The sequence below is a fragment of the Neodiprion fabricii genome, chromosome 3 (assembly GCF_021155785.1).
Source record: "Neodiprion fabricii isolate iyNeoFabr1 chromosome 3, iyNeoFabr1.1, whole genome shotgun sequence".
Classification (NCBI taxonomy): domain Eukaryota; kingdom Metazoa; phylum Arthropoda; class Insecta; order Hymenoptera; family Diprionidae; genus Neodiprion; species Neodiprion fabricii.
Window position 1 is genome coordinate 13,736,879 of NC_060241.1, and position 72,089 is coordinate 13,808,967.

At 39.6% G+C, this 72,089-nt stretch overlaps 2 long non-coding RNA genes across 3 annotated transcripts; one reads left to right on the forward strand and one right to left on the reverse strand.

Annotated features, from left to right (window-relative positions):
* Positions 1–31,413: 31,413 nt before the first annotated feature.
* Positions 31,414–32,933, reverse strand: LOC124177282. The gene is made up of 3 exons (XR_006869576.1): positions 32,743–32,933; positions 32,104–32,571; positions 31,414–31,899 (listed from the first exon to the last, which is right to left on the reverse strand). It is a non-coding gene; the product is annotated as an uncharacterized LOC124177282 (long non-coding RNA).
* A 5,621-nt stretch (positions 32,934–38,554) lies between these two features.
* On the forward strand, positions 38,555–40,376 carry LOC124177249. 2 transcript variants are annotated; one of them, XR_006869564.1, is made up of 4 exons: positions 38,555–38,654; positions 38,809–38,927; positions 39,890–40,082; positions 40,147–40,376. It is a non-coding gene; the product is annotated as an uncharacterized LOC124177249 (long non-coding RNA). The 2 variants fall into 2 exon arrangements; XR_006869565.1 differs by having other exon boundaries at positions 38,577–38,654; positions 38,812–38,927.
* The last annotated feature ends 31,713 nt before the right edge of the window (positions 40,377–72,089 follow it).

The following is a 72,089-nucleotide window of genomic DNA, read 5'->3' on the forward strand; positions in this document are numbered from 1 at the left end:
AAGCGGGAGGGGGAAGGGGCACAAGGGGAGGAGGATGCAGATGAGATACACGAAAGAGAAAGAGTATTTGCGAAAAGCAGGGAAGTTCACTGGTCGCCGGAGGGCCAGGCAGGGGGGGGGGGGGGGGGGGGGGGGGGGCGGAAGGGAAGAGGGAGGGAGTATACAGGATATGCTAAAGCTGATTAGGCAGGAGTTAAAGATAGGGCTAGAGAAGGTCAAAGGGCTGGGAAGGGGGCTCAGGGAGGAAATGAAAAAGATCAAAGGGGAAATGACTATAAGGGAAGAGCAGTGGGAAGTAGAGAAGGGGGAGATAAAGGAAACAATAAGGAACCTAGGTAAAAGATTAGGAGAGGTAAAAGAGCGGTGATGGAGGGAGATGGCAAGGGTAAAGGAATGGCTGGCAGAATTAAAAAAGAGGCGTGGAGAAGGCGGGTGGAGAAGCAGGGACAAGGGAATGCGGAAGTGGCGCAGGTAGCAATAGATAGGCTAAAAGATATCGAGTGGGCCATAGAGAGGAAAGAAAGGAAAGAAAGAAAGGGAAATATAGTATTGAGAGGAGAGAGAATGGAGATGGGAAGGGAAAGGGAAGGGTTGAAAATGATTATGCAGGTGATAGGGGTAGAGGTCGAGGTAAAGGATTTGTGGGAGGTAGGCGCGAAAAAGGGGGGAGAAAAGGGGATATGGAAAGCAAGGCTTAGGAACAGGGTGCAAAAGAGGCAGGTGATGGAAAGAAAAAGCCCCCTTAGAGGTAGGGAGGAGAGAATAGAGAAGGATCTCGCTTGGGCAGAAAGGAGAATGAAATGGCATTTGAGGCAGATAGCAGCTATCAAGGAGAGAAGGGAAAACAGAGTAAGAATGGGGTATGCACAGATTTGGATAGAAGGGAAAATGTGGAAGTGGGATGAGATCGGAGAGGTGCTTAGGGACGGTTCAGGGAGAGAGAGAGGGAAAAGGGGCAAAGGGAGGGAAGGGGAAAAGTAGGGTAATGTGATTGGGATAGGACAACAAGCGCGGAAAGGCAAGAGGGAGGTATAGAGGCACAGGCCGGGGGACGTAGGAAAAGGCAGCCGCGAGAATGGGTAGTGGGGAGGGGCAGAGGCAGTGAATGCGGGAGAGAAAGAGGAAAGAGAAGAAAGTTGGTGAGACGGAAAGGGAGGGTTGGAAAGTAGTTTTCGGGTATGTGGCGGGGCTTGCGAGAAAGGACGAAGATTATTGGAGGGGTTTGAGGAAGTGGGATGTAATATTTTCAATGAAGACATGGATAGAGAAGAAGGGGTGGGAAAGGATTAGGAATAAGTTGCCGGCAGGGTATGAATGGGAAGTGCAGCATGTGGTGAAAAGAAATAGGAAGGGAAGAGCAATAGGCGGAATACTGTCAGGGGTAAGAAAGGAGATAGTAAGCGTGGAGGGAGGGAGGGTAGAGGTAAAAGAGGGGATGATAGTGAGGAAAATAAGTGTAGGGGGGTGAAAATGGCTAGTAATAGGAATATACGTAAATGGGGATCTCGACGAGAAAATAGGGGAACTGAAGGAGCGGGCAGAAGAGGCAGATGAAGAAACAAAAGTGCTAGTGGGGGGCGATTTCAATGCCAGGACAGGGCAGGAGGGGGAGGATGCTAGGGAGAAGGAGAGGAGGAGAGTAGGAGTAGGAAATCAAAGGACAGGAAAATAAACTCAGAAGCTAAGCAGCTGGTGCAATTTTTGGAAGAGACAGGATGGGCAATAATAAATGGGAACATAGAGGGTGATGAGGAGGGAGAATTTACGTATGTAGGCGGGGCGGGGGTGACGGTGATAAATTACGCTATAGGAGACAGCGAGGTAAGGGATAGGGTCAAAAGGATATAGATTGGGGATAGGGTGGACTCGGACCATCACCCGGTAATAGTGTGGATGAGAGGGGCAATGACTAGGACAAGAAAGGGAAAAAGTGTAGGGGGAGCTAGTGAATGGGATTGGACAGAGGAGGGTAGGATAAGGTTTAGAACAGAGTTTAATTGGGAGGGGGTGGGAGAAGCAAGGAGATAGAGAAAAGAATAAGGGAGCTTAGACGAGCTTCAGAGGTAGGAGGGAGGGGAAGTGAAGTAAAAAAGGGTTGGTGGAATGAGGAATGTAGGTGAAAGAAAGCGGAAGTTAGGCAAAGTCTAAGGAACTGCAGAAAGGGGGAGGGGAAAGGGGAAGCGTATAGAAATGAAAGAAGGGATTATAGTAGGCTATGCAAGGTGAGAAAAAAGAAAGGAAATGCGGGATTCATAAAAGAAGCAGTGAAAGTAAGGACAGAAAGCAAGGTATGGGAGATAGTGAACAGGGAAAGAAAGAAGTGGAAGAGGGTGAATGAGGAAATAGGCGATCAGGAGTGGAGGAAGTATATCATGGGATTATTAGGTGGAGTGGAGAGCAAGGTAACAGAAGGCCAGGGGCAGCAAATAGGAAGGGGGACGGGGAAGAGAAGCTGCGGGGGGAAGAGATTAGAAAGGTGAAAGGAAAGCTGAGGGATGGAATAGTTCGCGAGGTATTTAGGTATGGGGGGAAGAGATGGAGCAGTGAGTATGGAAAACATGTAATAGAGTTTGGGTGGGGGAGGGCTGGCCGGAGGATTGGAGAGAGGGATTGATAGCGCCAATAGTAAAGAAGGGGGAGTGGAAATGGGTAGAAGAGTATAGGGGGGCGACGTTGATGCCAACTCTCTACAAGGTGTATGCGATGGTACTAGCGGAAAGGTTAGAAAGGGAGGTAGAGGAGAAGGGCATGATGCCGTATAATCAAACAGGCTTCAGGAAAGGAATGGGTACAATTGACAACGTGTACGTACTTCACTATTTAATTAATAGACAGATGGGAAGGGATAAGGGAAAGATGGTAGCGTTCTTTGTAGACCTCAAAGCGGCGTTCGATTCGGTGGACAGGAAGGCGCTATGGGAGACTATGGAAAGCAGAGGGGTGAGGGAAGGGCTAAGGGTAAAGGTGGAGGAAATTTACAAGGAAACAAAGAGTCGGGTGAGAAGCGGGGGAAAGGTAGAAGAAGCGTTCTGGACGGCGAGGGGGGTAAGGCAGGGGTGTCCGATCAGTCCACATGTATTCAACCTACTGCTGGCGGATTTGGAAGAGGAAATCGGGCGAGAGTAAAGGCTTGGGGGGGGGGGGGGGGGGGTGGAGTTGGCTAGCGGCAGGGTATGGACGTTAGCGTATGCTGATGATATAGTGCTACTAGCGGAACGTGAAGAGGAGATGGAGGTAATGATTATAAAGTTAGAAAGGTATATGGACAGGAAAAGGCTAACGGTAAATGTAGGGAAATCAAGGATTATAAGATATAGGAAAAGAGGCGGCAGAAAGAAAAAAATTGATTGGAGATGGCGAGGAAAAAAAATAGAGGAGGTTGAAGAGTTCAGCTACTTGGGGTATGTGGTAAAGTGCAATGGGGGACAGGAAGCACACGTGAAAGAGAGAGTACGGAAGGCAGGGGTAGTAATGGGGCAGGTATGGGGGATAGGAAAAAGAAGGTTTGGGAGGGACTGGGAAAAAAGGATTTGGTTATTTGACAGGTTAGTATGGACGGTGATAGAGTACGCATCGGAGATATGGGGAGGAGGAAGTGGAGGGCGGTCGAGGCGGTACAGGATAGATTTTTGAGATGCACATTGGGAGTCGATGGGCGAACACCAGGATACTGAGTAAGGGAGGAGCTATAGAGGGAGAAGCTAGGGATAAGGGCAGGGAGAAGGGCATGGAATTTTGAAAGAAAGCTGGAGGGAGGAAAGGGCATCGAGTTAGCTAGGAGGTGCTGGGAAGAGATAAGGGAAAAGCTAGAAGTTGGGAGGCAGGGATCGAGATGGGAAAGAGAAAGGGAAAGCTTCTTTGCAGAAAGGGGAGCAGAGAATAGAGAGGTAGTCGCGAGAAAGGAGAGGGAAGAGGTGGATTTTAGGGAAATAGAGAAGAGAGAGAGGGAAGAACAGAGAAAAGAGAGGTGGGAGAAAATAAGGGAATCTAGGTACAATAGACGGTATAGGGTAGTGAAGAGAGAAGGGATACCAGGTTATCTGGGAAAGGGCTGAGGGGAAAACAGGTGGACAAGGGTGGCAAGATTTAGATTGGGAAGCGAGATGAAGGAGGCAAGGCACTGGGAAGAAGAGGAAAAGAGAAGGTGTCGGGTGTGCGGAGGGGAGGAGAAAACATGGCAGCACGTATGGGAAAGGTGCGTGGGCTGGGATAGAAGGGGGCAAAGCTGGCAGGAGGTGGTGTGGGCGATGTTAGGTGAGGAGGGGGCAGGAGAAGTCTGGATGAGAGAACTGGAAAGGATCAGGGATGTACGAGAGAATGAAAGAGTGAGAGATGAATGGAAAACGGAAGTCAAGTAGGATAAGGACAAATAGGGAATAGAATAAGGTAAAATAGGATAAGGTTACGTGAAGATAAGGATAAAGAATAAGGAAAACATAAAAAGGAAAGTAAGGGAATGGCAAGGCAATGGCACAGGACACAGTCAATTAGAAAATAAATAAGAATAAGGTAGGATGAGAATAGGTTCAGAAAACATGCAGAATTATTGTAAAGGGAGAGGATAATGGGAGTTCTAGTAACCTCAAGGGGAGCAATAAATATTACACACATACACTTTACTTTTATATTCGTCTCTAACTGGCTGATGTTAGTCCTTGTGACATTAACTTTGTGGTAATGCAATATATAATAATCAAACTTTAATTAATTATCATGTTACGGACGTAAGTGATCCCAGATATACATCAGTACGACTTTTTTGCCTGAATACCGTAATTCCGCCATCGTGACCGTTGATAATGCACTAACGAATGGTAATGAAAGCTTGAGTGACTACAACGATGCAACAGATTCCGTAAATCGCAGTCAACTGTCAAGCAATATTTCACAATTGTGTGAATTCGAATTCTACAAAGAACATTGATGCAGAAATGTGCCGGAATCCGCAAGAGTACCAAATGCCCGATCACATCTATCATCGACACAGACTATAAAACCTGGTGTGACCAAACGTAATAACGAAGAAGTGATGGAAAAGGGAACAGGTGATTCAAAAAGTGCACATAACATTAACAATTTCACTCCTTCGAATCAATTTGAAGGTATTTTGGACCCAACAAAACCTCCCATTCGACATTCAAACGTAAAACCTACTACGTTATTAAGTGTACAAAATGAACAGATTGATAAAACAGTACTCACTTCGGAAGTCGACGATGATGATGATGAATTACCTGCACATCAATGGGCACATCCTGTGCATTCTATAAATGATGGAAATAACGTGCAGCAAGTTCGTATTAAAAATTTATCATCGACTGAAGAATGTATTGTGGGCGAGGAATCAAATGTTAATACAAAGTCTTCTCATCACACCGTGCCAGAAATTAAATCACAGTATGTAAAATTAGGTCATATTAAACGACTTGTTGAGGCAGTGGACTTGAATAATTTCCGAAAGGTGTATCAAAGTACTGTCGATGAGAAACCATCATTTCATATTACCGTAGCCAATAATAAGTAACTATCCACCTGTGCATATGAACATACGCATATTGTATGTTCACGCTTAGATATCATCTGTAACAACTTGGTAATTTCATTTCAAGATATTTTGATCCCTTGTTCTTCAAATTGTTTTCTCAATAATTTTGATATTTGTATAGTTTTAATGTGAGGTTTAAACGAGTATTGCCCGTCTGTGTTGTTCAAACGTATAGAATATGCAAAAAAGATTGTGATACTTATGAAGATACAATTTGACGTACAATTTAGAATAACCTACGTTTATTTTTGTCGCCTATTTGTAATAATTTGTGACTGTTATTTTAAGATATTTTCATTCTTTCGCTTCTTTTACCAATAATATTGATATTCGTGTAGTTTTGAGGTGAGCTTTATAGGAGTATTCTCGGTCTATGTGATCAAATTTTATGCGACATGCAAAGAAAATTGTGATACTATTACTCATAACTATAACGTATAACTTTATACTTTTAAGTGAAGTCATTGATATTGTATTTTCTTGGTTCTAACCTTAATGCGTAGCTCCCCAATGACGTGTGTGAACCTAGCATCTCATGAACTGGGATTTCATAAAAACATGGTTGTTCCTGTAGCATTCCTGAGAGTTCTATAATTCCTAATAGTTTTTATCAATAGTTCTAGTGAATCAATACTCAAAAACTGATTTTAGAAGAATGAAATGCTAGCGGCCGGAACCCAGCATTCCATAAGTTAAAATAACGATTTCTATATACCATAAACGAAATGAAACAAATTTTACCAGAGTTCTTGATCATTTTTGAATGATTGATGAATACGTCTTACATTTCCCACTGTTTAAAGCGATGTTTTACAACGAATAAACCAAACCAGACCCAAAAAAGTGACATACTGGCGCATATTCCAATCCAAAAGGTAAGCACGGAAGATATTATGGTGGCATTTGCTTTTTCCAACTACAAGGCGAAGAGTTCCGGCCTCCCGAATTATTTGTCTCAATTGTTCACAACAAATAAACCGAAGAAGACCCGAAAAAGTGAAATGCTGGTTCGTATTCCAACCCAAGAAGAAAGAACGGACGATATCATCGTAGTACTTACTCGCTTTTTCCAAGTACGAGACGAAGAGTTCCGGCCTCCCGAATTATTTATCTGAATTGTTTACAACAAATAAACCAAAGAAGACCCGAAAAAGTGAAATGCTGGTTCGTATTTCAACCCAAGAAGATAGAACGGACGATATCATCGTAGTACTCGCTTTTTCCAACTACGAGGCGAAGAGTTCCGGCCTCCCGAATTATTTATGTCAATTATTTACAACAAATAAACCGAAGAAGACCCAATAAAGTGAAATGCTGGCTCTCAATTGACGCGGCTTCTTTAAACTTAGAACTGATCAGATTTTGGCTTCGATCAGTTTAGTAGTTTTCAAATGATTTAAATAACAGAATTCAAAAAAACAGAATAAAAATGACATCTTGAGAACGGATGATCGGTTTCGAATGAAAATTGGTATGGCAAAGTTTTTTGGATCGCCGATCACAAATTCGAGGTTGGATTGCAGATGTTACAAATTGGCGGATCCAATATGGTGGATCAAAATCCAAAGTAAATCGATTTGGACGAAACTCCATACCCGGGGATTGTCCAGGTCGCTTATCACGAATATGATATTGAAGATCCAAAATTCAAGATGGCGGATCCAATATGGCGGACGAAAAACCAAAAACATGGTCTTTGGCCTTGAAATTTTATGTCTCAGGATTTTATGGGACGATAATTACGAATAATAATGAAAACCTATATAAAAAAAAATCCGATATCGAATTTTTTCACCGTAGGAATTAGCGTAACAAGGTTTCCCTGAGTCGTTATCAAAAATTCAAGATCTAATCCCCCGAATTCGATGTGATTTTTGTTCTTCCGCTGTGAATACTGGTATATAAGGATTCCAGGTCACTGATCACAAATTCAGAATCCACTTTTTATAAGGTGTTGAGATTTACATGCCGAAACGATTTTTTTCACTTTTTTCTTCAATTTTTGTGGTTAGTATTATTATTTTATCGCAGCTCGAAAAGAGTTTGAAAACGGGAGGTTCAAAGGCTGGCTCACGGTCAGCCCAAACCCGCTTGTTCAGAATTGGGTTCTAATAAAAATACACAAAAAATGGTCTTTCCATTAAATCATTCTCAGAAAGCTACCTTGAAATAAGAAGATATTGACAATTTTTGTGTATCTCTGAAAAAGTTTCATTAAAAACGTTAACGATCTGAAATATCATGTTCTCACTTTCAGCGTTAGCAGAGCCAACGACGTAGACGTAGTGAGAAATGGCTCCATCTTTTTTTGTATTTTTTTTTTGCATTTTTATATTTTTGTATATTTTTTTGTGTTTTTTTCGTATTTTTTTTGTATTTTTGTATTTTGTATGTTTATTAAATATTTCATTTTATTTTTCGTATTCTTTGTAATTTTTTTAAATATTTTTATTATTTATAGTAGGTATTTATTTCCTCCACATTTCTTTGCTTATACATATAGGTAGATAATATTTCTCTCTTCTATGTTTTTGAAATCAATATATTTTCAACGTTTATCTGTTAAATAATTGGGTTATTAATAGGATGTTGCGTTTTGAAGCAAAATTTTGTTTTTAGTGCCACAATAAAATCTTTTAACACACTGTTGAAACACCATGGTCAACAATCTCCGCTTCATCTTTTTTTCGATAATACATACACGAACAAATGGGGTTTGATAATTGTACTCTTTTGCACGCTTTCGCGCTTACGACGCATATCATTGTACATATACCAATATGATCTGGTCTTCGTATAAGCCGTGTAGTGCTCACCTTCATAATGTGCTAATCCAGCAAGACCATATACATTACCGCCTAATGATATTGTCGGTGATATTGATTCGAGTCGGTGAGAAATGGTCTTTTTTCTTGTCTCATAATTTTCATCAGTTATAACTGACAGATCCAGCAGTATATGCAGGCTGTAGACGACTTAATCCTCCAGAATATTTTTGCACTTCATGCAGGTTCTTCTTGTCACCAAAGCATCATCGATAGCTTCTTGCATCATATGAAATCCGTCGTTCCCCAATATATCAACGTTAACAGAGATTGTCACGCATGGATGACTGTTTTGATAGCCGCACGCACATGAAGAATTTTTTGTACAACTTGGCTCAACAGCGAAAAGGTAATCGGCCATGTGGCTAACATTGCAATGGGCATCTAGACGCGTTATTGTTCTAGTGAACAAGATCTTTGCATCTTCAAACAAGTTCAATTCCAACAGAATATTAGCTCTTTCCACGTAATGTTTGGCATTGATTTTCTTCTCTTTCAGCACTGTGAGAGCCAGTTGAATGAGTGGACTTGAGGATGCGGCAATTTCACGTGGTAACTCTTGTGACACGCAATACCACTCAAAAATATTTGGAATATCGAATCGAAAGGACATGTTTTAATGACGGAAATGCTTTTCTCTTTGATAGTCATGCAACCTTTCAGAAGACCATTTTGAAACATTGGTAGCTGTGGATTGCGTATGTCCTTAACCCTTTCGGCCCGATCGGTGACTATGATCACCCAACGCCCGACGCTCGCTCTGTCCGATTGGTGACTATAGTCACCCAACGCCCGACGCTCGCTCTGTCTGAGCGGTGACTATAGTCACCCAACGCCTGACGCTCGCTCTATACGAGCGGTGACCATGGTAACCCAACATTTGACGCTCGTTATGTACGAACGGTGACCATAGTAACCCAACATTATGTTATGATTTTTGAAGCATTTTTTTTTACGAGCGACTGCACTCGCTCTGCGTAAGATAGCGTGGTATTGTACGTCTGACGGGCGCTTGCAGTTGTTCCGCAAGTGCGGACGCTTGCCGCGACTGCTCGGTCAGCGGGGACGGCGCGACGGAGAATGCGTCCGTAGCGAAAGGGTTGATGTAGTCCCATTCTGGGCATTTGTCGAGACATGTCTACTTATATCTTTTTTTGGGAATGGGTTCTTCATCAGTTATCTTATCTATATCAATTTTTTCGGCTTTATTTCCCCAATTTTCGTTAATATTCTACTGCTTAAATTCAATAGGCGTGCTGGTCTGGCGGTTTTCATCGATAGTGAATGTTGAAGCATTCCCTACAAGACTGTTCGTAGATTCTATTGCATTTGTGTCCGATCCGACTGTCACTGAATGGTTGACAAGTTGTTGTTTCGAAATAACATGACTCCCATCAATCTCAGATAAGAAATCAGTGCCATGATCTTTATTTTCACTGAAATCAGATTCTTCGAATTCGCTCGCAGAAGAATAAATGTTAGCAGGTAGGTCTGGTTTTTTCTTTGATTGCCCTCGGTTCTGGTCGCTAATTGTTATCCTATTGCCCTCATTTGATGCGAGCTTTACCTTACCATCTAGATGCTCGTCAATATGTTGTAAAACGAATTTGTCGGGGCGAGTTGGTAGAATGCCTTTCAACGATCTTTTCATGTCACCAATCTCTGCTTCTACGGCAGAAGATGTAGCAATAATTTGACCCCGTTTGAAGTAGGGTCGCATTATACCGGTCCACAGCGATGCGTAGGGCATAAGTTGTTTTTTGAATTGCTTGGCGAATTCAGGATCGTAGCAACCGTTTATTATACTTCCGCTTTTCGATTTTTCAGCAAGATTTTGTGCGGTGCGATGAATTGTATCTGCCCACAATTTCCAATCAGTATCAGAAGCATGATCGTTCTGTGAATCATCGTCTCTATCTTGATCGTCTATTTCTTGGCAGCCTTTATCAGCCAGTCCATCGCAGTGATCTTCTTCGTCACTTAGAGATGTGCCGCGTATCACATCGTTTATCAATTGTATTCGTATTTCAGAATGTACTGCCACGCTTTTATTCGTATAACCAATGAATTCGCTCAAAGATACTACGAGTACTGCTTCGAAGAAGTCAGCCAGGGTTCTTAGATCCGACATCTGATAGGCCTGCGCTACGCAACGCTTGTAGAAATTACGAACAGCGGGACCTCTACCATGTAAGCATTTCCACCTAGTCACCATGTGTACTAAGTGACTCACATCAAGTCGTATACAATTTTTTGGAAGTGTACCTTGATGTAGTACTGCAACGCCATAGCATCTCTGCAAGTAGTCCTGAAGATCATGGCACATACCAAAGACTTTGGCAACTGCGATTAGAAGAGCCCATCAAAAATCTGTTACTACGATCGACGGAATGGGTGCACCTTTCGTGAGGATATACCACAAGAAATAGCCTATTGCTAGCGCAGTTTGATCCGCAGATATCATCTGAAATACCGGAACACTACCTCTATCGGTAATGACCATACACTGGTATAAGAATATTGCTGGATCGTGCTTTCCTTCTCGTTTATCAATGCCACCGGTCGCGTGAAATAGTGAAAATTGCGTCAGAATGTTTTTTACAGCGTTCGGTATAAATCTGCTGTTGCTCCGGCGTCCAATAAATGCAATAGAATTTTTCAAGGCCTATTTTATGAATAATGCCTGCATGTTTCCCATTTTTGGAATGATGGTATAAGTTCAAAGCCGGATTACCAAAACATGAGCCATGAATCTTCAGCAATTGCTGTTCTTTCGCCTTACGTAAGACTTCTCTACTTGGGAGTATTGGGGATCCGTATCGCCAAATTTTTTTAAACGCTTCGCTTCTTCGTAGCGATACGTAACCGCTGCTTTGCGTTGCTCTATCAAACGGGTAGCTATTTTTTCACGTCTGTCCTCTAGTAGTTGTCGTTTCTTCTTACCTGAATGGTGCTTTGGAGAAATATCATTTATCTCGACTTGAAATACCACATCGACATCCTTGGCCGGTTCATTGTGTAAGATACCGTGGATGGTGGATTGGCATTCTAAACATTTGCCATCAAACTTTGCATAAGCTTTGGCATTCGCACTAGGGTGAACGATACTATTTTTGAACGAAATAACACAATCTATCTTGTGTTGTTGCCATATTCGTTCAGCGATTATATCAGTCCAACCCTCCCTAAATTTCCAAAATATGCGGCCAGAATACAGTTTTTGAACAGGTTTCATTAGCTGATATTTTTCAGGTGATACGACGATTTTGATTTTCTTTGAATACGTCATGTCAAATGTATTCGTCAAATTGCCTAGACTCATATCAGTACTTAGTGAACTGTCGTTGGTTCTAGGGATTTCAGTGGTCTTATTTAATAAATCATATGCTTTCCGGACAAAGCTACGAAACCCGTTGCGATCCTCTTTTAACTTTAGGTGAATCAGACGACAAGATTGAGAGCCGTCGGATCGTGTCGGTCTGCATCAGTAAAATTCTGGACCAGGGGCCTCACCTCAAGTTCGGAAGAGTTGATGAATCGAACGATGTTGAACGTCGGTCACTTAGTCTTTGTGGATTTAGAATGATATCTTACTATCGAAAGCTATAGTTGAAAGTGTCAATTTGCTGATTTTTATATATGTTGAAGATGATTCCACAGATTATTTATTAAAAACGCTAATGTAGTTATTATTATTAGCACTTAAAATTACCTGATTCGGTTGAATTAGGGCCGAACTCAATTTGTGTATGGAAAATGGAATGGCATGAAAATGTCTATTCCCGAAATGATGAGATTTAGTAAAGCACAGAAAAGATGGAAACGTAGAAGATAGTGAGTCTTTTGCAACTAACAGAATAACTGAATGCTCGAATTTAACGAATGAGCGCGAGACTTTAGGCCGGTCACAACTGAGATTTTCTGAACGCTGCTATTGCTCAAGAAGGGCTAATACGGGTTTACGTCCACGCACCTCGCGACTTGACAGACGAAAGACGCAGCTTCTTGGGCCTGAGGGTCCAAGGAGCTGCAGTTGTAATACGTTACAACGGTAATTAGCCAATGAGGTGCGAGGGCGACCTCCTGGCGCCCAAATCCACATGGTCAGCGTTACTTCACGCTCTTCGACAGTGTTCCGACGATTCTCAATCTCGTCGGTGACACATTGAAAATATGAACAAAAGATATTTACATGCAATGTTCACACATTCATTCATACATCCTAATAAGTAATCTATTTTAATTTGGTGGTTCCAAAGGTAGTGGTTTATCCTAGTTATTGGTTAAAGTTTCAACTTCAAAAGAGGGATATTTCCAAACTGAGCGCTACTGATGCTCATTCAGCAGTCCCATATCTCCGTTCTTGGTACCAGTTAAATAGAAGAAAGTCGAACCTTATACTAGGGATCATTGTTGGTCTCTACGTGAGTTTGCCGGGAGGGGTGGAACTCGCCGGTTCAGGCAATACGATATTTTAATGTTGTTTATGGCCGTAACCGTTACAGTGTTGAAAGCTAATTGTGAGAATCACTTCCACATGTTGAGGGTCATGTAGATTCTGAAAAAAGTATGCCGAAGCAATGTGCCGGACGTAACATCCCTCCCCTCTTAGAAATCATCAACGTCCCCGTTGATGAATAGTTGAAGGCTAGTAGGTATACGAAAATTGAGGGCAGTAAAAAAAAAAATAATAATATACGTGTGTGTGTGTGTGAAGGTACGCCGAAGCAATGTGCCGGACGTAACAACTAGAACTGCTCGTCAAGAATATTGGAGAAGTAAAACATCTGCTGAAAATCAGATCTGACCTTAATCAACTTACTAGAGATTTTGAGCACATACAACTCGACAGTAACGATCATGGACTTTTTAAAATTAAACGAAGTCGCTCGCCTGGAGATACTTCTGCCCTTGAAAAATCTTTCTGACCTCAAAGTATACTTCGAATACCGAGTCAGTGGCGTTCGTCGGGTTAAAACGAAATTTGGTGTTAAAATCGTTCTGGACTTGGAGGACTCTTTCACGATTTTTCTACCGAACCGACTGACCAAGGCCCTCCAAGAAGATAAAGATTTGTTCCAGAAGGTGACGACAGTCAGTAAGGAGATACGGTTGCATCTACGCTATCTTGGCGGACCGTACGGTCAACTTGAATTCGTAAACGTATAATCTAAGGATCACATTCAAATATCCAGTGTCCTGTGGGAGTCTTACGTTCGATAAACAAAAAGAAAAAAAGATTGAAATTATGAATATTTTTTCAATTACCGCCTAACCATCTTGTATACCTTCAATCCTACGTACGTTTTGTACCTTGTGATTGTATCTAGAATTAAGTCTTAAAATCTAAGAAAATGCTACTTCGAACAGCACTAAGCAACGATGGAGGGTTTCGAGCTGCGTTTGCGTCTTGTAACTGTAATGTGAACTCTACGATGAATTTTGGACGGGTTCAGTCAAGACCAGAGTGCAAGATCAACCGATAGCTGCGGTAGTATACATTCAGAGCCAAGGATCTGCGGTGTTGGGTGACTACCGCTCTAGGAATGCAAACCATAACTCGGTTTAAGTTCAGCTCGGTCAGGGATGGAGAGCAAGGTTGAATCTTACATAAGCTTTGTATTGAAAAAAATTCTTTCTCAAGAGCTAAGGTGAAGGTGAAGGTGTAAAATTATTTCATGAATATTCTTTAAGAAACAGTTTTATTGAGTACAATTTTTAGGGTAGAGTTGACAATTACTTAGCAACGATAGTACAATAATTCTATTCAACAGTATCGTAACCAGGATGATATATTTGCCAGGAATGCGGGACCGTTCTTGTAGACGCTTCTGCGCTGTAACACAAATTGTACACCCTCGCCATCCGAACAGTATGATGATTTTGTAGCCAATTTTGAAGTGTACTAACGTTTTGTGCTGCACAGATTGCGTTGGGTATTGTATGAACGTCGCATCTTAGAGACACAGCTGAAGTTTTTTGCAAGGTTTGAAGCGACGGACAGTCAAAGTCCAGCATATCGATAATTTGAAATTTCGGGACAATTTTGAGCAACCAATCTCGTTTTTCTTCTCCTTTTACGTACACGGTTTCAGCTTTGCACAGCCTGTCTTCAATGGTCCACTCGACTTCCTCAAACGGTATGGTTTCACAGCTCAAAAGTGAACCGTAAAAATCACGTTCTAACCAAGAATTTTGGCTTTTGTATTTGACTTCCAGACAATGCCATTCGTAAGGTGGCTTGAAGAAAAACATTGATGAAGATGCTTACGAGTAGATTGAAATTATAGCCAATTCTTTTAATGTGGAGATATTGTTGAAAGGCCTACGAAAGCCTTGTATGTCAACGATAAGCTGCATCTCTAAACTGTGAGGGATGGTGGAAACGGGTCAGCTTTTATACCAATTTTTTGACCCCACCACTGAGCGGGTTGTATTCAACAATACGATCCTGAACAATCAAGCAGTACGCCGTTGTTTCAGCGGGAAAGTTGGCTTTAGCTTCAAATTCAAGACGGAAGTCGACAGGTCCTTACTTCAAAGATTCGTTTTGTTTTAAACAGTGGATAACGAATAAGGGGACGTCTCGAAGGAATTCACTCTCTGTCAGCAACGGCTCGGGGTTCTTGTCGTAGTAAGTAGTTTAGAAGTTTGCGTACATCTCGTACAGGAGCGCGTACAGATTACCACTCATGTTGAGGTTCAGGTTATCGTACGGATGAGATTGAGAATTTAAAAATAGCTTGAGGTCCGTGATATTGCAATGATCGAAATGACTTGCGTTCTTGCTGGTCTTGTTCTTGCTACTTGTTTGGAAACCCAAAATGACGTACTGAGGTTTTTCAAGCTTAGTGGAAGTTTTTACAGTCCAAACGTGTTTCGATGTTGTGGGAAGTAAGGGATATTCCTACAATTCCCAACTGCGAAAACTCATCGATATAGGCGGATCTCTCTGAATGAAATTGAGTAGGTCAACTTTTTTCTGATTCGCGAGTTCCATATACGGTATTAGCTATTCCACTGCATTGATCGTGATTTCGAATTCCACCTCTTGAGTCTGCATGATAGCGTTGAGGTCAGTTTTTGATCTTGTCAAAATTGACTCATGTTTAGCGTTGACAACGATCTTGCCATAGTCTTTAGCGAAACCCAATATCATGCTGAGCGGTATCAGTACGTCAAAATTACCCTCGGCATCGGGTAATTTCTTCTTTTCTTCTACATCCAGCTGTCCAGCGTTCTCCATCAGCCAAGTCTGACCAGGGTGCAGGGAAGCGTAACCCTTCATGAGACTTGTCAAGCCAACGTTCTTGCTCCTATCAATCTCGACTGCATTAATCTCGTAGCGAATTTATTCGAACAGATGAAAGATCGCGTTGTTTACGAGCTGTGTGTTCACAGTAGCTGTACCATAAGGTTTGAGGTGTCGTCCATGGATATGTACCGAATTTTTGCTGGGTAATATGCATTGATCTTAATGCCGAACGGTGATTCGAATTTCATCGCTGTTGTTGAAAGTTGACGAGGCGTAAGGTTTGTGAGCGTGAATCTCGTAATGCGCAACGGATCCGTCAAAGACGACTGATGTTCGAATGTTTAAGATTTCTTCCTCCATGGTACGTAGCAGATGATAAAACAGCAAAATCGGATTTCTAGTTGTTGGAAATTGCTCTTCCAGAAGTGGTCAGTTTCAGACCCAGATCTATCAGGAACTCCACGTTTCGAGGTGTTAACGGTTCAAGAATCGATCGATGACTGACTTAATGGGAGCATGCCGACTTACTGATATACCTACTCTTTGACAGTCTGTTATATACAATTCTCATCGTTTATTACGATTTGATATGTAGTTTCACAGTCATAATTTCTCCACGCAAATTAACCAGGTCTCCGTCTTGATCCACTAACCAGAGCTGAACGTGATCTATGGTCCTGACGGTGATCGAAAGGTAAATGACATGCGACGGTACTTCCACGATCTCATATCCTGGCGGGACAGTCGAGAAAAACTCGTGAATAGTGTTTACTTTGTGTCGTTTGACGTAGGCGCCCGTTGTAATGCTGCACTCGACTCGCAACGCGTTGACCTTGAGTATAGTCACAGGCACGTCTGATTCGTGAGTTTTATCAACCTCCAATACATGTGGTGTGAATGCCAAAAGTTAAGCAATGGAATCATTCGGCTCAAAGTTAATCGTGTGGTTGCATGTGATTTCGCTGCGTAATCTATTATTGTTGGGTTTAATGGCGAGCCTGATATCCGTATTTCTCAGCACGTTTTGGAGATACTTCTCTATGTTGTCGATCTCGTAGCTGCCTGTAGGTATGGTAATCACTTTATAAGCTGCGTCAATTTTATTGTCACCAACGTTAACGTTGGGAATCGAATTAAAGGTCAACAATTCTACCAAGCCAAGAGCATTACTTTTATCACGAGCAAGTTCGATCGGTGGGAAATATTGTGCCTCGAGAATCGAAGAGGTTCCCGAAATCGTTGACGTTAACGAATCATCCATGACTGCGAGTGTTAGACTGACTTTGATGAATCATGCACCATGTTTATATAGCTCACGACTTGAAAATTTCAGACACAAGTGTCCGCGTTCAAATGTATCGTAATCCTGGTACCTTTCATGATTGTATTTAACACTACTAATGCCGAGGTACTTTATGAGGTCTGAGGGTGGTTGACGGTTGCCGAAACTGTCAAAGTAAAAGATATTATTGTCGCGTTTCTTGTGTGCACTCCAGTGTGTTCCCGGACCGTCTTTGTCGTCAAGGTTGATTTATAGCTGACTCGTTTTTTCGTGGACCGTTTTCGGGCATTTTGTTTCGCATGAAAACACTGCAGAAATGCGGAACGTAAAAGATTTTTGCATATTTCAACAAGTCCCAATCGGCCAACGCTCGACGTGGTAGCATCGCATCTAGTTTTCGAAAGATGGAGACCAAGACCTGTTTTGTACGGTTTCATATGAAGCCCTTCGCCCAACGCGATACCTTCCATAGTTTTGTTGTGTCGTTTGCTCTCTCCCAGTTCTCATCTAGCAGCATTTGCATCATTCACAGCTTCTGCTATACCTGCCGCACCACCGGCTAACGCGCCTGTAGCACTAAGTCCAGCCAGAATAGGGATCAGAAACAGTAGAAAACCATCGACTTTTGAAGGTACTGGTAGGACGCAAGGTGTTTGCACTTTACAATTACCAACCACTTTTTCAACGGCGTTCTCAGCTCCCTTTAGCGCAGATTCGATAGGTACTTTTTCATCGTTGTTTGGAATCATAGAACGTTTTGCAGCATTTGTAATTTTTCTCAAGGTCGCATTTTTTGATTTTCGAATTCCCATTCCGAGTTTTGATTTGACTTCCATTGTATTAGCTTTCGCCCAAGCGGCTGCCTTCTCAACCAAATTTGCGTCCTTTGCGAGAACCCGTTTCCAAGCTTTCTCAGCTAACACCCTCTCAGCCTCGTTTCTAGCTTTGAGATTTTCAGGATTCTGCGAGTAAGCAATGTCGTGGTCCTTGCAAGCTGCGTCGAGAAGATTGATTCCCGGATCACCCCGTGCGAGTCTCTTTGTTAATTTTGTACCAGGCCCACAGTACTGATAACCATATACATGCAATTCGACTGTAAGGCTGTTGATGATTTTATTCACGAGACCCTTGCCACGATGTTGCCGTCTGCTGCTTCGTTCACCTCTGTACGCGATCATGTTCGTGCGTTGACTGACGAAAAATGCTTTAAAACGGGGTATTTATAGCAAATCCGATCAGTCATGTCCGAGATGCGATTTGAGAAAAAACCTACTAAGCTTCACGTGATGAATTTTGATAAACTTTCGAACCGAATTGTCAAAGGGCACAAACAGCACGGTGAATTACTCCCGAATAGTGTACGTGCAATATTCTGTGGACCGTCGAATTGTGGTAAAACTAATTCGTTGCTCACACTTGTAACCGATCCCAACGGACTCGGATCTGAAAATATCTCCATCTACTTGAAATCTCTCAACCAACTTAAATACCAATTGTTGAAGCAATTGTTGGACTATTTTGAGAATACGGAGTATTTTGCGTTTACCAAGCGTGAGCAAGTGATTACACCGAAAGAAGCACGGCCCAACTCACTGATCATATTTGACGATGTAGCGTGCGAGAAGCAGGACAATATCACAGCCTACTTTTGCATAGGTAGACATCACGACGTTGACTGTTTCTATCTCTGTTAGACCTACGCGCGTGTTCCCAAACATCTCGTGGACGACAACGTGAACTCACTTGTGTTATTCAAACAAGACGATATGAACCTGAGACCCGTATACAACGACCATGTCAACACCGATATGTCTTACAAAGAGTTAAGAAGTGTGTGCTCCGCATGCTGGAACGGTGACAAGTACAGGTTTCTGGTGATCGACAAATACAGTAAGCTCAACGAAGGACGATACCGGAGGGGATTCGATCCTTTGTTAGCCTGGAAAAGGAATAAAATCTAACGTTTTCGAGCGAGAGACGCAGTAGCGTTGCAGACTCAGTTGCGTCAACATGCAGAGCTCTGAAATTTCCAAGCAAATAGATGTCCTACATCAGATCGCTCAAGCAAGTGCTGCGATCCGTCGAAAACACAGATTGCTCAAGTCGGGCAAGGAATCTACAACTCAAAAATTGAGAGACGTTTTCAAACCAGTAGTGACTCCGTTGCAAGAACTAGTGGATGTTACAAAACATACTAAACCTGTAACACAAGAGGTGAAAGAAATTGAAGAAGAAATAAAGCAGATGAAAGTTAAAACGAAAAATGAAACTGTCTCGGAAATGGACGATTCCTTTGCTTCGGCAAGAGATGAAACAATCGTAGAAACACCGGTCGAGAAAATCAAGGATGAGTATTTTGCACTGATGAGAGATGCAAAGACAAAAGGTGAATTGGACAACGTGTACGGTGTACGCAACCTCTTAAACGGACTAATGATTGGGGATTTGTTGATATCTTTTGAGAGGGACTATATTCGTATTGGCGATACGCTTTACTCGAGAACGAAGGGTTTGCTGGAACTTTTGTTTGAAAAGAAGCCTGACGGTTCTTCTGTGAGCGCCGGAGATTGGGAAAATTTCAAAAACATAATTCTCGCAACGAACGCGCATAAAAAGTATTACTCATCCGATGGGGCTGTTCAAAACGATAACAGTTACGAATTCAAAAATGTCATTGCCGAATTGACGGATTATTTCCCATCACCTCGCCGAAAGGGTAAAGGTCTACTTCCGCAAGCTATGGTCACTCGACAAGGTGTTTAAACGAAATACGTTTTCTGGGATGATCCAAACGAGTCAGTGGAGCATCTGTGTTTACTGCTGGCATCTCAGGCAGCTGAAAATCCAAGTCACAATAACGAAATAATCTCCGTTTTCGAAGAGCTACGCGAAGCAGGAATCATTTATTAAGCAGCTCCCATTGTTTTTGCATTCATTACCGGGATGAGTGTCGACGTGTTTGAACGGCATTTGGATGAAAACACGGCCGCGAGCACTCGCGGTCCTCCGGGTGTCGGATTTCAAGTAACAGTAGACGGGCATTACGATAAACGGAACAAGGGACTGTGCAATGTCGCAGATCCCGCAGAGCCGAACAATGCTGTAACTTTGAAAATCTTAAGGCAAAAATTCAACGTGCTGCAAAAACAAATCGACAACCTCGATCAAATGATCAAAGCCTTCGAGCTCACCACGGAGAAAGCTTTGGATACCTTTTGCACATACTTGAAAACAGGCAGAGACCTGTCGATTCGAAACTCTGATCACATTTCTCAATTGGACACCTGACTGAGAGCGTTGGAATATGAACGAGGAGAAGCAAGCACTGGTGACGGAACTGCATAAGCCTGCACGCCGGAATTACCCGCGTCGACGTGTAGATGTGCGCGGCATCGACGAGACTTGGCTGGCGGATCTTGTTGATATGACGTCATACGCTGGACAAAACAAAGGCTACAAGTACATGCTTACAGTCACTGATATTTTTTCAAAGTATGCGTGGGAAGTACCGATGAAGAGCAAATCTGGAGATGATATTACGAAGGCAATGGAATCTGTGCTTGTCCAAGGACATGTTCCGAAAAATTCACACGTCGACAGAAGAACGGAATTTTACAACTCGAATTTTGAATCGCTTATGAAACGCTAGGGAATCAAACTTTACTCCACGTACAGTAATTTGAAGGCTTCGGTCTGTGAACGTTTCAATCGCACGCTGAAAGGTAAAATGTGGAAACGGTTCAGCATGCATGGAAGCTACAAGTGGCTCGATATCTTATCTGATTTGGTTTCGGCTTACAACAACGACAAACACCGAACCATAAGAATGAAACCGTCGGATGTCATCGTTGCAAATGAGAGGCTGTTATTACGTCAGTCGTACGGAGGGCCTCGAGCGATACCTACCATATCGGCAAAATTCAAATCCGGCGACAAAGTTCGAATCAGCAAATTCAAAAATGTCTTCGAGAAAGGTTACACTCCCAATTGGACGACCGAAATATTCACGATAAGTCGAGTGGAAAATACTCATCCTGTGACGTACGAGCTCAAAGACTACCGAGATGAACCCGTCGCTGGAGGTTTCTACGAAGAAGAGCTCCTCAAGGTTAAACATCCGGATATCCATCTGGTGGAGAAGGTGCTCAAGAAGGGTGGAAGAAAGTTACGTTAAATGGTTAGGTTTTGACAATCCACACAACAGTTGGATAAACGAATCGGACATGTAACATTTGAATAAATGAATTTTTTGTAAAAACGTATGTGCCTCTTTATTTTATACCCGACATACAACAAGTATGCATCTTCATTTTTTAGACAATCGACAGAGATATGCATCGTTGTAGAATTTTTTATATTTCGGAGCGTTCTTATTCACTATCCTACATAATAATATGTTATACATCATGGAACAGTTATAAATTACAAAGCTAAGGTGCAGGCTTGTAGCCCCACGGAAGCGTGTCGGTTGTGTTTTGAAACAAGATCCGCTTGTCGTCATTCCAGCTCAGTGCCACTTTCTGCTGTTCTACGGTGTATACCTCGTGCTTTCGACTTAATATCAAATGCTGATTTGTGGACCAATTTTCAAGGTTCAGGACAGATTCCAAATAATTGTTGAAAGTTATTTTTCTCAACGCTGATCCTTTGACATCTTTGGCACGTTTATTGTCTCTCTCATCTCCCAAGACTCGGAATGCATACAATTTAGCTCTTAATCCCTTAAATTCCAACATTATTTTCCCCTTATTCTCATCTTTCATGAAGCCGAGAACTTTTTTGTTCGCTAGAGGCATTCCATAAACGTTGTCAAGCGGATAATCAGACGTGTCGAATTTATGCAAGTCCTTCTCAATATGTTCGTATATGTCGGGGATAGTAAAATTGTGAATCAAACTGTCGGTATCCGTATACATTAATTTTGCTCGTTTGCCAAATTTTTGCTTAATATAATTACAATGAAAGTCGTAGATATATGTTTCAGCCAGATCCATGATGGAGAAATCTGCATACAATGGTTTATTCAACTTGACTTTCGTCTCATTCATTTCGACGATAATCATCTCTTCGTCGGAAACGGTGCAACTGTGAAAATTGGGTCTAGCTATAGTAGCTCTAGCACCGTATCTTGCATCCCATTTCGTGATCAGCCTGACATCTCTATACTTCCTGACATTTTCTATTGTTTTGCCAAAAACTACGTTGTTCATTAGTTTGTAAAAATTTTTTTCGATTTCGTTGTGAGATTTCATCCGCAAATCGGTATTCAAATCTATGTATATTTTTTGAGCCATGGGGTTTGTCTGAATTTAAGAACTCTGTGAATTTTAAGTAATTTTAAGTCTAATTGTAAGCATTGTTTTAAAACGCGATAGTGAACAATGTAGTTTTTCTTGGAAAGTAGCGTGGGCGTCAGTTTCGGTTGTTTATTGTTCGAGATCGGAGGTATATAGTGCTCCGGGCACAGTGGTAAATCTTCATGAATTTCATGCAATTCCTCAGAATATTCCAAATCCTCCTCCAGCATGTAACCAAACTGCGCATCGTCCGAGATGGTAAGAACGTCGCATTGTCCGAAGTCTGATACACATTTGAAGAAACTTTATGGCAGAGCAATGCTCATAGCAGCATCGTACAAATTATCAACGTCAAAGTACGTGAGATAAAATTCTTCGACCTCAGGATCGAATGCCTTCCCCATGTACCTGTTGTTAGCCTTTGCGTATCTGTTCGAGCACTGTGACACACCACCTCGAATACCTTTTTCAATGAACATAACCATATCTATGTCGGTGAGAAGCTCGAGCTCGATGTCGGTACACTTTAACATCGCATCAAACGACAGACCGGGCGCGGTATAATAATGTAACGGATCCAGGTTGTTCGTTGTCCAACAGCTATGTCGAAAGTTTCGAAAAAAGTCGGCTACTAAAAACACGTCCGTCTGTGAATACAAGTCCGAATACTCTTCCAAAGTTTGAACGTTAAAAGTTTGCCAAACTTCACTGCATGTGCATAGTCGTCGTCTGATATATCCCGATCATTCGATTTTGAGTAAAATTGTTGTTTGGATGGTAACCGTCTGTCCTCGAGCTTCTCCCAACTGTCTATGTATTCGTACGGGAACACTCCTTTTCTGGTCAATAACTGAAATTCATCTGAGCTACGATAAAATTTTCGTGTGATTGATTTTTGATCATCACCGAGATACGTTGCTAATTTCTCAAGACTACTGGGCATGAAACGGTACGAATCTACGCATCTGAACTTTATATCTGTCCCCTTGACATATTTTGTAAAAGAAATGTACTTTTCTTTGTTTACGGGTAGAAGCTCAATCGTGCCCTTGAACGATGTAGCCAGTGCTTTGATCAGAAAATGTGAATCGTAACCCGACAGATTGTGGAATATCACTGGGATACTGTTCGAATTTTGGTGATTTAGATTGCAACCTTGATGAGCAGCACCACGATACTTTCCTGTGAAATGGCAGTGATCACGATGTTCCATGTCTGTGGGTGTAAACGGTTTTTCACAAATGTGACACACTGTTGTTGAATGAAATTCGTTGATTTGATTGAAATTGAGCGGTTCCATCGGTACAACAGTTTTGAAATAAACTTCTAACGAATGTGCCAATTCCGCTAACTCATTTACAAACCATTGAATGCAAGTCTCTCCACGATTAATTTTGAATTTTGAACGCAAACCGTCAAACGCACAATGTAGATAGTAGGCTATACCATACGGAAGATGCTTCTTATAAATTGTTCTTGTACCCATCTTTTTGAGCGTAGGTTCCAGTAAATATTCGAGATCCGCGTAAATGCAGAATGGAACGGTTCCTTTGTGCTTGAAATTTTTAAATTTCAGTATTTTTTCCTCATCTGTAGTTAAAATAACTTTGGTTTTGTTTAAATTCATACAATCTACATTGTGCTTCGTCTAACACTTTTCAGAATGAAAGTGAGTCAAACATCTATCACAAAACCAAGTACGACATTTATGCTTAGAAATTTGAGATCTTGTTGATCAAGACAGATTTCGAACACAAGTAAAATGAAATATTCTATTTTTTTCATAATTTTCCATATCAACATCATCATCGTCATCGTCAGTGATTTCAGTTTCTATCGCTAAAAGATGATTTCAAGGTTTGTCAGACTTGTTTCGGCTCAAATAAATGGGTACGATTTCACTGCGCTTTTGTTTTTCCGTACTATCTATACCATAATTGTTGATTGAAAGTTTGTCGAGTTTCTCAAATTTTGGAATCTGGTCTAAAGATATTGGAAAATGCAAACCTTCGTATTGTAGCACTGAGCTGAAATATGGATATGAAGTAATTTTACTGGGATTGTTGTTTTCGGCTCGGAACGGAGCTGCAGTGACCGACCTAAGAAAGCAATACAAGTCGCTGTTACGGATGTGACGACAGCCTTCTTATCTTGAATATCTTTGGGTAGTGGTGTGTATGTGAAGACACCGCCTCGTAGTGGCACGTACTTGTTAATGTTGACGATAAGATTTATAATTTCAAGTAACGACCAGCCTGAATCCTTTTTCTGGAAATCTTCCACCTTTTTCAACAAATGCTCCGTCGCGTTTTCGATGAACCATCCGTTGATATCCGTTGTCTGGAGGATGATTTCATTTCTCGTATTAAGAAATTTAATCTCTTTCACCGTGTGATCATCTTTTCTAACTTCAAATTTATAAGCCAGGATAACGTTGGCTTCCAAGCTCCTGTCTTTCTTCAGAGTGTTTTTTAGTCTTGTCACAGCTAGTACCTTTGCGTCTTCTAGAAATCTCTCCACATCTTTATGCTTCAAATTGACGATGGATCCAGTTCGAATGCTCCCCTTGAAAGCTGATTCCAAATCTTCCCAGTGAACTCAATCGCGCTTCTTCTTACTTTCCGCGTACCTTTACCCGTTTCCTGAAGACGTTTGAATTTTTCCGCGAGCGCATTCAAGAGTCCGATCGTTGTGATAATTCTCATTTTTCCTCCAATCGATGCGGCCTTTCGCAAAATTTTGTTCAGAGGCCGAATATTTTGACTTCCAAATTTTATCCATTTCTGAATCTCTGCTGTTGACGATGATTTGTCCAAGATTTTGTACGCCGATTCCATAATATCGATCAATCTCAAACACTCCGCGGATTCCATCTTGAGCTTTTTCCTCAGGTATACTTGACAAGTTGAGACTTAATGATCGTTTGCAGTGATGAGCGTCCTTTTTATAGAGCAGCTGTACGCATGTTTGTGTATGCGCGCGCACCTTTTAGCATTCTTGGAGCGATAGTCACCCAAACCCGCAGATCCATGGCTCTGAATGTACCGCGGCTATCGGTCGACCTTGCACTCTGGTCTTGACTGAAGTCGTTCAAAATTCATCGTTGAGTTCACATGACAGTTATAAGCCTAAAAGAATGTCGCGTGGTCGACATCAAACCGGCATCCGAGTAAGTGGAAAACAATTCTCAGAACCATTAATCTTGAAATGTCGCGTGGTTGATAACGTGGGAAAGAATTGTGAGGTGATTGAGGTTACACATCAGCGATATCCAAGTAAATAAAAAACAATTCTCGGAACTATTAATTTTGGACCGTTACGCGGTTGATAACGTGGGAAAAAAAATGTAGGGGTGGTTGACGCTACACATCAGCAGTTTTACCATAGGAAAGGAATTTGGTGTAGTTGATGTTACACATCAGCAGTTTTATCGTGGAAAAAGAATGAGTGACGGTAAAAAAGTTCTCGCCCCTAATGCATCCTCTACCGTTGGCAGGCGAGCACTACATAAAGACTTTGACCTTCGGTCGGTAAAATTGTCGGTCAAACCGCATGGTTTTGACCTTCAAACGATAAGAATTGTCGGTAAGGCAGTGCGATTTTTACCGTCGACCGATACAACTGTCGGTAAGGTTGCACGGTTTTGACCTCACGTCGGTACGGCAGAGCATGTTTCATCTGACGAGAGTGGGGGTAACCTTCAAGGGTTTGCGTCTGAGGTGCGCGGAGCGGCTCGGTCAATAAAGAAGGTGTTTGTACCCAGAATCCGCATTGCTATACTACTATTACCCAACAATTCCTCACGTGTTGATATCAGAAAGTATAAGTTCATTATGAAAAATGTACAACAAATATTTTTTTTTCAGAGCACTCAAAAATACGTAAGATTTAGGCTTAAAAGCTTTGAAAAAATATATCTCTTGTCAGCCTGTCTTCTCAGTGAAGTATGACATCATTATTGATGATATATAATTTTTATTATCCGATAAATTATTCCATAACTTTGAACCCTACTGATCCGAATTTAAAATTACCACGGTACCGCGACAATTGCGCCACCCGTTGGAGCTTCTGCGAAGGAAGACAAAGTATTCACAAGCCCGCCGGGCTCTGGTTTCTCCTATTCTTCCTATCTCCGTGGTCTCACACTTTAAGCACAATTTTTACCGAGAAGTAGAGCGCCAACCGTACTGACATGACAAATGTGTTGAAATCTCGCATGGTTTGAACCCGTTCTTTGTTTCGCCTCTTTACTTCTTTGGTTTATATCTTTGAAAAGTGTTTATACTGTTGGTATATCTTAGATTTAATTTCGTGTGAGTATTGAAATAAAGAGATGGTAAGTATCAGATGATTATTCCATCTTATTAGTTGACGGTTGTAAACGTCATGTTATAATGTTTTGATGTATAATTATGAAATAATATTAGATACCTAACCTGAACGAAATTGTTAGGTATTTGTATGAATTTTTAAGGAACATTACGCGTCTCTAATGCCAAAAAGGCAAGGCTCGATATAAATTATATTTCATATTTACATGACAACATTCTTTTTACATCGTGATCACAACCTTATCGCAACAATTATCAGTGTATTGGTTTGATATATCTTTGTAGGGGAAAACATAAATTGTTTTCACCGAAACGTTGTGATTGAAGAAAAAAAGGGCAGCCTTTACAGTAGATGAAACTCATGGGCTGTGAAGAGTATGGGCCTCTGGAGAAATTCAGCTGTTATTCAGTACAGCTATGAGGCATAACTTCATATGGAATTCTATAGCTGCGAAACATCGGATTAAGAAATTCTATAAAACAAGTGCTGAAGTCAAAAGTGAAATTGGTAACCTTGAAACAGAGTACCGAGCACTTGAGCCTGAATCAGGTTTGTGATTATTTAAATTACTTGTCATATATCGCAACATAATGTGGTTTTGATATTAGAAACATTTTCACTTGTCATTGGGCGGTGAGCCTCCAAACTGGCCATCTTTTAAGATTATGCATCAGGCGTTGGGTGAACGTGATTGTGCTCATGACGATCTCCTTGATGATAGCCTGACCGAAGGCTCTAAAGCTTGATATATTTACTTCACCATATGTATTTATTATCTCATTGGACAATGTTTCATCATACTGATTAAAGATAATGCACGAACATGTAGTTATAATAAAATTAAACTTCAAATAGACTTGGTCTTATAACACAGCAATGAAGCGCATTCGTAATTACATCGTTATTGACACTAATGAATTTATAATTTGCTTCATGTTCTGCGGACGAAGTCGATGTCAAGGACGTCAAATCTTATTCTTCCGATCAAACACCAGTTGAATACAACAACATACATAGTAATCACGAAGTGAAAGCGTTGGATAGCGAATCGCAAACGAATTGACTGTCACTTCTTGAGAATGATAATTTATATCACAATTTGTCTATAAACAACTGATTATTGTGATTGATAGATGCTAAAATTTGTTCCCCAACCTTTAATATATATTTCACGATCGCGTTATCAACAATTAATCGTGCAATACTGTCACTAATGTTTCATAATATTCGACAGAGATGAAATCACGTGCACAAGATCAAATTCAGAGCATACAGGCCGATAAAAAAGCAAAAAATGTATGTACAGATTTGATGAATACCAAGCACTAATGCTTCGCAAGGTCTGTTTGACAATTATTAAAAGTTTCCTTCGTGTTGCAGAGCTAGACCTCCCGTAGGAGAAGAGGTTCTGACGAAAGTAATTTGATATCACTTTCACTCGAATCAGAAAAGCGTCATAACGAACGTCTAGCAGCCGGGAAAAAGCATGAAAGGAAAACCCTAGAAGAACGTGAGGCTACCATGGTACAATCGTTGCATCGGTTCCTTACAGCTTTTGCCGTACTTGCCGAAAATCAAGCTAAACAAGGCGAAAGTGTGTTTAGTCCACTAATTACACCCGTGGCAGCAGTCCCTCAACCTTCTTAAACTTCTTCCTCAGGATCGTCGTCTATTATACGTCAAGCCCGTACCTATGCAAAAGGCGATAAATCGTCTTGTTCAGGTGAAAAATTCTTTCGTACACTTAACTTTTATATTCGTCTTCAACTGGCTGATGTTAGTCCCTGTCACATCATTTTTGCGGTATTGCAATATACATATAATAACCAGATTTGATGAATTAATTAATATGTTACCGACTATGTAAGTGAATCGAGATATACATCAGTATCACCTATCTTGCCTGAATATCGTAATACTGCCACCGTGACCGTTGATAATGCACTAACGAATGGTAATAAAAGCTTGAGTGACTACAATGATGCAACAGATTCCGTAAACTGCAGTCAAGTGTCAAGCAATATTTCACAATTGTGTGAATTCGAATTTTACAAAGAAAATTCATGCAGAAACGTGCCGGAATCTGCAAGAGTACCAAATGCCCGATCACATCTATCATCGCAACAGACTATGAAACCTGGTGTAACCAAACGTAATAACGAAGAAGTGATGGAAAAGCGAACAGGCGATTCAAATAACGCACATAACATCAACAATTTCACTCCTTCAAATCAATTTCAACCTATTTTGGAACCAACAAAACGTGCTATTCAACAATCAAACGTACAACCTACCAAGTTATTACGTGTACAAAATGATAAAACAGTACTCATTTCGGAAGTCGACGACGATGATGATGAATTACCTGCATATCAATGGGCACATCCTGTGCATTCCATAAATGATGGAAATAACGTGCAGCAAGTTCGTATTAAAAATTTATCATCGACTGAAGAATGTATTGTGGGCGAGGAATCAAATGTTAATACAAAGTCTTCTCATCAGATCGTGCCAGAAATTAAATCACAGTATGTAAAATTAGGTCATATTAAACGACTAGTTGAGGCAGTGGACTTGAATAATTTCCAAAAGGTGTATCAAAGTACTGTCGATGAGAAACCATCATTTCATATTACCGTAGCCAATAATAAGTAACTATCCACCTGTGCATATGAACATACGCATATTGTATGTTCACGCTTACATATTATCTGTAACAACTTGGTAATTTCATTCCAAGATATTTTGATCCCTTTTTCTTCAGATTGTTATCTTATTAATATTGATGTTTGTATAGTTCTAATCCGAGGTTGAGACGAGTATTACGCGTTTGTGTGGTTCAAACGTATGGAACATGCAAAAAAGGTTGTGATACTGACGAAGATACAATTCGACGTAAAATTAGGAACAACCTACGTTTATTTTTGTCGCCTATTTGTAATAATTTGTCACTATTGTTTTAGGATATTTTCATCCTTTTGTTTTTTTCAACAATAATATTGATATTCGTGTAGTTTCAAGGTGCGGTTTATGTGAGTATTATCTGTCCATGTAATCAAATTTTATGCGACATGCAACGAAAATTGTGATACTATAACTTATAACTATAACGTATAACTTTATATTTTTAAGTGAAGTCGTGGATATTGTAGTTTCTTGGTTCTTACCTTAAGGGGTAACGCCACTGTAACGGTCCAAAAAAAAGGTTTTTTCACGAATTTTTTGCTTCCAAAATTGAAAGTAATTGATAAAAAACTTTTAAGGGTGTTATCGGGCATACATTAAACTTTATTATCAAATTTTTTTACAGCAAAAAAAAAACAAAATGGCGGTTCCACAGCTATATTTCCGGGGCATGTTTTGCTTGCAGGGCTCCGCGGCACGCAGCACCACTGGTGCACTTTTGAATCTAGAACAAAAAAAAAAAAACCATCAATCTAGAGGGTTATAGCTAGAGAATGTCGATCGGATTTTAAAAATTATCAATTTTTGTGGATTTGGCGTGCGTTTGAAAAAAAAAATTGATTTTTGACGAAAAAACGGCTAGTTTTTTGTTAGTAAAAAATCAATAAATAAAGTTATTGAAAATCCCGATTGACATTCTCAAGATAATGTTAATGTTCACATCTGGTCAAAATTTCAAGTGAAAAAAATGAAAATTGTTCGAGTGATGCTGCGTGCCATTTTGAAAAACCGTGTTTCGAGAAAAACGCGTTTCAAGTTTTGCGAATAGTTTTTTATTGGAAAAAATAAAAAAAAGGAGGTAAAAAAAAATTTTACCGTTAGTCTGCAATCCCAGCACCATACATTTGTCCTTCGATGGCCAAATTTTCGTCTTCTTCGTCTTTCCTGGTGGATTTTTGGAGCGCACGCGCACTTTTTTCCGCGTCGCTCAGAGATGTCTTCGCGTGCGTAATGCGTTTGGCGTCGGCTTCGATGCAGAAATTATATAACTGTACATCCATTTCCACCTCCAACATCTTGAATATTTCAAGATATAAATTTGAAAAACTGGTAAATTCGAAAAATCAACGACGGAGCCAGGAGTCGAACCTGGTATCTAGCGATGCTTTACCGGAGCCTTACTCCACTAGACCACCTAGCCGCCCTGACTCTGATGTCGTTAATTCCTTTCATCACCAGTTAGTTCAAATTTGTTTTTTTGTGCTGTTGTATGTGAATATCTTGTATGTATATCTTGAATATTTGCAAGACGTTGGTAAGGCCGCCATTGAATGTGCAAACAGCGATATCCATCGCGATATCTAGGACAGTTTTTCCACTTGAAGATGATTTGGGGGCCAAAAAAAAATTTTTCTCGCACGGGACCTTTTTTTCCTTATTCTAGAGGGCTTAAACTATTTTTGAAGCCGATAAAAAAAAACATCGATTTTTCAAAAAATTTACAGTGGCCATACCCCTTAATGCGTAGCTCTCAGTGTAGTACAATGTACGATACAAGAATGCACTGCTACTATTATTGCTAAATATGTCAAAAAATAAGTGTGATACGGTAGATAATACTTCAGTACTATGTAGAATAATAAACATACATATATTTTCATGATTCATTGATTTGTTGAAATATGAAAATGTTTTCCATATTAAAAATTTGTTGTTATAGTACTTACGCTAATATTTTTATATAATAGGCATTTGTTTCTTCGTTAATGATAACGTTTCATAAGTATGTATTTTAAGCGGATATAATAAACATACAAAATTTCATAAGATTTGAGAATGACAATTTATTGAAAACATTCAATACATGCAAAATTCATTATAACACGTCATAAGTTGAAAGGACTTGATTCGTAACAATCTAATGTAGACATTTCATCGTTCGTCAAGCGTTCCGCGATCATGTCTCGCTCTTTATTTCAGCTACCGTAGAAGCTCTATTATCAGGAACTGTTATAGTAGGTACGTTTGCCATACTATTTTTTTTGGCTTTTACCTTTTCAAGCCATTCAAGGTGAAAAAGCTCATTATGACTTTCACAAATATTATGTAAAATAAAGCAAACCTTTGCAACTCGTTTCATATTTTTGAGGTTCAAATTTGCTCGTTTTAATAGTCTTCTCTCACGGCCTTCTAGCAGACCGAAGGCATTCTCCACTGTCATCCTTGCGCTACTCGACCCATACTTGAAATATCGATTCACGAGCGACATTTCGTCGGTTATGGGATAAAGTTTCAACAGCCATGTTAACAAAGGAAAAGCTGCATCAGATAATATGTGCAGATTAGTTGTTTATCCATCAAGAGTCTCATTATTTACAGAGAACTGTTTGAATAATGCACTTCTATGGAAAATTGATGCATTGTTGCAACGTCCAGGGGCGCCAATGTTTATATACCTACAAGGAAAAAAATGTTCCAATGAAAAATGAAAAATAAAAATTATTTGGCTACATTTGATTTTGGTGCCTCATGACCAAATTTAACGCAACTACACCACATGAAATAGTACTGATATCCAACAGTGCAATATTCTGTTATGAGATAATTTAAATGCAAAAATTTAAACAAGTAATTCTTATACTCTAATGATTGACACTTACGTGAACCGATACTTGTAATCAACAACGCGTAACGCGACGATTGAATGAAATGATTTATAATTATAATAATCCTCGGGATGGTCTGCAGGAACTGATATAGGAATATGAGTTCCGTTCATCGCACCAAAACAATTAGAGAATTGCCATCTGTTCATGAAACCTCTGCTTATAGCAAATCTTTCCACTTCAGTATCGGGAAACTTGACGACGTCATCATAATAATGTGCCAGCACCGCTTCACAAAATTCATATCACAGACATCCTACGATACTTTATCCAATTCCATATAAATCAGCAACGGACCAAAAGTTACAGTTTTCCTTCAAAAACGTCAAGGCGACCGCCACTCCCTTTTCAAGCACAATAGCCTGTCTCATACCAGTGTTGTGTTTTAACAGGTAGGGCCTAAGCATGTTGCACAAAGTCATAAATGTTGCCCTTTTGAAGCGACAATTTTTTCTGAAATCGCTCATCCGTTGAATGGGCAAAAAATTTAGGAGAGTCAGCATAGTTGGTCTATGAAATTAAAACAATTACAGAATAAAGTAGCTTCTGAAAATGACTAAACGTGTCGTGTGAATTCATCAAACATTTTACTATATTTATATGAATTCGATGTAGAACAAAAGGATATATCACTTGACCTGTGTAGTTAGGGATTGCTGTTTCCCAAAATTTGCCATGTTCATGCAACACGAGTTCAGGATGTCCCCAACTAGAACGTTGAAATAATCTGCGTCGCCTCGGTGGACGAATAAATACAAGGATCATCTCAGGGATTAGCACTCCTTTGTTTTTCTATCGATTCTTTTTCCGTTCGTAATACTTTCCGTCGGTCGGCATTGTCCCGCGCCCAAGTTTGGTACATATTTATTATTAGTTGACCAATTTTTCAAATGAAAATATACTTCATCTCGAAGTATCACCAGGGTGTGTAACAAGAAAAAACTGCGTCCCGTATTACAGATAAAAGATATGTTCATTACAGGCTTTTCAAAAAATTGAAAATGAAAGATACATGGGTAATTATTATAAAAAAATAAAACTACGGAGGACAATGCATTATATTGCTTCATATATTGTATTACTGAGGTTATGAACACTAACTGACGGTTCTTTAGTTCTTCTCGTTACTCCGTTTGATGGCTACAAAGTTTTCTAACTTCCAAGTGCCACACAGTTCTCATTTTTAACGCAACACAGCTGCAGGTTTACCAACTCGAAATAAATCTTTGTCATTAAAGTACTGTGTGTAGCTGAGAACACACTTTATCCCAAACAGACGTCAACATACTGACGTCAAGACCCCCACTTGAAGCGTATGTGTAGACCAGGCATTACTTTGAATGACGTCTGCTTGTTTGTATGCGGTTTGTTGGAGAAGTTGAATATATGTACGTTTCGTTTCTGTCGGTATGTTGTCGATGTCGCATTTGTCGATATCTAAGAGACTTATTGTCGTAAGGTTCAGTGCCGCCCTGCCAGAGTCCTATCCGATCAAGGCGAAGGCTGCTGTAGTCCAAATTGTTAGGACGAACAGTCCAACTAAATTTGACATGATTCTTCCCTTTTTTGGTGTTTCCTGAAATATTTATTTTTTACGTTATTTGAGATTCGGACAACCTAGGCCACACTATTCCTTGCATATTAGATTTTATGTCTTATCTGAGTTCTATTTATTCCTATAAAAAGTCCGTACTGCCAAGACAGCGGGGTACGTCTCCTACGTGCACAAATCTCGGAATTTTGCCTTCGATACCTCTAGCTACGGATATGAAGGTATCCCTTTGAGTTGGTCGATAAAAGATGAACGGTCTGAGTTCGTTTGGTTTTTGAATTTGCATACCAAAGATCGATTCCACTATTCCTTCTATGCCATGCACGTCATAATGATATGTGTCGTAGGTTCCATTCCCGGTGTCCAGGCATTGGGCGGCTTCCGCCAACAGGGCCTTATCATAATGGCTGTATGCATAGTTTAGGGTATATGTTACACTAAACTTTTTTATTTCTACTAATAATTGCTTACTCGGGGCTTTATCTGCCCTCTGTAGGATAGTTACTTCAATAGCCGTATTGTCTAATGGCAATTTCATTTTGTAATTTACAGTACTAGGGAACGGAGACGCGCGCGCGGCTGCTCGTCAGCGCTGCAGCGTTAATGACACATTTTTAGAGTGTTGCGAACTCTTAGATCATCAGTTTCTGCTTATCACCGTGTACGAATCACTCTACACATTTCAAAGTATTCGCGTAAGAAGGTAACAGTACCCGATTGAAATTTTAAATAATTTCTATTCCGGATTCTGCAATTAACTGCACGGATATCAACTTAGTATCGCAAATAATTACACTTATACTTTGTTTCAACTAAAGCATAGGTGATTGGCAAGCTGATAGCGAGACTCCGTACACGGTCAAACTGATAGCGAGACATCGTAAACGAAATTCTCGTGTATTGTCATTTAGACGGAAGCGTAGACCACACACGTGCATACGCAACTGTCAAACTGAGAGCGGGACTCTGAACACGGTACATAGCCCAGCGACCAATCACAGGACGAATAAAACGACAACAATGCCTACGAGATATATCGTGACCACGTGCACACGATGTTTGTTTTGCTGCTGGATTGCTTGCTACAATTTGCCGCTGGGTTCAAAAATGACTGTGGCGCTGGGTGCAATGATGGCACCCTTGTTAAGTTGGCTTCACACGGCGCTTGTCGCTAGGCGTGCATCGAGGTGACGCAGCTACTAAAGAAGAGAGTATATCTTAACCTCTACAGTACCCAACAGCATCCAACACTAGCATGGACGCTCGAGTACAACAAACTATTGCGGCTGAAATGATTAGACGTAGGAGAACAATTATCGTGACAGCTGTAGTTACTGCTTATAAACGTAAACGAGTACTTGAACAACGGAAACGTAGATTGTGGAGTTACGAGTGGCTGTTACGGCGTGATACAGGACAGAATATTCTGAATATGGTATTTGGTGAGCTCGGGTATGTATCCATAATAGTTTCACTTTATTTGTTACTGAATTTTTTTTGATTTTCAATTTTATACTTGATTTTTTAATGTATATTCATACTACATTTTTGTTTAAGCCCTGAAGATCCTGCCAGTTTCACCAATTATACTCGAATGTTGGAAGATGAGCGGAACGAGTTGCTGACACTTCTGACTCCACTCATAAAAAATCAGGATACCGTTATGCGTCAAGCTATATCACTGAGGGACAGACTCGCTGTGATTCTCCGAAATTTAGCAACGGGCAATACATTTTGAGATTTGAGCTACTCCACTCCCATAGCTCCGAATACAATTTAAAAGTGACCGATGAAACTTCAAGACCGATAGTAGAAGAACTAGACTCAAAAGTATGGAATTTCCCATCAACACCGGCGAAATGGCAGGTTGTCGTTCACAAATTCGACACTTTGTGGAATTTCCCTCATTGCTTCGGTGCGCTGTATGAGAAACGCATCAATTTTCGTCCTCCTCGAAGTGATGGATCAATTTACCGCAATTTTAAAGGAAAAGACAGCATTGTGCTTTTGGGTCTCGTCGATGCTGAATATATATTTTTGTTCATTGACCTCGGAAGAATTGAACGTATGCACAATCCTGCTGTTCTGCGTGAGAGCCCGTTATGGACGAAAATCAACGACGGAACGTTAAACTTGCCTGCTCCATGTGAAATTGCAGGGTTTTGTCACAAATTACCGTACGTGATTGTCGGTGACGACGCATTTGCCTTAAAACCTAATTTGTTGAAGCCTTATCCGGATAGAAACTTGACGCTTGACAAAAGAATATTTAACTACAGATTAAGCCGTGCTCGCAGGACTGTTGAAAACGCTTTTGGCATACTGGCAAACAGATAACGAGTTTTACTCTGTACGATATCTCTGTCCGTTCAAAAAGTAGAGACAATAACTAACGCGTGTGTGCTTTTACATAATTATTTGATCAATAAATCTCACAATGATTCTAGTGAATTGTACGTGCCGCATAATTACAGAATCTCAAGCTGCGCCGATAGCAATTGTAATGCAGTACAGTTATCCGTAAGGCAGTATGCTTCCCAAAATCTAAATAACCGTAGCAGTAATGAAGCATTAGAGATACAAGATAAATTTTGTGAATACTTCAATACTGCAGGCATAGTGCCATTTCGGTAAACCGCTATTGAACGAGGCAATTATTAGTTGTTCGTAACCGTACGAGCAATTTCATATTAATGATTTATTTATTTATTATGTACATTAGGGTGATTAAAAAAAAACAAAATTTTCTTCTTCAAAACAGCCTCAAAAGTTTCGTTTGGATGTAAAAAAATTGCTGTGAAAAATGAGCCCTTAATATTAATATTAAGATGGTCCTCATCGCCTTTTTTTAATTCCTTGCTGTATCTTGCTGGCTCCCTCGGGTCTCGAGGCTTGGTAATTCATATGCCTCCATTACGGGACTAATCGGCGGCTCAACGGAGGGCTTTAGAAATAGATTGAGATTTGTTCTCCTTGATAACTAGCTCTCAGATAATTTCTGCAGTTTCCCCGTCTTCCACATTTGCTCATTGTTGTCCTTGCGCCCCGCGTTTTCGTCTGAACCTCGTGGTTTATTTTCATTTTTATTTTATTTGTATTGTTGTAATAATTGTTTTGTATAATCTCTAAGTGAGCACCTATTTCCATTAAAAATTATCCGCCAAGTCTCTCTGTAAAAAATTTGGTCGTTGATTTTCGTCGACCGTGTAATTGGGCTTTGCCCGTATTTGAAATAAATTAATGAATAAATAAATTCCCATAAGAATGACAAAAGAAAAATTATTTTCGCTTCTTCTCATTTTTATACCTTCTAAACGACCAATCGAATAAAAAAGCGCTATTCTGATTTTTATAGAGAATTGAACGTTCTACAAAAAAGGTCTGAAACCATTTCTTGATTAGTCCACTCGTTAAAAAGTGATTCAAGATCAAAGTTCAATTTTTGAAAAATCGATGGTAAATCAGCAAAAAAATACAAGCACCATCATTATTGTTTAGACGAGAAAAATGAAATAAACCGTATAGTACGAATATTATTTTATTTGTAATAAATATATAAAAATACAAAGTTTGTATGCATATTTCTAAGAACCGTGTTGGTATGCAACAAATAGTCCGAATTACGAAAATAAGCATATTCGAACCGCGGCTCTTGATAGAGTGAACAACGCAGTTTTGAGGTGAAAGCCAACCGTGACGGCAAACGAGTGCTCAAATAAGTTTAACAATTTGAGAAATCAATACAATATCAAGCATTTCAAAGTGAAAACCTCTTTAAAAAGCAGGACTGGCACCGATGACGTAAATTTACTTCTTTGCTCGTTGATAGTCGGTCGTTTTAGCGTTAATAATTAATTTCATACTCTTGAGTCTAGTACTTCTACTATAGCTCTTAAAGTTTCATCGATCACTTTTGAAATTCTGTTCGGAGCTATGCGAGTAGAGTAGCTCAAATCTTGAAAGGTGTTGCCCGTTGCTAAATATCGGAGAGTCACAGTGAGTCTGTCCCTCGGTGATATAGCTTGACGCATAACGGTATCCTGTTTTTTTATGAGTGGAGTCAGAAGTGTCAGCAACTCGTTCCACTCATCTTCCAACATCCGAGTATAATTGGTGAAACTGGCAGGATCTTCAGGGCTTAAACAAAAATGTAGTATAAATATACATTAAAAAATCAAATATAAAATTAAAAATCCAAAAAAATTTAGCAACAAATAAGGTGAAAATGTTATGGATACATACCCGAGCTCACCAAATACCATATTCAGAACATTCTGTCCTGTATCACGCCGTAACAGCCACTCGCGACTCCACAATCTACGTTTCCGTCGTTCAAGTACTCGTTTACGTTTATAAGCAGTAACTACAGCTGTCACGATAATTGTTCTCCTACGTCTAATCATTTCAGCCGCAATAGTTTGTTGTACTCGAGCGTCCATGGTACTGTTGGACGCTGTTGGGTACTGTAGAGGTTAAAGAATACTCTTTTCTTCAATTGTAGATGGTTTTAAATGGAAACACGCAAGCAAGCCGTAACGAAAAATAGCTTTGAAGACATTGTTTCAATAACGGAGCACGAAAAAAAATGGAAACATGCATGCAAGCCGTCACAAAAAATAGCACACGTTCTATTATCGACAGCCAGCACGCGACCACGCTTCAGAGCCAGCAGTGACGTCACTTTCTCGCAGCGCTGCCAGCAGAGTAGTCATCTTAGAACTCCGCAAGCAATCCAGCAGCAAAACAAGCGTCGTGTGCAGCGGACTTAAAAGTATAATAAACGTGGACCGTGAAAGTGGTGAAAATTTGAGTTCGAAATGCAGCCACGGGAAGCGCTAGTGCTGCGAAAATAGGAGATGGGTTTGCATTCACACGTCATTCTTGGCTTTTCGTCTTTGCACGTATAAACGAATTTTCCAAAGATTTTCTCATTGTGATAAAAATCAGCGTCGTAAGGTGTAGTGAGTGATTGCCCCATATTATATCTAAGCAGGTGAGAAAATGGTATTTTTTAAATACGTACACTATTTTCGATACTTTATTAAATTTCAATTTACGGATTAAATAAAACGAGCCTGAAAGTGAGGTTAAAATTCATATATTGTCATGTGTAATCACAAATTCTATTTTGAGTTCATTTCTGGTAGCAGAGTGCACAATAGGGAAATATTGTTCTTACCCAGGCTGCCGAACTGGGCGAGATGCCAGCAGAGCAAACTGCAAGCGCTTAGGACGACGGCAGCTGTCTGTCTTCAAGATACCAAAGGTAAATCTCCGGTCACAATTTTTTCTCAATGTTAAATGAGTCAACGCGTATAATTGGTTGACGAAATATTAGGTTATTGCATACCAATTTTTGCCGATAGAAAAAAAAAATGAGCCGTCACGGGACGCCTGGCAGATGTGAAACATCGACATTATTTTGTAAAATTAAAATTAATTATAATTAATAATCAATTTAAAAAAATTATAATTAATTAAAATTAATATTCAATTAAAGAATAGATGTTTCACATCAAAAATAATTTGTTTTTAAGTAAAACACAGGTTATGTGTACCGTAGTAAACAACACTGTATACACTATGGAGTATACACTATAGCTATCCGAGCTCAGTGTGGCGAGAGAGATGGCTTAACGCCGGATCGAGTGTGAAGAGAATCGTACAGTCGATTGCGCATGGCGACGCGTCGCCACACCGTACACACTACTACATATAGACTGTATATATATACCATCATATAGCGTGGCGACGCGTCGCCACGGCATGCGTCGCCACGCCAGAAATCGGTTTTACGTGCGGCTATAGATGTTTCACATCAAAATATAATTTGTTTTTAAGTAAAACACAGGTTATGTGTACCGTAGTAAACAACACTGTATACACTATGGAGTATACACTATAGGTATCCGAGCTCAGTGTGGCGAGAGAGATGGCTTAACGCCGGATCGAGTGTGAAGAGAATCGTACAGTCGATTGCGCATGGCGACGCGTCGCCACACCGTACACACTACTACATATAGACTGTATATATATACCATCATATAGCGTGGCGACGCGTCGCCACGGCATGCGTCGCCATGCCTGAAATCGGTTTTACGTGCGGCTATAGATGTTTCACATCAAAATATGTTTATTTAATGACTTGGCGTATATAAAATTTTGACCGGTTTTGTTTTTACCTGTATCTTCATATTAGTGACAATTAAATTTTTGTTTTGTCTGTAGAATATGCAACAACGATGGAGCGAAGTCCTTGGACAGTGTTTCGACTGATCATCTGTGCATCCTGTGGTGCAACCAATTGGTCCAGATGAACCTTCGGGCGCTTTTTGAATGTGTGGCTACGAAAACTCGTCCGCCTAATATAACTTACGACTCGGAACGGAAAATTCGTGCCCTCGATTGTTATTTCCGGAGCGTAAGTTGATAGTTGAGAATTTTTAGGAATTGTTTACAAGCTTGTACAATCGTAACAATTCCAGCGTATATTCGAAAAAAACGTCTTCCATACGAGGACAAGACGAAATTCGAGCCCGGAAGCGAATGGATCGAAGACATCATTAGACAATGCACTTGGAGTCGGAAAGCCGTTTCTCAATTAGAATATATCACTGATTGAATTGGGTTTCGTGGATTTTTTCAAAAAGTTGTCACTCGAGAACTGGATGAAAAAAAAATATAAAAAAAATATGGTAGCCTCTACTAATGTGAGTGAACGACATACAAAATTTCGCGTCGAATCGGAAAGGGTGAGGGTTGGAGCCTAGTCGAATTCGGGTGGAATGCTCCATATAAATTATTCACCAAGGAAACATTAGTTTCATCGCGTCGGCTAGAAGAACAATTGAGTTCGTCGGGCCATCCGGAGCTGGACAATATATGATAATGCGGTAATTGTCGAGGGTCTGCGATGAAAATTTGGCTCTAGGACGAACTTCGATTTAGGTAAAGATCCATTTATTTACACAGTTCCGCAGCTTATCGCATTATTAATATTATTTATTGTCAAAAAATGTTTGTTTTACTGTCTGAAAATGTCTATGTTTCCTATCTGTATGAAAAAGCATATTCCTATTTTGCACCATATAATAAATATTCGCACTTTTTGTTGTTTTTTAATTCGTTTGGATTTGACACCTATTGTATAAAAATAATGTATATTAATAGATATTTCTAGGGTGTAGGTCAAAAAAATTGGGCCAAAATTTCAGCATTCTAGTTCAATTAAAACGGGTGCCTGTGAGCATATAGTTATTCATGCTACATGTGGGATAAGGAGCAAATATGACAGTCGTGATTACGACATTCGCTGTAAGGTTTATGAGACATTCATATGAAGACTCGTGTGGTTTTCTCTCTATCTACCACACTCGTCTTCATATAAATGCCCCATAAACCTTACGCTATTGTCGCAACAACACGACTGTCCTATTATTTGCTACTTATCCCACATGTCGCATTAATAACTATATGCTCACAGGCACCCGTTTTAATTGAACTAGAATGCCGAAATTTTTACCCGATTTTTTTCAAATTCCTTTTTAACCGATCTAGGAGGTGCTGAGCCGGTTAAAATACAACACTGACGTTTTTAAGGATCGCATTTGGTCTAATAGAAGGCCCAAGAAGTACAACGGCGGTCGTGGTGGCGGGCAGAGGGGGACAGCAAGGGAGAAATGTTGTATACAATTTTTATAGCAATTAAATGAAATTTATTTTATACTTTATTTAGGGCCTTGGGGGATAAGTTTTGTGATAAAATAATTTTTTATAAATTTGTCCTTGTTAAGGTGCCGCTGACCTGGATCTCAAAGTTGTAGTCGATCGAAGCGCCCTCTGCGTAAGTTTCCTCGGTTCCAAACCATTCGAAGGTGGTACTCTCCGACGGGGAGTAGCGTAACACAATATTAGACAAAACGCGGTCGGTAAAGGGCCTGAATCTGAGTCGGTGACCATACCAACAGGATTGACTCGAATTTTGCATGCGAATGATGACGTCATGCGTGTAGCGATTGAATCACGACCGAACTGATTATTTTGATAGTTTTACGGTGAATATAGCAAATTCAATTTATTGTTCCGTGAAACACCCTTGAATATGGGACATTCTTTGACCAATCGGACAGATTCAGATAAAAATCGACCGACACAATTTTGGTGTAGCTTCAAATTTTGAATTTTTGAAAATGAGTTCTCCATGCCAGAAAACACCAAATTATCAAATTTTCGATCCCCACTATGTTACGAAATATGTAAAATAAAAAAATCCTCGAATATATATCCCTATTTTTTGATATAGGACCCGTCAAAAAATAATTTCAGCTAAATCAAAAATATGTCCGTCACAAAGGTGTTCGGTTGTAAACGAATTTCCCATATACATTAAAACATATCGCGCAATATTAGTTTTACACAGCACGAAATATTTTCAAAATGATTTCATAAATATCACCATTCACCATTTGTAGATATTTGGAAATATGTTCGAAAAATACGATTGAAACAAGACGGGTACGAATCGTTGTGGTCTCGTTTTATGAAGTTACGCCATCAGTCACCCCCCCCCCCCCCCCCCTCCCAGTTCCGCTTCACCTTGTCGCAAAATTGAATAGACATGTTTATTTTCCGTCCGTGCATTACATTGTATTCGATTATTCGCTCAGTCTACGGATAGTGACTGTGCGCAAAAAAAAAAAAAAATATTTGTGTCGTCAGACGACTGTGCTCGAACATTTTGTGTTTCGAAAATAAAGAGTATCTCTCATTCTTCTTTAAAGGTTTTCTATGAGGTACATACGAGTACATGATTATCTCTGGTGAGTATTTATACATATATATATATATATATATATATATATATATATATATATATATATATATACATTATACAGTTGTATAAAACGTGCATCCCGACTTACGTTTTTTTTTACTCACGCCGTCAATGCCGGAACGACCCATAGCGTAACTTCGGGGTATTACTGTATACGAATCATTCTGAAATTGTGCATCGCTTGTTACACACAACTCTACTGACAACAATGAAATAATTTTATGTTCGAAGCTATTTTATTAGTGAAAAAGGTATCAAAAAATGATTATATATAATATTGGAACACTTTATTCATGTTACTATGGATATATGAAACAATTGTTGACATCGACGTTGAGGATTATTTTTATACCCTCTGAAATATTAAATGCAAGGAAATAGTATCCGAGATTCGAGGTGACTATGAAGCTGCGGGTTGTGCGAAACAGTTCGTTCTCCCGGTTGATGGGAGTTTCTAACATCCTTTGCGAAGTAATGTAATTTGAACATAGTTCACCACTCCGTGAAGATATCCTCGCGGCGTGTCGATCTGCATGTGACATTGCGGCCGTCCAACGGTTACGACGGATTATCGTGTAAAATATGAGCGTTTTCATTTCGTTGTTTCGCTTTTTCAATGCAGAATCCATAACATGATTAGTAATTGTCGATAAAAATATACTTTGGCAAAGAATTCGTGCCCTCCCCTCCTTATCATATAAGGACGCATACAAATACATGGGTCCTCTTCTGTTCTCTTATAGGTTATGTGTCGGCGCCATCTCACTATACCCAAAAATGTTGAAAGTGAATGGTGAAATCTGACGAAATGGAATAGTGCGATTAAAAATTTTGATCGTCTTGAATAATCCGAAAAGTTGAAATAATTCTTTTGAAATTAAGATATTCATTTTTTACGAATCACTCTAAATTTCACCGTGTTCAATATTTTACTACCGATAGCAGATATCTAATGTATGGTCATTCGGAATGAATAGGAATGGGAAATTCCTCGTCAAACCCGACGGATTATTTTTAATCGGAAAGATGTTTTACAGAATGTATAAAATGGTAGAAGCCTCGCCAAAAATGGTACCATTGAACAATTCATTCGTTAATAAGAATTACAATGTTCAATGTTTCCGGATAAATCAATGTTTCCTACGAAAGCTTATCCTCTCTGCTCGCGAATGTGCTGTGAATCATTTTTCTACGTCAAATAGAACCGGAGATGAGATATTGATTCTTCCAGTTTACTGCGCGCTCATTTTGCAACAAAATTGAATGACTCGGCGCTCCCGGAAAAAAAATTGTAGAAATAAGTTTTGACTTTTTATGCTCACATATCATTCCGAAAAAGCTTTCATTGTTTTGGAAAATACGTCGTCATTTTTTGTCAGGATGATATTTTTGACTCAAGAACCTAAATTTCATCCCAACTGACTTTTTATGGTTTATATGATAAAATAATAACAGTCGTAATATTTATTTTCCTCAAGATTTGAAATTTCTCGCATATTTGCATCGTACTCAGGCTATATATCAACACGTGTAAATTTTTCCAATTATCAAAAAAAAAATTACCGTACGATTATAATAATTGAACCCTCCGAGCATTTGAATCTAGGCTCCGATAAAATTCTTGTTCTGCACACTCCTAACGAAAAATCAAAATGAATATAGATATATCAAGAAAACAGAGAAAAAAAAATTTGAAACACGTATACAATTTGGTTACTCAATATTTTGAAAAATGTATAACAAATCATTTGAACATTCATAAGAGATTACCGGCAAACCGCTAATGCGCCAGTAATCGATCTGAATCTTCGTAGGTCGTAATTTCAATCGAGAGCGGGTGTCGTTCTAGCTGACAGTCGTATGACAGGCTCGGTAAACATATTTCCCATCAGGATGTTTAGAGATTCTAATGTCTTTATGCCATGATTCATGTAATCATTTTCTGGAATTCTTGTAACGCGTCGCGGCATGCTCATAGGAATGTGTAATGGCTATGTACTTAAATAAGATGAAATGGTTCTAATTTAAATAATATTCTGATCATCTCCAATATTTTACAAACGAATATCACGCACAGTACTACAAATTCAGCAACATAGGCGGCTAAAATATTTTAAATACCTCACAACTAAATACATATGATACAGATATATTCGAAAGCTTGATAATATGAAAAGCTCAAAATTATATTAGTATGGAATTTTGTATTCTAAGGATTACCTGCACCACGATAAATGTACAACACAAATTACGTCACAGGGGATTCGTCATGAAGAATTTTTATCTGTCACACGACTGTCCGCTAGAACGATATAACCCTATCTCTCGATTGAAATTACGCACAACTGTGAGTAACTGTGATTTGTACATTTTTCAGAAACGTGGTGATATTATTTATTTGGCTTGGTCCTTTGCCTTACTTGCAGCCCTGTTTTCTTTTTCCTGACGTGCGTCTAACATGTACTGTCGTTCTCTGATTTCCATATTTCTTAGCAGGCAGCTGTCAATGATCTGAGGCACCATACAGCATTTATAGAATCTCGTATAGAAGGGTTGCATTTTTTTAGACCAGAAGTCGGCGTTGCTTTCAACGACTATACTTTTCATGCCTATCATTTTTTTTGTGCGATCGCTTCTTCCGGGGCGAAGTTCTTTATTGAAAACGGGCACTTGATTTCCACAATCCCACCGTCGCCGATTACACCGTCTGATGACGCGCCGATGTACGGTAGCTCCTCATCGATGAACAACCCGCACTCCGGGATGTTGATATTGCGCTAGGTGGCAAATTGTTTTCGCGCCTGTTTTTCACATTGCCGGCCATATTCAATAGCAGGAAGCCGCAACGGTGTCGGAAACAGCAACGATTTGGGGGTGTTTTCACACGATGTATCACTTCGCATCCGACACACGCGTCCAAAATTCGATGCAGTCAATATCTTTTTCCGTATTGACAGCCAACGCTCGCTTTGTCCTTGCTGCCTTGTTGTCCGTTCAATTTCATCGCGGTCCGCTTGCCATTCGAGCAGCTGATCGTAGTGATGCTGCGTTTTTATTGCATTTTCTTCCGCCGATAAGTCGGGACGTTGACAATCAGGTCCGTAGTTTTCGGTTGTGTTCGAACGTCCAACTTTTCGCGATGTTGCGCTCGAGTCGTTTTTCTTTTCAGCTTTTCGTTTCTCGGCACACCTGTCTCTGCTTGCTGCTTTCTTCTCATTCCTCCGAATGTGCCGCTCTTCCATGTGCATCAACATCGCTGTTGGTTCCTCATTGACAGCTTCACTCAATACGCACAAAGATTTATTTGTATTGAACTGTATGACAGCCGCGGCACATCTTCCGGTATACGAACCTCTGGCCCCGTAATTTATTCGTTTACCACCGATGTATTTGCAAATTATGGAATTGTACCTCTCCACGCTATTGCTGTTCACGCCTAATATTATGCTGTCAGAGTATCAACTCAGACTAGAAAAGGCTTCCTGTATCTTGTCGTAGAGTCCGAAAGCCTTTAGAGCTGGAACGTGGTTTTCTTCACCTTCTTTCAACGATCCATCGCAAAAGTACCCCAGTTCAGCGCACTTCTTATGCTCACCAAACACGTGGCTCGGGATATTCAAAATATCTCCAGAAAGCTTCCGGGCCTTCAGGCTTGTGGGACAGTCTTCTGTCGATCTGAATTTCGCAGCCTTCGATACGGCAGTTCGCAGCCTGAGTACGCTACCTTCTACAACTTGGCGCAATTTCCCTCTGCGACCTTTATTTGTCAGCGTGTCTTTTATTTTCGTTGCCAGATTACGCAACAAATGATTCATGCATTCGACCTTCTTGACAATCATATTCGGGTACGGGTTGCTGTCCAAGATCTTCTTGTACACGCTACTGTCTCCATCGGCGATAAAAGTGGAGTAGATAAGTCCATACGTATCAATGCTGGATGTGAATCCGTCGACGATAGCGTCACCCTCCATGCTGGTCGAACTGCGGTTTCGACCCCAATTTTTGTAGTACGTGTGCTCCGTAGGTTCCTTCCCAGTACGGGCCGCCCTCTCACACGTGGCACAAAATTTGTTACGCACTCCGATGAAGAGGACCTTCTGCGTATGATGCCCGACAATCGCTCCAACTCCAGACAGAGAGTCGTACTTTCCGGTTCGGTAAGATCGTTTCATCCAGCTACCATCCGCTACGACGGGAATATGAGGAATGCCATCAACGACGGGAATATGAGGAATGCCATCAACGACGTCACCTCGTTTAAGAGCTAATTCCTTCTCAAGTTCTTCAGCAGTTTGCATTTCATCGTGGGCGGCATTCATGAACTGGACCGTTATATCGTTCTCGTACCTCAGATTGGTCCGCTGCGAGATGTTTGGGATATCAACCGCTGCAAGGAGTTGTTCCAATTGTGAATACCTTATTCCGCTCGTTATGCATTCGGCCACCGCGCTATGATGTATGTCATGGATTGAAGATTTTCCGGTTCAGTCCAGACGTTGTCTTTGTAAAGGCACATTTGGCATTGAAAAAATACTTGTGTCTTCAAGCCTTGCCGGTGCGAATCCACGATTACCAGGGAACGCATCGAATAATTTAGGGCCGGTGCGTGATTCCCGAATTTCCGGATGAAATCAGTGAAAAGATGCTCCAAGTTTACACTACGGCGGCCATCGATGTGCGCTTCTTCTAAACGGTACGAGTCGGGTTTAGCGTCAGATACAATCAACTCGTAATCGGACAGGCCATTCAAAGTCGGATACTGCAGCGGCTCTGTCTATGTCGCAATCGTTGTCGCGAACGTTATCCTGGTCCCCAAGTTCTTTTGCGTCGCTATCATCGTCTTCTGATTGCAAGATGCGTAACAGTTCGGGAGTCGACATGCGTCGGCGAGTACCTCCAGACGTGCTCGGTCCGTCGAGGTTCAATACGACCTCGAGTGGTTCACCTGCCTACGCAGGCGGGGTCTCGGCGTGCGTAGCAGCAGCTATCGTAGCCGAAGAGTTGGCGGTCTCTTCGGCTGTTGGACGATTAAACGCCGCACGGCGCCGCCTACACAAAGAGAAGATGGACAAATTCATTAGCAAATACCTAGCAGGCCTCACTTTAAATTATCTTCGAAAACTAAATTTGCTGAAAATAGCTCATTGCCCGGTATAATCAGAGATACAGAATAAAAAACAATTTCTCAACGGCACGGAAAATGAAAGCCGAAACAAGTTTTCTTATCTTATCAACTACCGGCGTTTGTTATAATAATAACAATAATAAGCAAATTGTTGTAAACAACATTTTAATTAATGTATGTCGCGTCAACATACTTATCTAACTGTGTTACAACTTGATCACCATGCAGTTGTCTAACGCTATGACAACTTGTTTTGGTTTCATTGGGCGTCTTCATCCCAAATACACCATACTGATAATTTTCATAGTTTCTGAAAACCAAGAGGTCATTTTTGTGAAAGCAAAAGACATTTTTTCTTTCACTTCAAATCGTCGTAACTTTATTCAGTTTTGATATTTATTTTTGAAACTTTAACACGACAAACTTGAATGTATTCCGCGACTTTGAAGCCCAATTACAATCCTGAATATGGCATATAAACAATATTGCGATTTTTTCCAAAGATTTCATGCGGGATTCCTTACTATACTATACATTGAAAAAGTTGTACGACGAAATTCGAAGTTTTCATTTTTTAATCACACCAACATTTTAACAATGCTTTGAAGAAGTTTTGTGGGAGTTTTCGGCTTCCTACCTCTCATTGTTCTGGAGCATTGTTAATTTTTCTACGAGCGCGTGTCGCGGTCGTCATTATTAGTCCAGGCAAAGCGTGATTTCGCTGCGAATTTTGGGTAGAACGCTATTTTTTTTCATTCTCTGGGGGGTCGGCCATGAGTGTGGAACTCAGTTTCCGGGTCCGAAAGGGTTAGCGAACGGCCGCCATATTGAAATTAAGGGTGTGATTAGTTTTTGTTATTTACCTTTGCAACCGTGAGGCTGACAAAAATTTTGTTGCAAGCTTTTTTGTAGTTGATACAATAACCCATAACTTTTTTCTATAACTTTTTGCGCTAATGTTAATAATGAAAAAATTGTAAACAAAAAACGATGAAAGATTAGGGAATAGAAAACTTTGAGGCAAGATTATTAATTAATTTGAAATCTGACATTAAAAATGCATCCAACCTTTTCTATAGAGGATTTTGTTATAAACAATTTGACTTATTATTTTTTTTTTTCGCTTCGTTGTTATTGATTCTTATGATTTTTTTTCCTTTTATTATATTGTTCTGTTTGAAAGTATAATTAACAAATTATTGGTCAGTAATTACCATAAGAATCAATAACAACGAAGCAAAAAAAAAAGAATAAGTCAAATTGTTTATAACAAAAACCTTTATGAAAAAGGTTGGATGCATTTTTATTGTCAGATTTCAAATTAATTAATAATCTTGCCTCAAAGTTTTCCATTCCCTAATTTTTCATCGTTTTTGTTTATAATTTTTTTATTATTAATACTAGGGGCTTCGCGCGTCAACCCCACCTCGGCGCTGTGCGCCTCACTATTTCCATATAAATTGTCTATTAGGCAGGTGAATTCAGTTATGTTGATTTGATGACAGGTCTGCAACTGTTGATCGGTTGTTTCCGATCAACCCGACATTGCTATTGGCTCTCTATGCAGGTCTGCTCAGATTATTCCTGTAAACGAATCCACTTACATGTACAAAACTCCCGATGCCATGCAACCCCAATTGCATTCGGCGACTTATTTTGCTATAGTCATTATTTTCAGATTTTTTTACGTATATCTACGTATAGAGATATAGAGTCTACTGCGTCTGGTTTATAGGTACAAATAATTGATATCAATCCTTTTTTTTTCAAACACATTTATTTAACATTTTCCACTTTAAATTTAGTTCAGAGTTGACTTCGAATCTCATTGATTGATGAAAAATTTCGATCTTCGCCTTCGCTCGTCTGAGCTCAGAGTAGATTCAATTGCTTATTTGCGAGTTTCCCCAGAAACTTCTTTCGCCCGAGTCAGTTCCCGTTCTCGTGAGGAAGAATCGAACATTTGTTGAGAGCTCCTCAGAACTATTCATGAGGTTCATGAGGATTGGTTGATAAAACACACCTTTTCTTCTTTATCAGCTCCCATCTTGGTTATTAATGCAGAAGCTACGGCTGATCAAGTTTTTAAAGATTTTTGTACTTCCTTGACATGCGTAGGTTAACCTATACTTACTTTATGAAGGAATAAACCTAATTAAGTGAAAGACAAAAGTAAGTAAAATGTATTTTCTATATTGGAATAACACAAAGATTACATGAAATTGTGTTTCATAAATTGCTTTCCTGCAATCATTATTTTGTGCAGCTGGTCTCCATTTTGTAGGTTCGAGGCGGGGTAACGCTTTATTAGTCGAAATCGTGTTTCGGTCAGTTTGATTTTCTGCGTTGTACCTAACGCTTAGTCGGAATCGGGTTTCGGTCAACTTGATTTTCTACGTTATACCTAACAATCGCCTCGAGCGTTGCTCTGTAATTAAGAGAGAATGATTTTAAGATAGGCTCATCACATATGGTCCTGGATTCCCCAGATCTGCCACGGTACAATTGAATGATGCAAACGCAAACGCGTCATTATATGATCGTTTATGTTGTCTCAAGTGTCTTGAAGTACTTGATACTTCGTCATTCTCTTCTCGCAGACGTTGAAGTACATCAGGATATTCCGTTAATGGTGGTAATGTAATTTTTCTTCCGTGACAGCAATTATTTGCCACCCTTCCTGTTTCATATTTGAACCTTTCTGCATTGCAATGTTTACATTTTACGTTCATTTCACCCATGTCTAGTTGCTCCACAGTTTTAAAAATGCCTTTTTCAATAACCCCGTTGTAACGATGCTCAGCAATGATTAATTCACTGTTCATTGCTTCCACTCGTTCTGTTTCTGTCTAATTCCAACCTGTCTCTGCTATCTTCTATTGTTTGGCTGAATACAGACAGTTCCTTCTCCATCAATGTCAACGTATCACTGTTACTTAAGATTTCATCACAAACATGAATTTCAGATACGTTATTCTTGCTCATAAGTCGTTGATACACTTCTTTTTCGTCTGTCGTTTCATCTACTCGTTGTCTCTTGCTGTCCAGTTCAATTCCTTCTGTGCTTACTTTTCTTTTTTTCATAAATCTAAGCTTCTGTTCGTTAGTTGAAAATTGGTGTTCCTTCTCCATTGATATCGATCCATCTCCTTGACTTGCTGAATTATTTTTGCTACCGCTCTGCCTGTTATTCTCCAAAATCACCTTCTTTATATTAATTTTTTCTCTAGATTTGTGTTGCTGTTCACTCCGCAAAACACCTCTTTCTCTTGTGGTCAACATCGATCCTGGTCGTCCTATTGCCTGGTTATGGGAATATTCGTTTATTATTATTCTATGGCTTATTTGGTTATTCGCACTTACAATTTTATTTTCCTCTTTCTTTGTGATACTTCCGACCATACACCATCTTCATCGCTTTGTCCGCTGCTTGAAACTCCTCCTTTCTCTATTGTCATCGTAAGTCCTGGCTGTACTTTTGACTGGTTGGTGATATATATCTAGATTTACTATCATTTGCTTGTTACTTTTGATACTTATCACTCACTATCTGAATTTTATTCTGGTTCTGCAAGACATCAAAGCGTCCACTGTCTCCGTCGCCAGTGAAGAGTAGAGAAAATTGTGTTTTATTTTGGGATCCGATTCGGTGTGGATGAATTTTTTTTTTCGCGATACACGATCAAACATATCTTAAAAATGTCCGCAGCTGCAGCTAATTCTGCTCCTCTCTCGTAAATTCCAATTTTATTCATATGTGATTTGTGATCACCAGGTGACCTAATCACCGGACCGTTTGATCCATTACCTGTAATAAAACCAGCACATGTAGACCAATTGTCCACTATATTTGAAACGATACTCAGTCTCACAATATGCCAGCGCGCGAAAAAGACAATTCCCGTCGGGAATCATCTTGATGATTTTCGTTTGCATGTTCATTTTTTGCGTGTCAGAAACAGATACCTATAAAGATGTTTATCAAAGACTGTCATAAACAGCCGATGACATCTGTCAAAGGAAGTTTTGTTTGCTAGAGGTGACCTAATCACAGCACCGTTTGACTCATTACCTGTAATAAAACCCGCAAATGTAGACCAATTATCCACTATATTTGAAACGACCCTCAGTCTCACCTCTGCGTGTCGATCTTGAGTGCCGTATACACAATATGCCAGCGCGCGAAAAAGACAATTCCCGTCGGGAATCATCTTGATAATTTTCGATTGCATGTTCATTTTTTGCGCGTCAGAAACGGATACCTATAAAGATATTTGTCAAAGACTGTCGTAAACAGCCGATGACAGTTGTCAGAGGGTTTGCTAGATGCTTTTTGTTTTGTTTTCGGGATCTCACCCCACCGCCAACTTCATGCGTATACTATTGTTATGATAATCTTTCTTATACTATTGTTATTATAATCTTCTTATACCTGTTTATTTGTTTGAAACTTTTTCATTAGATAGAGTGATTAGCGCAAAAAGTTATAGGAAAGAGTTATGGATAATTTTATCAACTACAAAAAAGCTCTCAACAGAATTTTTGTCAGCCTGACGGGTACGGAGGTAAATAAAAAAAACTAATCACGCCCTTAATTTCAAGATAGCGGCGGTTCACGAACCCTTTCGGAACCGGAAATTGAGTTTCACACTCATGGCTGACCCCCCAGAGAATGCAAAAAAAAATAGCGTTCTACCCGAAATTCTCACGAGCCTATTTCTTTAGCACGCTTTGCCTGGACTATATGCTGTATCATAAGAATAATTCATTAAATTCCAATTATGCTTCGACTCGATTTTAATTCACTGTAGAGACAAAATAATTACTGTATGGTACGTTTTGTATTGAAACAATTTTAATTTGTGGAATCTTTATTATCTTGGCACGTTATCGCTATTCAATAATGAGGATCTGATTTGTTCGTAAACGAATTAATTTCGTACTTTTTATTATGCTACTTTTTATTATGCTACATATTGTTTATATATTTGAAAAGTAAAACGGCTTGCCAGTGGGAAATTATACAAAGTCTACTCCGTAAACGTTGCCTGATACAAAGTGGTATAACTATATGTTGTTCTGTTGTACGATATGTCGTTCGGAGTAAAACGTACTTGCATTGTTGATACCGAAATGCTAAAGATATTCACAAGTTTTACTTTATCTAACTAGTCCTGTGTCAAAATATCGTCAGTCGTCATAAAGATAATTACAATAATAATTTCGCTGCTTACGTCCGGAAATAAACAACATAACGGGACTACAAGTTGATTCCGGATTCTGGACCAATATATTATAGGGTTTCCTTGTCAAAATCGAAGTCAAAAGTTCCTGATTAATCATTCGAAAAAACGACGTTCTTCATAAAAAACAATTGAAATTCAATTGAATATTATCAGTTTAGTTTTAATGTTTATAAATTTTTCTGCATCATCATCAGAATTGAGAACAAAATTCGCTGGTTAACTTTTTCACAAATTGTAGTACAAATTATTACTCTATGAATAATTTCTCGAATGTTTCTTGAAAACCCCTAACGGACAGAAGCCTTGACTTGGGTGTAAATTCGTACCCACAATTTTTTTCTTATGGGAATTCAGCATTATTTAAGTCAGGGGTACGAATTTACACCAAGTTGAGGAATTTTCCGCGAGGGATAACATTTTCGTACAAATTCGATCCAAGAAATTAAACGGTTGATCGAAAAAATAATCCGAAAAAATTAAATTTCCATTTCGTTGAATGAAAAAAGGCGTTTTCCCGGAAAATTTCTTAGGAACTTTCGACTCCAATTTTGACAAGGATTCGCCCTGTCAAGTATTTGCTGTGAATTACGAATCACCCTGCATAGCAAGTGGAGATTTGGCAGGATTCTTGTAAATGATATCTATAATTGCATAACAGAAATAAGCAGTATATATTTTTCATAAAACACTTACCACTGCAACGAACAATTCGTTCGTCAGCGCATCAAATTTAACCTCTTTTTCGATCCAGCCGTGTGACGTGACTTATCCATTGTTGCACTCACAAGATTATTGTTGTTTGTAACAAATATATGTACACACACTGGCTGCGTGAAAATTTGCACGTGATTAGAACTTGTGACACGGCAAATTACCAAAACACTCGCGTTTGCTTCGTTCGCCGCGAAAAGTGGATGTAGACGGTACGCGAGGAAACGCAGAAGTGACGGCCGCGCGGATAGTGGGGACAGTGGCGTGTGTGGAGCGCAAGCGTCGACGCCAAAAGACTCCGAAGAGAGTCAGTCGTTCACGAACCACCGGCAACGATGCACCGTAAGTAATTTGTTACCAATCATAATATTTGGCGCGTAAATACTTTTTTGCATGCAGAAAATGCATTCTTTCGCATTATTGGTGTTATCGAAAAACATCAATAGCGTACAAAATATTTTAAGGAAGTAGGTCTGGGCCCGCGAGAAACGGACGGTGGGAGATGGGCTCATGCTTATGCATGGCAGCTTCGGCCCAATACCACTCGCAAAAAGCCAAATTCCGTAATAGTCAAAACTATGTTAATCCTCACATAATACGTGAAAAATGTTGATCCTACATCTTTTTAGGATTTTTTTTTATGTAATGTATGTGTATCATTTGAGCTATAAATAACAGGGTGGCTACTGGTCAGGGAATTCTGGAAAACCTGTAAAGGCCAGGGAATTGGGAAATTCTGGAAAAATCATGGAAATGTCATGGATTTTTTTTTGCAAACTCACGGAATTGTTCACTTTTTTTTTTATTATAAAAATAAGTCCCACTGTTTTCATTGTGACATTCAACATTTTTTACATCGAAATCCACGCGAAATTATCGAAATCAAAAATTTTGTACTCGTTAATCATTTTTTTCGCATACCTATTCTGCGCTCTCTGTTGTTAAATATTAATTAACATATGACAAATGTTGATTTTCACACATGTCTGAAAATAATTAACGGCCAGATGAATGGTACGTGAGTACGATCAACGATACACATGAACATTGTAAATAATTAAATGACAATAAACTTTGCAATGTACCATCGCAGTGTTAACAAAATTTGCGAATAACGCGTAATATTCCGTTACCGCAGCGCCCGAACGCTGTACAAGCCGCTCGCGCATCGAGCGTTTTTTTATGAAATCCATACCATGTAATATGATATAATCTTGTGTTTTCGTAGCAATTACGCGTGTGCTTATGCATTTTATTTGCCTAGATTCCGGAACTCTACGGCGAGGGACAGGGGCTGTTGATGGTGGCCGCTGTTCAGCCGCCACCGCCGCCACTCCAGTCGCCGACGATGCTGGTTCCGCCGCCCTCTCCTGCTGCCTCCTCGGCGGTGCGGCCTGCTCGCGCGGCTAGCCCGACGCTAGAGGTACGTCCCCAACTACATATTTGATTGTTTCCAATTTTTTTTTTTGCAGTTATTGAAAGAGTCTGTATAAGAATCAAAAAGTGGTTTCATTGTGTAATTTTCAAAAACTATGCAGTAGCCAGTATAATATAACGATGACCATCAGTGGATACCTTTGCGAATCATACCATATTTTTCTGACACATTTTTATTGCCCAAGGAGTTGGGATGTTATACCTTCGCCGCGTGTGAATCGCTGTATACTGGCATTGCCGTGGCAAGACAGTTTTACTTTTCAGTGTTTTCGTATTTTATAATTTCAAATAGAATAGCTGCTCATCGCTCAAAGATGCTCCTGACATTGCATCACAATTATTTCATTGTTGATAGGAACGGATCACGGAGGCTGTCCGGGTGGCGGTGGCAGCCGATATGGCCACCGGCGGACCCGTTCCTCGAGGGGAAGGCAGCCGCCGAAACCGGCACCGCCGCCGTCGTGAAGGTGGTAGGGGCAACCGCAGGGGGGGTAGAACCAGCCCACGTTTAATTTTTATTAAATTTAAATTTTCCAAATAAAATATAATTTTGTAAAATACTCTCCTTATTCTGGTCAGTACTATTCATCCCACAACTTCCCATAATCCTCGTATTTACGAATCACGTTCAAGAAAACCCTACCGTGCAGCCCGAGGGGTAAATAACTCGGTGAATTGTTGTGTCGATAGGTTTGTGAATTCTTTATAATGCACCTGAATTAATGAGAATTAATTGAATTAATACGAAATAACTGAATTAATAGGCATTAACTGAACTACTAAAAATTCGAACTGAAATAATGAGAATTAACTGAAAAATAAATGAATTCTGGAAAATTAAGTCAAGCTGATTTAAATTAGTTTGGATTCATGCCCTAATTATCTGTTTACTGCGAAATAAAATTAAGGTATTACTACAGTAAGCTCTATGGTGTGTAATCGAGCTCGATTTTTTTAAGAATTTTCATTTGGATAACGATTAATCTCTTTACAAATTTTTAACACAATTGTTTGATGCATTTACTAGGAAATCAGGGTTGAAGTCAGCACTCGTAACACGTATTCCCTATAGGGATACAATAAAACGCGAATGTTTTTTTTGTATTGTACTTTACCCGTCCGCGTCAATCTGATGGAAAATAAATATCTGGCAGAGAAGAAACGCAGCTAATAATGTTTAAAATATTAGGAATTTTTCATTCATAGCACTTATTGATACACACGTATAAATGCAATGGTTGAGGGAATCACTTTCACTTATTGATAAATGTTTTATTTGTGTATTGTTTGGCAATTTCGCCAAACATCATAGATGTTACATAAGTTATTTCGTCATTAGAAAAATTGCTTCATGAAAGTTCCTCATTTAATAGAAATTCACGGAAAACTGTTATTGTTTCACATTCAATAAACTAAAGGGAGGATTATAATATAAACGAGTGGTATTGAATTCGAAAAAAGGGAGGGATAGTACTTGGAATCCAGAAAAGTTGATTCCTTCGAGAGTTCCAAATTTCTGTGAAATCTTATAGGATTGCAGTGAATCCGTAGAAAATTGTAACGTCTTCGAATTATTTTTTATGGTTTTTCGTAGCAATTTTCAGTAGGGCGCATGATTAACCGTGCCGGACTTTGATGTACAGCAGTAACACATACCCTGACTTTTCGTTGATCGTATACGATGCAGAAACCAACCCAAAACTCGCTAGTAGGTATGGCTGATCGCAATCTCACCAGACCGCGCGAGTTTTGGGTTGATATCCGTAGCGTATAACATCTACGAGAAGTCACGGTATGTAATTTTATAACGATTTCTACCAAATGAGTAACTTTCAGGTAATTCGTCTAACGTAAAAAAAAAATTTGGTAGCATCATTCAGAACTAGGCGCAATTGAGAAAATAAAACGAAGGAAATTTTAGTATGTAATCCTTATTTGTTGAGAATTAAAAACAGAAAAAATTGGCAAGCAAATCTTCATCAGAGTTTTAACAAGGATCAGCCCTGTAAAATATTTGCCACGAATCTTGAACCATTGTATGCAGTAATTGTATGTATGTACAGTGACATGGATTTTTTGCGGGATGTATTTCTAGTATTGTTAAACACATCCGGTTCAGAAACAATTTCGCGTATATATTAGGGCAATCTTTAAAACAGGCTCGGACGATTGTCAACCGGCCCACCCCCCCCCCCCCCCCCAAATTTGCTATAAATAAATAAATAATGGTCTGTTCAAGAGCACCATTTTTTATCTCAACCCTAAACCCTTACGCTTATACATGCGTGTTTCCTGCAATTTCGATATTTATTTTACTGCCGCATCTAATCTTTCGGTCAATAATCTGTAAGTATGACAATTTTGCTGACATTGATGCTACTATTACATGAGGATATCCGGAGCGTATATGGGGCATTCTATCTCAATTATTCGCCATTTATATCTGCCTTTTCGACGAACAGGAATTAATGGATAGGTATTTTCGTTTTTGTTAATGATTTTCTATCAAATCGATGAAAAAAGGCAGATTTAAGTGGTGCGTACTCGATGTAGATTGCTCCAAAACCCTTCAATAAAATAAAAAAGAATAATTTTCTTTGCGTAACTACGAATCAAAACGAGAAAAGAAACAGTATGTTATTTTAATATCGGGTTTTGGAAAAGCCATGAGCATTTGAAAAAAAAGTGTGCGATATTTTGATAAATTTATGATGTTTGGATGGGTTGAGACAAACATCTAAAATATTTCAGAAAGACTGCTTTCGACAGGTACAAGAGAGTGTAAAATTTTCAATAGAATCAAAATTGAGCGGGATGACGGGTTGTTCGGTTTCGCATGGAATGCCCCGTTCACGTACAGTCGGGCTACGTGCGATTACGAATAGTTACTGCGATTGTGAACTGATGTTACCATTTTCAAACGATGCCTTATAATATGTACGAATTTCAAAATCTAGCGGTTATTCTGAGTGAGTTGTACATTTTTTCGTATTCACCTAAAAGCCTATGCTCTCGTCGGTACTGCAGATTGTTGCTTTAGCAGAAGGTTTGTGAAACATAGGACGTGTGCGTATGACCATGTTGTTTTACCATCTGGTACCGCTTTGGTCGACTACAGCGCTTCTGGAGGTTCAACGTTAAACTAAATTACAGACTTCTCGTGCATCAGAATGGGCTCCTGTCACCTGAAAATCGCCCGCACAAATCGTGCCATATTTAAGGAAAACTGACTGGTGCTATAGGTTTTCCCGGATTACGTGTGTGTTTTCGCCCGTCGGTATCTCTCTGGCAAAGGTGAAAGAAATTCTAATATCGTACAAGCGGTGAATATTCAACAAGTCGCTAGCCCGATCGGCCATGTTTGACGTGACGTGATTTTATTGAGTTCATCATTATTTTTATTAGACGTTATCAGTGATCTGCGATAGTAGTGACTGAGATAGAGACGAACAATTTTATTCGAACTATCTTTTGAATATTTTTTCAGTCAGATTCGTACCCCCGTTTCATCAGGATTTGTGCGGGCAATTTTCCCGCTTTTGACGTCACGAAATATATATAGGACATGCCAGGTCAGCGCCACCCTAAATTACTTTCTCACCCACAGGTAGTTTGTAGATTGTTATCCGCGTGACCGGTACGAGAGAGAAATTGGGCGATGATCAGCGACGCAGCATACACGTAATATTCGTGCATACATTGTATGCATGCATGGAGAGAAGTAAACACTGGTGGTGGCCAGTGAGCAAGGCAGTAGGCAATGTCTGGCTGGAACGAGCAGCGTTCGACACGGACCGCTCGTTTTTCGACATGGCCTGCTCGTGTCTCGCGCATTGGTCGCCAGTGTTTACTTCTCTCCGTATAGCCATGGATAATATGTTATGATGGTGGTAGATCGATCTAGTCCGAATGTTTGAAAAATATCCAAAAACTAGCTGACATTCGGTTTTTTGGTCTTTGTCGATTATCTCGCTTCGCGTAGCTCGTACAAAAAAAAGTTCCACAAGGCTGAAGCTAGCAGCCAGAATTAGCAGCCAAACTAGTAATGATCATTTCAATAAGGTAGTGAAAACCGAAATGGAAAATTTTGGAAAGTACTTTGCACCTGCAATATTATTGTAGAATTATGAGGATAAATCTGGATTGCATTTTTATACTTCCAAAAAATTTAAAACGTTCGGCTGCTAACGTTAGCTGCTTGGGTCAGCTTCATAAAAGTTCTCAATAAAGTATGTTTGGCGGAAAATTTTACACAAGATTATGTACTTCAAAATATAATTTATTTTAATCGTGAAAATCTAAATTTATACATTTCTCTGTTCTTTTTTCGTTTCGCTATAACTTTTGAAATTAGTGTTGCATATTTTGGCAAATTCTAGAAAAATTATGTATTTGTATTCTAAAAACATTGCCGGAAACCGGAGTCCGATATTGCGAGTGATTACGTCATAACGATGTGAAACCGTCAAAATTACGATTGAATCTCAAAGTATCGCATGAAAAGATGAATCGACTCTGTTAGTGTCATGTGAAAGCTTTTTTCTTCTACTCTCATAATACAAAAAAAAATTTATACTCTGACCGTTTTTGTTTGCCAAAACGGCAAAAAATTCGAGTGAGTTCTATTTCCAGCACCATTGAGAGAGTTACGTAAATATAAACAACTGCAATGGATTCAACGTGAAGAAAATACGTATTTAACATATTTTCAAAAAAGTTGATTGTTCAAGAGACGTTTAACAAGTTACATTGACGGGTATATCTCGAATACTAATAAGTATTTTCAGTAAAAATTAGGACAAATCAAGAATATAGTTTGATGATTAATATCATTTTTATTTTGGTACATTTTCCCAAGAAGATTATGAGAAAATTAAAAAAAATCATAGAAATTGTATTAGCGCATTCATAGCTACTGAATTTAGGCTTGCGCGAAAAATAAAATAAAATATTTTATTGTAAACATGACAAATTTAAAAAATTTTAGATAATATATAATTAAAATTGCCATCAAATATCATAAAAATGTTATACTCACCGTGCACAAATAGTAACATAGCTTTTTATTATTGGTTTACATGAAAATAGTTGATTGTAATGATGTATTCTGTACTATTATCGTATCCAAATGGTTAAAAACTGAAAGCAATCAATAATTTTGCAGCTAAATATTTAAGTAACAACGAAGAAAGGTCAATAGTAAAATCAGATAATGGAGAAAAATATCTTTCACGTCGGGTCAAAGTGGAAACAGGGTTCTTTAAATGATGCTGTATGGAAGATCGAGAAAAGTACACATATATTTTTGTTTTTACTCAATCAAATACGAAACGGTGACTGTCGGTTTTTTCTTGGATCGGGAGATAACCAACGTAGCTTCTCGAAATTTCGTGTGTATTTTAACTCACATTTAGACAGTACAAGAAAAATTTTTTATTATCAATTGTCGCAAACGGCGAATCTCGAATTGGCAGAAAAGATGGAGTACGTAATTCTCGTACATCTCTGAGATGTAAAAACTAAAATTACTTCTAATCGATATATATTTTATCATCGATGAACTAAAATACCCAGAAAAAACTGTTAAATCACATTCATTTTCGTTCAGAATTTTCTTTGTAAAAATCGTTACTTTGTACGTTCGAGCTCGACAATTAATATGATATCACGGTTTGTTGGGTTGTTTTGGTACATCGATAATAAAATGATGTGGGAATTAAAAATAATTTTAGTTTCTACATTTCAGACAAAAAATATGCACTTTATCTTTCCTGCCGATCCAGGCTCAAGCAGCGAGGCCCTTCAATGGTCAGCCGTTGACTAAAGATATATTCTTCAGTTAACGGATCAGCTAATGATGCTGCCATTTTGTGACAGTTGGATGATAAAAATTTTTGCTCATACCTTTTAACTCTGTGTTAAAATACACTGGAAGTTTTAAGAACCTTCGTTCTTTCTTTCCCTATCAAAAAAAAAAAAAAATCGCCGACAATCACCTTTCTAGACCTCTAAATCAGGACACTGCGTTCAATACTGTCTCATATACGGAGCATCCTATTACATCTCCATCAAAATTATCGCATCCGTGATGTGTTACAGTTACTCTGAATTTTTTTTTCATACGAACACTTTTCGAAAAACAACGTTGCTTTTCCACCCGACGTAAATACTTTAATTGCGGCTAGCTGAAACAGCGTTTCGATTTTATGCCTACGAAAAGTCAAGATCGAGAGAGCAAAAGAAAAGTTGTAGGAATAATTACGAATATTAATGTTATGGAATAGATCGAGCGCGTGTCGAAAAGAATCCCATTTCGAAATGAATAATTGTTCTAATTTCATATTATAAACATATTATTGTAGATAATCTAGTTTGTCTCCTGGAAAATTATGAAATTTATAGTATGCATCACGTATGGAATTATATTAATATCGTACATGGACCGCATATACATATACACTCTGCATCATTATGACATCTGATTTATCATGATTTATCAACCATGTATACATAGTTTTCCCGGGTACTTAGACTTTAATTAAATCACGTTATTGCTACGAATTTTGGAAGAAATTGATTCTCATTATTAATTTCTTGAATCGTTGACGATTTGGTAACGTTAGAAATCTGTAAGTACAAGCTAAATATCGACTTGGGCTTACCATTACGACGACTGTGTTACTCGGAAGGTTATTGCAACCAACATCATGTCGTGATCGGTAACCCTCTGATGCTCTGCAATAAGTTCCCAACTCTGCCGTTTCAACACCGCAAAGGGCGCAAGCGCGCGACGAATTTCGGTTGTCACACCAAAGCCCATAAGGGTAACTGTCTTCATAGTCTTCAGTCAACAAAAAGAATAAACACGCTACGTCATAATCACATTGAATAAATAATCCAGAGTTTATATTACTATAAATAGCGATCGTAAGTGTGAATAAAATCCACGATGTTTGTAGGAATCTCGGTGAAAGGTGTGAAGCCCTTCGACGAAACAAACTTCCAAGGCCGGAAAGCCCAAGTGAACACGCTGTTTGTCATGAACGACGTTCTCGATGCCGTGGACGGCACGAGAGTCGTACCGGCTGAGGGGGCGGGACACGCTGCCGAGACAAAGAAAAACGTGAAAGACAATGCAACGGCAAGGTTCATAATTTTGTCAAATCTCGACGCAGCACAACAGGTGTGTATGCTCTCGTGCATTACTGCGGAAGCAATGTGGGACAAGTTACGCCTTATTCATGAGCAGAAGACGGCGTCAAACAAGCTGGGGTTGTTGCAAAAATTTCACCTATACCGGATGCACGAAGCTGATACGGCGGTACAGCACGTGGCTAGGATAACAAACATGGCGAGCCAGCTAAAGGATATCGGCGAAAACGTGTAGGACGCTACAATGATGGCAAAAGTTCTTACGAGTCTGACCACGAGGTTCACTACGCTGCAGGTGGCGTGGGACAGTGTCGAGCCCAACCGACAAAGTCAACAATTTACAGGTGAGGCTGATTCGAGAAGACGCGAGGCTCAATAGCGACGGAAATGGTTCGAAAGCATTGGCTGCGACTAGACAGAATCGACAACAACCAGTGGAAAATTCCGAAAATAAAATGGCTGAAAAGAAAAAGGAAGTTAAGGTGCCGCTGACCTGGCATTTCCTATACAGGGTGACCACGATAAATTGGCCACCCTCCTCCAAAATCTAGCCTTGTGATAATTTGAGAAATTTTTTGCATGATTTTTGAAGAAATTGCGACGATCTCTCCGATAGCGAAGTCGAAAGTTTTTTTAGAAACAACCGTTTTTGCGCGCGGAAAAAAAATTTTCGATTTCGGGACTGAAAAAAGGGTTTAATTTTTTTTTCTGAAAATACGCAAAATCCTGATTGCGGATATCAAAAATTTTCCGGGATTCGCAAACCCATCACCCAGAAATAAATCTCAAAATTCGAACTTTTTGTCGAAAATTCGGTACTAACTGGCGGAACGGGTGGAATTGAAATATCTGGTAAAATCGACCAGCGCCAACTTCACCCGAGTCGAGGTAGCGGTATACGATATGTCATTGACGATTCTGCGCGATGAATTTTGTTAGACAGCCATATCAAGCTGGAACCGCCACATTCGAAAATCGAAAAATTTCCTATGGAATAATTAAGGGCTAATTAGAGGCTAATTAAATGCTCTATTTTCAAATTAAATGCTCGGCGTTTTTTAAAAGAAACCTGTGGCGGTGCCAGCTTGACATAAACCTGGAACCGCCACATCGAAAAAAAAACGGAAAACAAGTGAAATTTCGGAAAAGTGTTAGGGTCATAATTAAAGGCTAATTAAAGGCTCTTGGAATTGCTCATCTTTAAATTAATTGCTCGTTGTTTTTTAAAAAAAACCTGTGGCGGTGCCAGCTCGATATAAACCAGACTTGAAAAAAAACGGGAACGAGGTCAAATTTCGAAAAAGTGTGAAGGTCATAATTAAAGGCTAATTAAAGGCTCCCGGAAAACCACCCGCTCGAATTAAGTGCTCCACCCCCGGGGGTGGAAACCACCAAAAAACTCGAAAAATAGGTGTAACTCTCGGACGCAACAACTTACAGAGTTCGTACGCACGTCAAAATTACTCCAGAATTAAAGGCTCCCGGAAAATCACCCGCTCGAATTAAGTGCTCCACCCCCGAGGGGTGGAAACCACCCAAAAACTAGAAAAATCCGTGTAACTCTCGGACGCAACAACTTACAGAGTTCGTTCGAGTGTTAAAATTACTCCAGAATTAAAGGCTCCCGGAAAATCACCCGCTCGAATTAAGTGCTCCACCCCCGAGGGGTGGAAACCACCAAAAAACTCGAAAAATCGGTGTAACTCTCGGACGCAACAACTTACAGAGTTCGTACGCACGTCAAAATTACTCCAGAATTAAAGGCTCCCGGAAAATCACCCGCTCGAATTAAGTGCTCCACCCCCGAGGGGTGGAAACCACCAAAAAACTCGAAAAATCGGTGTAACTCTCGGACGCAACAACTTACAGAGTTCGTACGCACGTCAAAATTACTCCAGAATTAAAGGCTCCCGGAAAATCACCCGCTCGAATTAAGTGCTCCACCCCCAAGGGGTGGAAACCACCCAAAAACTAGAAAAATCCGTGTAACTCTCGGACGCAACAACTTACAGAGTTCGTTCGAGTGTTAAAATTACTCCAGAATTAAAGGCTCCCGGAAAACCACCCGCTCGAATTAAGTGCTCCACCCCCGAGGGGTGGAAACCACCAAAAAACTCGAAAAATCCGTGTCACGCTTGGACGGAACAAGTTACAGGGTTTCTAGAGGCGTCAAAATCACTCTTCAGTCAACGACTCTCGATACACTGCCATTACAAATCAAATGCTTCACAGTCCACCCACAAGAGTGTGATTGAGACACGAACTTTACGAATCAACGTAGCAGGTGGATGAAACAGGAACCAGGATTTTCAATGCGAAAAAATGCTCGTGTCGCGTGAATTCGTTACAATTTTTGTGTCTTCTACTTTGATTTCAGCATCGTCACCAACGAACGTCATTCCAGCGCAAATGAGGCGTTGTTTTTGCAGTTATTGATTTCACTTGTGTGGATTGCAGGTGAGTGATGGAGATTATTTTCTATGTACCTCTCTCCACACTATAAACATTACTCGTCACCGCCACCGACGTCACCATCACAGGAACTCAGCCCTTTCTTCTCTTTTCAGACGCTATCTAGAAAGATAGACACAATGGTCTAAATTGTGCTACAGGCTTGAGAAAGTGAGTGCGTTATATAAAGAAAACTCCTACTTCAAATTTCAAATCTTCAGAAGCTGCCAATTTTGTTTATGGCCTGGGAGTCAACGATAGCCGGGTCATTTTGGCAACATCAATTTATTTAATGAATCATCCGTGTAACGTATAATAGTAATATGAACATTCTCCAACGCACCACCGGGACGTGAACGGGAGAGCTTTATTGACGATTAAAAATCAACAAAAAAAATTCATAAACGCATAAGCGAAAGTGTTCTTACACATTGATTGGAATATAAGAATTTCACAAAATATCGTTTTCCGCCTGAATTTCACGACTGAACTCGTCTTTCACCCATATAAGCAGGCGTCAAAAAATCTAAGAAAATTTGTATTATCAAGAATGAAATTAATTGCGATGCGTTTTTTTATAATAAAAAACACGAAAAGAATAGTGTTTCACCTATAAGATACAACGACGGTCGTCCAGGACTGTGAAACTGCGTTGGGCATGCGGCACATGAGCGACGAGGTTAGAACGCTGTATCTCTACCTGCCTTAAAGACGATCGTTGGTGTTCTGAATGATTGGAAGACCATCGTGAAGCTGTTTTTTCCATGTTATACGTTTACTCAGTGAATAAATTCAAACTCTGGCGGATAATTGTAATAGATCTTTTACCGTAAGAATCGAGACTTAAATATACTGGTAAAATTCGCAAAATTCCACCACTTATGCGGGTGGACGACAAGCGTGTCATGGAATCCAGGCGAAAGATGATATTTTTCTAAGTTTCTTATTTTCCATTCTCTACAAAAATATGTCTATGAATTTTCTGTACGGCGCATCGTTAGCTAGTGATGAAAATCAGAATGAGCCACAAACAATTTTCTTCCATGTAATCCTTATGAAAAATGGAAAAGTGCGATGCGCAACCTCTTAATGTTAAGATTGAGAGCTAAAATTTTGAAAGACGTATTTTCGTGATGAAATGGAAGTTCTCAAATTTTTTGGAAGTATAAAAAATTGCTTTTTTTATACTATCTAGTTTCATTCAAAATAGTTGTAAAATTGATTATTCGATATTATTATGAATTTGACTTCTAGTTAAGACCTCAAGAAACAAGAAGACATTTTTCCAGTATTTTAGGTATTATAAAGTTTTCAGTGGTTTAATGTGCCGCGAATGCAAACGGCTCATGTTTACCTTTGGTGAGGTACGAAAAAACGGAGTATGGTTTCAGGATGAGGGCTTACATAGCTTCACAGCACATGATGTGAATGCAAATATGTCGATATATTGTCGATTGATGTTCCCAACACAGAAGAAAAGTTAAAAATGGCAGTTTTGATTATTTCAAAAACTCTTGCAATTGAAATATTTCCCGAGATGTGCGATGCCATGATGGCTAACATCACGGTCGCCTACACACAATCCACATTCTACTGAAATCATACATGCTGTGAGTACCAATAGCTATTTTGTTGAGTAAAAATGATTTTTGACTACCGATGAGATTTAATATTAACAATGTGTACTTATAACCAATTACCGGTGAATAAAATTGATGAGTTTTTGATACATAATGGAATTTAACACAGGTCAATTAAATAAATTTACTCGAAGCGCTTGCGCATTGACAAGCTTTTTTTGCTAATTGTCGAAATACCCTCTGTTCACCTGCATTTTTGTGATCATGATTAATTCATATTTTATTACTGATATTTTTATTATTAATTATTACTGATTTACGATTCTGATTCATGGGTGGATTCAATTCAATGGATCAGGGGCGATAACGTAGGAAATGAACCAAGTCAACGTGAAGTGAAATATGTTTTGGATGACGGTGAATGGCTTATACGGGCAGAACACATTATCGTAGCAAAGTTGTGAGCGAAGATCAATTTTCAACAATGTTGACACCTGATCCAATGGCACTCCACATTTATACACCAGCACGAAGTTACGGGCAAAACCAGAAATTACTCTATTTAAAATTGTCTCGGGAATCATGGATTGAAACGGGGTATCATGATTCCTGATAGCGACGAAGTAGTGAACTTTACTGCAAAACGGTCCCGTGAAACTTGAATTCTTTTGTACTACTAACAGTACAAAATGATCGGTTTGATCGTTGACAGAACATGAGATCAACTGAACACTTGAGAATTTCGTGTACCCTGAAATTCACTCAAATTTCTCTGCTGATTTTTGTAGGGCTTGTGTTGTTGAAAATTCTTCTGTTTTCAGAGACGATTCAATAATGCATTGTTTTGAAGTGACCGAAATCTGGAAATTAGAACGGATTACGTCAACTTGTATGGATTTTCTGAAACACAAACTTTTGGACTGTGCAGCGGAGAGCCTATGATTGAGAGATTAATGTAACGCCTCCAAAGATCATCTAACTTAATCCGTCCGAGAGTTACACCGATTTTTCGAGTTTTTTGGTGGTTTCCACCCCTCGGGGGTGGAGCACTTAATTCGAGCGGGTGGTTTTCCGGGAGCCTTTAATTCTGGAGTAATTTCAACACTCGAACGAACTCTGTAAGTTGTTGCGTCCGAGAGTTACACGGATTTTTCTAGTTTTTGGGTGGTTTCCACCCCCGGGGGTGGAGCACTTAATTCGAGCGGGTGGTTTTCCGGGAGCCTTTAATTCTGGAGTAATTTTAACACTCGAACGAACTCTGTAAGTTGTTGCGTCCGAGAGTTACACGGATTTTTCTAGTTTTTGGGTGGTTTCCACCCCTTGGGGGTGGAGCACTTAATTCGAGCGGGTGATTTTCCGGGAGCCTTTAATTCTGGAGTAATTTTGACGTGCGTACGAACTCTGTAAGTTGTTGCGTCCGAGAGTTACACCGATTTTTCGAGTTTTTTGGTGGTTTCCACCCCTCGGGGGTGGAGCACTTAATTCGAGCGGGTGATTTTCCGGGAGCCTTTAATTCTGGAGTAATTTTGACGTGCGTACGAACTCTGTAAGTTGTTGCGTCCGAGAGTTACACCGATTTTTCGAGTTTTTTGGTGGTTTCCACCCCTCGGGGGTGGAGCACTTAATTCGAGCGGGTGATTTTCCGGGAGCCTTTAATTCTGGAGTAATTTTAACACTCGAACGAACTCTGTAAGTTGTTGCGTCCGAGAGTTACACGGATTTTTCTAGTTTTTGGGTGGTTTCCACCCCTCGGGGGTGGAGCACTTAATTCGAGCGGGTGATTTTCCGGGAGCCTTTAATTCTGGAGTAATTTTGACGTGCGTACGAACTCTGTAAGTTGTTGCGTCCGAGAGTTACACCTATTTTTCGAGTTTTTTGGTGGTTTCCACCCCCGGGGGTGGAGCACTTAATTCGAGCGGGTGGTTTTCCGGGAGCCTTTAATTAGCCTTTAATTATGACCTTCACACTTTTTCGAAATTTGACCTCGTTCCCGTTTTTTTTCAAGTCTGGTTTATATCGAGCTGGCACCGCCACAGGTTTTTTTTAAAAAACACCGAGCAATTAATTTAAAGATGAGCAATTCCAAGAGCCTTTAATTAGCCTTTAATTATGACCCTAACACTTTTCCGAAATTTCACTTGTTTTCCGTTTTTTTTCGATGTGGCGGTTCCAGGTTTATGTCAAGCTGGCACCGCCACAGGTTTCTTTTAAAAAACGCCGAGCATTTAATTCGAAAATAGAGCATTTAATTAGCCTCTAATTAGCCCTTAATTATTCCATAGGAAATTTTTCGATTTTCGAATGTGGCGGTTCCAGCTTGATATGGCTTTGTTAGACTGACTTTCTCTGTTTGCAGCTAGGCGAGCAGCAAGATCAGTAGTTTGAAAATATCTGCATTGAGAGAAGCGTGACAAAAACGTCCGCATTTAAAATTATCAATGATAATTAACACGAAAGCAGCATAACGGGAGGTTAACAAGCATCTTGTTATCATTGGTTGCCACTGACAACCGTTGTAGCATGGAGGTTAGCGAAGATCCCCCTATTACCGTTTGCCGACGCGGCGACGACGAGATGATGTAGCGCATAAATTGCAATTCTTTCGAAAATGATCATCGAATCAACCCGATTCTGTCAAAGTACAGCCTTATTGACAAAGGCTTATCACTCTCATTTTACACAAAAATGATTTGAAAAAACGAACAGAGCCCACCCGAATTTTGACAGTGTATTGCTTGTTCATCGCAAAATTCTAAGTCAGTTTATTTATATTCTGGAAAACGATGCGCGAAAATTACTTGATTCTGACACCGTGTGTTTACTTTCGTACGTCGAATATTTCCGAGGCAACAAAGCACATGAGAGGCCAGAAATGTGTATACGAGAGTTCTAGATCATACAATGGAGCGCTCCCCCTTAGCTCCCCCCTAGCTCCCCCCTAGCCCCACTCCCCGCCAACACACACACACACACACACAAATGCGAAAATGAATTAATTAATTGAATAATACAAAATAAAAATGAACTAAAAGAAATGAATAAAATAAATGAAATGAATAAAAAAGATGGAATGAATAGAATATATATAATGAATAAAATAAATAAAACAAATAGAATGAATAAAATAAATAGAATGAAAAAAATTATTAAAATGAATGAAATGAATTAAATGAATAAAATCAATGAAATGAATAAAATGAATAAAATGAATAAAATAAATAAATATATAGATAAGAAGAGAGAAAGAGAGGAAGAAAGAGAAAAAAAGAGAAAGAGAAAGAGAGAGAGAGAGAGAGAGAGGGAGAGAAAGAGGAAGGGAGGCAATGATGCTGAGTACTGAATAATTGAAACAAATCGTAAAACTTCGTTATCGTACTAATCAAATGTGATAATCATTACGAAAATTCAATCGACATTCGCAGTATCGTAAGAGGATTGGTGTAGCACTATGTATATTCTTTAAAGTACGCACAAAAGTAGAAACTCGTTGAAGTCTTCGGGTTTGCGAATGAACACCTTTTTTCACCACTCACTTTGTCAAACACCTGTTTCTGCACGTGAGATTTTTCAGAATGCTGGAAACGTTTCAAACAGCCATTCGGATTTGTATGAAACGAGACACGCTCACTCTACACCGAGCAAAAACCCATCAGCCAATCGTTCATAGGGTGTACGCCTCGTAACATACAGGCAAAAATGTAACGCGACAACAGTATAAGCTGGGAAAATTTTCTCAAGAGATCGCTACCTGCTTATTTGATAATCAAATTTTTCCCATCACATGCTCCACACTATTATGGTTGGAGGTGTGCAGGCTCGGACTTGTTCGCTATAAAGAGTCATAAACCCCAAAACTGTATGTGCACAAAGCATCTGGTCAAGAGTCGACAGGACAAGATTTTTCTCACGCCAAATACTGCCCGCTACCTGCTTTTCGTTAACCAATTTTTCCCATCACATGCCCCACGCTGATGAGGGTTGGGGTGTGCAGGCTCAGGCTTGTTTGTCATGAAATTTTTGAAGTTATACTTCTTCAGGCGCGTTATGAGAAACTGATGAGAGTGAAATTTCAAGATGCGCGCGCATCACTGTAACACAAAATTAACAGGATGAAGCTGCCCACTCAACCAAATTCATTAAGTCTCGAAAAAAAGCTAATGTTGGTACGCTTGTCGCCTCTGATCACTGTTTTCATATTTATTTATAATATTTATCCACATGGTTTTAGTTTTTACAGTCGCGACACGTGTTTTATTTTCATACAAGTGCGAATTATATATGTCGCAATAAAATATATTCAGTAGTGATTTAAATTGAATATTTGGATTTATATTATTTACTATTTGTGAATATTTTTTATTCTTTGATGGCTGCGGTGGTCCACCACTGCAACCCTCCACCCAGTCACCACTGCGCGCTGCCCACTACCTGCTTTTTCGTTGACCGATTTTTTTCCCCACCACACGACCCAACGATGGTTGGGGGTGTGCAGATTTTTGGTTTTTGCTTAGCTACATGAACAGTCATATTGATCAATTTTACAACCTCTCCCCACTCACAATCCTGGATCGGTAAACACACCGGCTTGCAACCCGATGCATGCACATTTTTTCCACGAAAACTGTGAATCGTCTAAGAATTACAATAACATATTCAATTATACAATATATCCCCACATTCTCTTCCCTTATGCATACAGGTGTAACATATCATCATCAATAATAATAATAACAACAACAACAATAATAATAAGAACAATAATAACAATAAAAATAACGACAACAACAACAACAACAGCAATAATTCAATCTCCGTACATGCATAGATAACGATCTGGCTGAAGTACCGAGTCGATCAAACGATACTAGACGAGCACAAGATCAAAATCAAGACGTGGAAATGCAAACGATAAACGGTATTACGAATAGCACAAACGTTTTAGTAAGGCAAAATACCATTAAAAATTTCTCAGAAAAATCCCCAAACAAAAGATCACGACACAACATCGAACGAAATTTTACTAACGTTATGAAACCAAGATAAACGACGCCATACTCAAAAAAATTCTCAGCTAAACCTGAAAATAATCCATAACTGAATTACAAGTTATTTGGAGAGGAAATGAGTTTTGATTCATAGACACAATCAAATACGATATATAACGGGTCGATATATAACCCTTTGGTTTTATTTTAAAATATTTAAAATAAGAGACATTGAGGGAGATGTTGAGTAATTCGGATGGCAAAACCACCCGCAATGCCTCCGGCGCGTGCCAAACCGGGTGATCCCAATCCTCGAAGGGGCAACGTTGCTCTCACCTCCCATCGATCAACCACCTGATGCCGAAGAAGTCTATGAAATCGTCACCCTACCATCGGCGGTCGTCAGCTAGCCCTCGAAAATATGCAATTTTGCTTCGGATCTCCGCCCGACCGGCGGCGTTTTTTAAAATCCCTCATACTGACCCACCCTTGGGACTCTAGAGTCCTCAGCAGATACGGTACACAAGGATAAGCAACCTAATTTGAATTAAAATGCTACACAAGCACTTCGAATAAAAAGAGCGAGAACCATGTGCCGCAGAACACTATCATGAACAATGAACAATAACTCAAAATGAAGAATTGCTTAAACTTGAATACTTCTTCTTTGCACATATGAACACAAATAATTGAACGATTGAAAAATTCTCTAACGCCTTACGATAAAAATATTTATAGTGAGCAAGATGATGAAACTTGGTACTTACAGAAATCTTTTCTAATTCAAGAACCATTTTTTTTTGTTCTAGCTATGTACTTTTATAACTCGTCAACTCAGTGAAGTTTGAAAAATGGATACAATTTTTCACGCAACGACGCGATCTCAATTTCTTTGCCTCGGCTTTACG